General features: G+C 42.8%; 6 protein-coding genes across 8 annotated transcripts in view; 1 reads left to right on the top strand and 5 right to left on the bottom strand.

The window, feature by feature from the left end:
* LOC112259249 (SH3 and multiple ankyrin repeat domains protein 1) overlaps positions 1–1570 on the bottom strand; it is an 87734-nt gene extending 86164 nt beyond the window's left edge. Inside the window, exon 1 of the mRNA XM_042315032.1 lies at positions 1181–1570. The gene's annotated coding sequence lies outside the window, so the exon portion shown is untranslated. The remainder of the gene's footprint in view (positions 1–1180) is intronic.
* Positions 1571–14108: 12538 nt separating this feature from the next.
* LOC112258998 lies at positions 14109–25677 on the bottom strand. 2 transcript variants are annotated; one of them, XM_042315030.1, is made up of 10 exons: positions 25359–25677; positions 24860–24992; positions 24449–24614; positions 24083–24192; positions 23802–23965; positions 23427–23446; positions 23057–23193; positions 22053–22219; positions 20518–21789; positions 14109–16152 (listed from the first exon to the last, which is right to left on the bottom strand). In XM_042315030.1, the coding sequence occupies exons 2-10, from the start codon at positions 24970–24972 to the stop codon at positions 15956–15958; spliced, it is 2346 nt and encodes a 781-aa protein (XP_042170964.1). In that variant the 5' UTR covers positions 24973–24992; positions 25359–25677; the 3' UTR covers positions 14109–15955. The 2 variants fall into 2 exon arrangements, with proteins under 2 accessions (XP_042170964.1, XP_042170963.1); XM_042315029.1 differs by having other exon boundaries at positions 14109–21789.
* A 903-nt stretch (positions 25678–26580) lies between these two features.
* LOC121844673 (metallothionein-like) lies at positions 26581–28404 on the bottom strand. Its single transcript, XM_042315031.1, has 3 exons — positions 28193–28404; positions 28006–28065; positions 26581–26769 (listed from the first exon to the last, which is right to left on the bottom strand). The coding sequence occupies exons 1-3, from the start codon at positions 28215–28217 to the stop codon at positions 26675–26677; spliced, it is 180 nt and encodes a 59-aa protein (XP_042170965.1). The 5' UTR covers positions 28218–28404; the 3' UTR covers positions 26581–26674.
* Positions 28405–30879: 2475 nt separating this feature from the next.
* On the bottom strand, positions 30880–43877 carry LOC112258985 (serine/threonine-protein phosphatase alpha-2 isoform). Of its 2 annotated transcripts, none has more exons than XM_024433668.2 (8): positions 43724–43877; positions 43333–43446; positions 33833–33964; positions 33333–33563; positions 33127–33231; positions 32621–32844; positions 31891–32025; positions 30880–31704 (listed from the first exon to the last, which is right to left on the bottom strand). In XM_024433668.2, exons 2-8 carry the CDS (start codon positions 43385–43387, stop codon positions 31588–31590), a joined length of 999 nt encoding a protein of 332 aa, XP_024289436.1. In that variant the 5' UTR covers positions 43388–43446; positions 43724–43877; the 3' UTR covers positions 30880–31587. The 2 variants fall into 2 exon arrangements, with proteins under 2 accessions (XP_024289436.1, XP_024289435.1); XM_024433667.2 differs by having other exon boundaries at positions 43333–43443; positions 43724–43862.
* An 8808-nt stretch (positions 43878–52685) lies between these two features.
* On the top strand, positions 52686–57097 carry LOC112258983 (claudin-4-like). Its single transcript, XM_024433666.2, has 3 exons — positions 52686–52847; positions 55317–55449; positions 55633–57097. Exons 2-3 carry the CDS (start codon positions 55318–55320, stop codon positions 56134–56136), a joined length of 636 nt encoding a protein of 211 aa, XP_024289434.1. The 5' UTR covers positions 52686–52847; position 55317; the 3' UTR covers positions 56137–57097.
* A 66-nt stretch (positions 57098–57163) lies between these two features.
* LOC112258982 (coronin-1A) lies at positions 57164–63721 on the bottom strand (the record flags this gene model as incomplete). Its single annotated transcript, XM_024433665.2, is given in 10 exon segments — positions 57164–57550; positions 57788–58003; positions 58080–58137; positions 58246–58391; positions 58693–58797; positions 58885–59004; positions 59240–59421; positions 59545–59674; positions 59855–59977; positions 63518–63721. Coding segments are annotated over 10 exon segments (1377 nt in total), but the record flags the coding sequence as incomplete, so codon positions are not given.
* Positions 63722–66130: the final 2409 nt, after the last annotated feature.

Raw genomic sequence — 66130 nt, forward strand, 5'->3', positions numbered from 1 at the left:
ATGTGTGTGTGTGGGGAGGGGTAACAGTGGGGAGAGACTGTATGTGTGTGGGGAGGGGTAACAGTGGGGAGAGACTGTATATGTGTGTGTGGGGAAGGGTAACAGTGGGGAGAGACTGTATGTGTGTGTGTGTGTGTGTGTGTGTGTGTGTGTGTGTGTGTGTGTGTGTGTGTGTGTGTGTGTGTGTGTGTGTGTGTGTGTGTGTGTGTGTGTGTGTGTGTGTGTGTATGCAGGCACATGTGGAAGTTCATTCAAATGAAAGTAGATGTGGATATATAAGTGTTTGAAGTCACAGGTGCATACGCCTTTGGATGCACAGCAGAGCGCACAATAGTGTATGTGCATATGGATGGATGGATGTATCTAAATGTCTACGTGCATGTTGGAATACATGGACAGGTGTCTCTGTGTGGCAGATCATACGTGGTAGTTCTACCCATTCAGTGTTCCCCTGGCATCATGACATCATGACTGCCACTGTGTGATTGACTACGTGGTTTCAAATGGTTGTGTCTTCTGATGTGTACCAAGTACCAATCACATTCACCAGCTGCCTTGACTGTGCAGCAGTCCATCACCATCCCTGCATGGGTACAACAGCCTTCAGTAGACTAATGCATGCCAATGGATGTGGGTGGGTGTGTAAATAACACCTCGCTGATGCCTTGTACTGAACACCACTTCCAGTGGGACTGCCTACACAAATTGCCATCTCAAGCCAATCCTACCTTCGAGTCCTTCACTGAACTGCATCTAGAAAAGGTCCCACTTTCTCTTTCCGTCCCTTTTTCCATCTGAGAATGTGTGATATATGTACTGCTATCAGAGAGTATTCTGCTGCCAAAATTCTGCTGTCCATGTTGCCCAACTCTCCCTTATGTCTTCCTTTATCTCCCTGTCATCTTGTTCTGTCATTTATCTTCTCTCTGCACGGTATTTGCCTGTGTATCTTCCTCTACAGTCACAGTATTGATGTGACTCTCCGTCAACCCACGTGACGAATGAATTAGACACATTTACATCAACGCTGTAACTTGAATAAACAACCCGCAACCGCAACTCCCTCTAACCCTCTCCATTCTTTCCTGAGACAATCCCTGCTCTCGTCTGCTTGCCTTGCAATATTCCCCCATGCACCTCTCTCTGTCTCCCTCGGATGCAGAAAAAGCGCTTCACTTACTGTTCTTCTTCTGTTGCACTTGATTCACAGATCCCTCCTTTGGAAATGGAGAGAGTGACAGAAGTGGTGGAGGGAGGGAGGGGGGATCCACACACAGAAATAAGGAGAGAGGAGGCAGCGCAAAATAAAACTAAAAAAAGGAATGGGAGAAGTGGAAAAATCACCGCTGATAGTGAGGCCTTTGAATCACATTTTACGTGGTGTTCGGTGTCTGGTGTCCGGTGTCTGTGTGTGCTGTGGGGCGATGCATATTCTCCATGTCGGTCTTCTAGAGCCAGGCAGCACAACCCAGTAGTAACACTTCTATTTCCTCAGTCCTGAAAATGTCCCTCTCCCTCTCTCTCTTCCCCTCTGGCACGTTCAAACAGCCCAATCTCTCTCTCACTTTCATCTGGTTGGTTTATTTCCCTCTATCCCCCTCCCATACCTGTGTCTCTCTCGCTTTCTAGCGCTCTCGCCCCTCCCCCTCATCCTCTCCTCCCAGTCTCCCTCTCTCGCCTACACCAGCACCCAGATACAGGGCACACCCCTCCCTCTCTTTATCTCTGTCTCTCTCTTCCCTCATCTCCCATTCTCGCTCTCTCTCCCTCTCTTTGATGTTTTGAAGAGTCCTTCACTCTTAGCTGGGAATACATTTTAAAAAATCAACAGAACTGAAGATACTACAGAACACAGACAGTGGGAACCACCCAGCACCACATTCACAGGGAAACAGACCCAAACTATCAAATTAACACGTCACACAATATCAATAACACAAATACAATGATTTCCATACACAGAGACAGTGGGGGAGAGACTATATGTGTGTGTGGGGGAGGGGTAACAGTGGGGAGAGACTGTATGTGTGTGTGGGGAGGGGTAACAGTTGGGGAGAGACTGTATATGTCTGTTTGGGGAGGGGTAACAATGGGGAGAGACTGTATATGTCTGTTTGGGGAGGGGTAACAGTGGGGAGAGACTGTACATGTGTGGGGGGGGAGAAGTAACAGTGGGTGGAGAGAGAGCCTTCCAACTGACTAACTGAAATGAATAGCAAGTAGAAATCCCTTCCATTACGCCAATCAGGGGTCAGTGAGGCATGTCAAAGCTGCTAAGGGGACTCTGATAGCAGACACGCCCCTTTCATGGCTCAAACACACTACCCTCAGAGGGAATCAGTCAGCACGGACGTCTGTGGATGTGTTCAGAAATATACATGGAGATGAAGTCCTAACACTCTAACATTAATATGAGTTGTGTGTGTTGGCTTGGTTAGTATCTGGATTAGAGGTCGACCGATTAATCGGAATGGCTGATTAATTAGGGCCGATTTCAAGTTTTCATAACAATCGGAAATCTGTATTTTTGGGCGCCGATTTGCCGATTTTTGGTTGTTGATATTTTTTATTTTTTTGTATCTTTATTTAACTAGGCAAGTCAGTTAAGAACACATTCTTATTGTTACGGTTTTCTTCCGTCGAAAGAGAGTCGGACCAAAATGCAGCGTGGTAAGTTAGATACATATTTAATGATGAAGAAAAAACGAACAAAACAAAACAACAAACGTAACGTGAAAACCTAAACAGTCTATCTTGTGCTAACACACACAGAGACATGAACAATCACCCACAAACACACAGTGAAACCCAGGCTACCTAAATATGGTTCCCAATCAGAGACAACGAGAATCACCTGACTCTGATTGAGAACCGCCTCAGGCAGCCATAGACTATGCTAGACACCCCTACTCAGACACAATCCCAACACTTACTAAAACCCCAATACAAAAACACAACACAAAATAAACCCATGTCACACCCTGGCCTGACCAAATAAATATATAAACACAAAATACTAACACCAGGGCGTGACAGAACCCTCCCCCCAAGGTGCGGACTCCCGGCCACACACTAAAACCCATAGGGGAGGGTCCGGGTGGGCGTCTGTCCACGGTGACGGCTCTGGCTCGGGACGTGGACCCCACTCCAACCAAGTCTTAGTCCCCCTGTAACGCGTCCTTTGATTGGCGACCCTCGCCGCCGACCTAGGCCTAATAACCCTCACCAAGGACCCCACCGGACTGAGGGGCAGCTCGGGACTGAGGTAGAAGCTCGGGACTGAGGGGAAGCTCGGGACTGAGGGGAAGCTCGGGACTGAGGCGAAGCTCGGGACTGAGGCGAAGCTCAGCACTGAGGGGAAGCTCAGCACTGAGGGGAAGCTCAGCACTGAGGGGAAGCTCAGCACTGAGAGGATGCCTAGTACCGAGAGGAAGCCCAGTATTGAGAGGAAACTCAGGCAGGTAGTAGGCGGATCTGGAGGATCATGGCTGACTGGCGGATCCTGGCTGATTGGCGGATCTGGAAGATCCTGGCTGACTGGTAGATCCTGGCTGACTGGCGGATCTGGAAGATCATGGCTAACTGGCGGATCCTGGCTGACTGGCGGATCCTGGCTGAATGGTGGATCCTGGCTGACTGGTGGATCCTGGCTGACTGGCGGATCTGGAAGATCATGGCTGACTGGCGGATCCTGGCTGACTGGCGGATCTGGAAGATCATGGCTGACTGGCGGATCCTGGCTGACTGGCGGATCTGGAAGATCATGGCTGACTGGCAGATCCTGGCTGACTGGCGGATCTGGAAGATCATGGCTGACTGGCGGATCCTGGCTGACTGGCGGATCTGGAAGATCATGGCTGACTGGCGGCTCTAGCTGCTCCATGCAGACAGGCAGCTCTGGCTGCTCCATGCAGACTGGCAGCTCTGGCTGCTCCATGCAGACTGGCAGCTCTGGCTGCTCCATGCAGACTGGCAGCTCTGGCTGCTCCATGCAGACTGGCAGCTCTGGCTGCTCCATGCAGACTGACAGCTCTGGCTGCTCCATGCAGACTGACAGCTCAGGCTGCTCCATGCAGGCTGGCAGCTCAGGCTGCTCCATGTAGGCTGGCAGCTCAGGCTGCTCCATGCAGGCTGGCAGCTCAGGCTGCTCCATGCAGGCTGGCAGCTCTGGCTGCGCTGAACAGCCAGAGTCAGTTTGTTATATCTGGAGTACCTCTCCTGTCCTATTCGGTGTCCTGTGTGAATCTAAGTGTGCGTTCTCTAATTCTCTCTCTCTCTCTCTCTCTCTCGGAGGACCTGAGCCCTAGGACCATGCCCCAGGACTACCTGACATGATGACTCCTTGCTGTCCCCAGTCCACCTGGCTGTGCTGCTGCTCCAGTTTCAACTGTTCTGCCTTATCATTATTCGACCATGCTGGTCATTTATGAACATTTGAACATCTTGGCCATGTTCTGTTATAATCTCCACCCGGCACAGCCAGAAGAGGACTGGCCACCCCACATAGCCTGGTTCCTCTCTAGGTTTCTTCCTAGGTTTTGGCCTTTCTAGGGAGTTTTTCCTAGCCACCGTGCTTCTACACCTGCATTGCTTGCTGTTTGGGGTTTTAGGCTGGGTTTCTGTACAGCACTTTGAGATATCAGCTGATGTACGAAGGGCTATATAAATAAATTTGATTTGAACAGGCAGGAGACTCCAGCAGCGCTGTAGAGGAGGAAGGCTCTGGCAGCGCTGAACAAGATCTGAACCCTGACTCTGCCGCACTCTCCCTGAGCCCCCAAGAAATTTTTGGGGCTGACTCTCGGGCTTCCTTCTGCGCCGCCGTGCTTTTCTCTTCGACTCCATTCTCCTATAGCCCTCTTCGCACTGCTCCAGCGAATCCCAGGCGGGCTCCGGCACTCTCTCTGGGTCGACCGCCCACCTGTCTATTTCCTCCCAAGTCGTATACTCTATACTCTTGCTGTCCATAACGTCCTCCCATGTCCATTCCTCTTTTCGCTGCTGTTGCTGTCGCTGCCTGTCACCACGCTGCTTGGTCCAGTTGTGGTGGGTGATTCTGTTATGGTTTTCTTCCGTCGAAAGAGAGTCGGACCAAAATGCTGCGTGGTAAGTTAGATACATAATTAATGATGAAAAAAAAACGAACAAAACAAAACAACAAACGTAACGTGAAAACCTAAACAGTCTATCTTGTGCTAACACACACAGAGACATGAACAATCACCCACAAACACACAGTGAAACCCAGGCTACCTAAATATGGTTCCCAATCAGAGACAACGAGAATCACCTGACTCTGATTGAGAACCGCCTCAGGCAGCCATAGACTATGCTAGACACCACTACTCAGCCACAATCCCAATACTTACTAAAACCCCAATACAAAAACACAACACAAAATAAACCCATGTCACACCCTGGCCTGACCAAATAAATATATAAACACAAAATACTAAGACCAGGGCGTGACACTTATTTACAATGACTGCATCTAATCTGCATCAAAATGTTTGCCCTGTGGGAAAAGTCCACCCTGCACTCTAGCGAGTTACCTCATACAATACCAAGCACAATGTAAATGTGATCCAACATCATTGTCACTAAATTGAGATTGCATTGATTTGTGTGTGTACGCACTGCCGTTGAATAACTTGCTTTCCCCCTGCGTGATTGGGTGAGTCTGTGTGTTTACACAGGCAGACAAATTCTGATCTTTTTTCCACTAATTGGTCAATCCCATCAGATCTTTTCACATTTGATATTTTTCAGAGCAGATCAGATTAGTCAAAAGACCAATTAGTGGAAAAAAATATCAGAATTAGGCTGCCTGTCCAAACGCAGCCCCTGTCTGTGTCTATCTGTGAGAGTCTGTGTGTGGTTAGCTGAATTTAGTATACAATGAGTAGGTTTGCAAAGGGTCGGAAACTTTCCGGGAAATTTCCATGGGAAGTCAAGCCTGGGAATTTAGCTTAAATTCATCAAAAAAGTTAGCTTATAACAGTGAACCTTTTTTGTGGGATACACATAAGGCAATTCTAGGTCTTGTGGCATATTTTGGTTAAACTATCCCCAATTCAATGGAGTTGCAACCCTCTGCATGCACAGTGCCTTCTTCCATCACATGATTCTCAAGATCTTGCACACTTATGAGATGCTATTCAGCCCACACTACTACACTGTCTGAGCCAAGGACTACATGCTTTCTGGTAAGTTTTGATGATAATTCTGGGTGGGGGGAATATATTTTATATGACATTCATGATTTTTTGTAAACTAGTAAATAGTAGCCTACAGCAAAGTGTGTTTAAATCATTTCTAACCATTTTTGCTAGTTAGTTTTTGCTACCGTGTGGGTTTTAGCTTGCTTAAGCCTGCTAACTGAGGAGTGTTAATTCACCCGTTTCCATACATGTTTCATTTTAAAACATTTATCTTACAAAGGAGTTGTTTAATCTAACTTCTTAACTATTTATCTGTACATGGAATTGTATTTTTTTCTTTTTTTTATTCAAATCTTTAAAGGAAAATGCCATGGGCATTATCTGATGTGTGGAGACATTTCACTGCAGGAAAAGCTGTGTACATTTGCAAATAATGTGCCAAATCATATGTAAAGAATCCAACAAAGATGCAGAATCATCTGGCCAAGTGCATAAAGTTCCCTCACCACTTACAACAAGCAATCTCTGACAAAAGTCCCTCTACTTCTATTCAAGGTGAAAATGATGAATCAGACACCTTATCGATAGCAACAGCTCATGGTCCTCCTGGAATCAGAAGGTTTTTTGACTCAATGAAGGAACGTAGTCAGAGAAATGCTGATGAATGTCTTGCTCGAGCTATGTATGCAACTGGTTCACCTCTGATGCTCACAGGCAGCGTGTATTGGAAGAGATTTCTGAATGTTCTTTGCCCAGCATACACCCCTCCAACCAGACATACTTTATCTACTCATTTGCTGGATGCAGAGTTCAAGGGAAGGTCAAGCAAATCATAGAGAAAGCAGACTGTATTGCAAACATCTCTGATGGTTGGTCGAATGTTCGTGGGCAAAAAATAATTAACTACATCATCTCAACCCCTCAACCAGTATTTTACAAGAGCACAGACACAAGGGACAACAGACACACCAGTCTCTACATTGCAGATGAGCTGAAGGCAGTCATCAATGACCTTGGACCACAGAAGGTATTTGCACTGGTGACAGACAATTCTGCGAACATGAAGGCTGCTTGGTCTAAAGTGGAGGAGTCCTACCCTCACATCACACCCATTGGCTGTGCTGCTCATGCATTGAATCTGCTCTTCAAGGACATCATGGTCCTGAAAACAATATTACAAGAGAGCCAAGGAAATGGTTAGGTATGTGAAGGGTCATCAACTTATAGCAGCAATCTACCAAGCAAAGTGAGAAGAATAAGAGCACCACATTGAAGCTGCCCAGCAACACCCATCGGGGTGGTGTTGTCATCATGTTTGTCTCCTGGAGGGGAAGGAGTCTCTCCAAGAAATGGCCATATCACAGTCTGCCAATATGAACAGCCCCATCAAGAGAATCCTCCTGGATTATGTATTTTGGGAGAGAATGGTAAGCAGCCTGAAACTCCTAAAACCTATAGCCGTAGCCATTGCACGGATTGAGGGAGACAATTCCACCATGTCTGATGTTCAGACTCTGCTTGCAGATGTGAGAGAAGAAATCCGTACTGCCCTGCCCACTTCACTGTTGCTCCAAGCAGAGGAAACTTCTTCCTGAAGCCCATACACGCAGTAGCGTACATGTTGGAACTCAAGTATGCTGGCAAGAGCACCCTGTCTGGTGCAGAGATCAACAAGGCCTATGGCCTACAAGGCCATCACTACTTTGTCTCGCCACCTTGGCCTGGATGAGGGCAAGGTTCAACGATGTCGCTCTTGCTACGGGTGATTCCCTGATCCACCTCTACACAGACAACACCATTCTGTATACATCTGGCCCTTCTTTGGACACTGTGTTAACTAACCTCCAAATGAGCTTCAATGCCATACAACACTCCTTCTGTGGCCTCCAACTGCTCCTTAACGCTAGCAAAACCAAATGCATGCTTTTCAACCGTTCGCTGCCCGCACCTGCCCGCCCAACTAGCATCACTACTCTGGACGGTTCTGACCTAGAATACGTGGACAACTATAAATACCTAGGTGTCTGGCTAGACTGTAAACTCTCCTTCCAGACTCACATCAAACATCTCCAATCCAAAATCAAATCTAGAATCGGCTTTCTATTTCAACAAAGCTTCCTTCACTCACGCCGCCAAACTTACCGTAGTAAAACTGACTATCCTACCGATCCTCGATTTCAGCGATGTCATCTACATAGCTTCCAATACTCAACTCAGCAAATTGGATGTAGTCTATCACAGTGCCATCCGTTTTGTTACCAAACCACCCACCACTGCGACTTGTATGCTCTAGTCGGCTGGCCCTCGCTACATATTCGTCGCCAGACCCACTGGCTCCAGGTCATCTATAAGTCTATGCTAGGTAAAGCTCCGCCTTATCTCAGCTCACTGGTCACGATAACAACACACGCGCTCCAGCAGGTATATCTCACTGGTCATCCCCAAAGCCAACACCTCCTTTGGCCGTCTTTCCTTCCAGTTCTCTGCTGCCAGTTACTGGAACGAATTGCAAAAATCGCTGAAGCTGGAGATTTACATTTCCCTCACTAACTTTAAACATCAGCTATCTGAGCAGCTAACCTATCTCTGCAGCTGTACATAGTTCATCTGTAAATAGCCCACCCAATCTACCTACCTCATCCCCATATTGTTTTTATTTACTTTGCTGCTCTTTTGCACACCAGTATCACTACTTACACACCACCATCTGCTCATCTATCACTCCAATGTTAATCTGCTAAATTGGAATTACTTTGCTACTATGGCCTATTTATTGCCTTACCTCCTCATGCCATTTGCACACACTGTAAATAGACTTTCTTTTTTTATATTGTGTTATTGACTGTACGCTTGTTTATTCCATGTGTAACTCTGTGTTGTTGTTTCTGTCGCACTGCTTCGCTTTATCTTGGCCAGGTCGCAGTTGTAAATGAGAACTTGTTCTCAACTAGCTTACCTGGTTAAATAAAGTTGATAAATAAAGAGATGCAATATAGCAGTCGTACCAACAATCAATCAAATCTATTTATAAAGCCCTTCTTACATCAGCTGATGTCAGAAAGTGCTGTACAGAAACCCAGCCTAAAACCCCAAACAGCAAGCAATGCAGGTGTAGAAGCACGGTGGCTAGGAAAAACTCCCTAGAAAGGCCAGAACCTAGGAAGAAACCTAGAGAGGAACCAGGCTATGAGGGCTGGCCAGTCCTCTTCTGGCTGTTCCGGGTGGAGATTATAACAGAACATGGACAAGATGTTCAAATGTTCATAGATGACCAGCATGGTCAAATAATAATAATCACAGTGGTTGTCAAGGGTGCAACAGGTCAGCACCGCAGGGGTAAATGTCAGTTGGCTTTTCATAGCCGATCATTCAGAGTATCTCTACCACTCCTGCTGTCTCTAGAGAGTTGAAAACAGCAGGTCTGGGACAGGTAGCAAGTCCGGTGAACAGGTCAGGGTTCCATAGCCGAAGGCAGAACAGTTGAAACATATCTCCTCAGCCACCTGGTGGAAGGGACTTTGTGGATCTGAGGCTCTTTCCCCTGTTGCCTCCATCATCCTCCAAATCCCACCAACATCAGCCGCCTCAGTGCACAACTAGTCCTTGTTTGGGAACACATACCAAAGCACGCAACAGGTTGACCAATACAAGGGTTGAAAGATTGGTGGCCATCTGAGCCATTGAGCCTGACAACAAGCCATCCTCAAACAGGTTGGAAAGTGACAGTAAAGATGAGGCCTCAGAGTCTGATGTTCAAGAGGTGGACATGGAGGAGGTCCAGGGAGAAGACATGGAAGCATGAGAGGAAGACAACCAATGCTTTAGTTTCTAGACTATCATTTTACAGATGTATGTTGAAAAAGCTTTTGGGAGATGCGATGGATCATTGGGGATCATTCAATATTCACTTTCTTTTGTTGTTAGGTGAAATCTTCCCATGTGAAGAGTCAACTAATTTAATTAAACTAAATTGTTTTTTAAAATTTCTATTGGAAGGATTTAATCATTTGCAATTATGTCTACTTATGATAAAGTAAAAGCTTAATGTTTCTGTCTCCATATGATATGGTAAATATATCCCATGTAAAAAACATCTACATTTAAATGGTATTAATATTAATTTGCATACATTTACGTTAATTCCCATATATTCCCGTTAATTCCCACGGAAAGTTTCCACCTCTGAATATTCCCCAAAATGTCCAACCCTACCAGTGAGTTTAAAGACTATGAGGTTAAAGTACAGACTGTAAGTTTTAATATGAGGTATTTTCATCATTTTTGTTTAGAAATTACGACATTTTTTTTTTTTTACATAGTCCCCCCACTTTAGGGGACCAAACGTATTGGGACAAATTCACTTATATGTGTATTAAAGTAGTCAAAAGTTAAGTATTTGATATTCATAGCACGCAATGTTTAAATCAAGCTTGTGACGCTACAAACTTGTTGGATACATTTGCTGTTTGTTTGGGTTGTTTCTGATTATTTTGTGCCCAAAAGGAATTATTAATAAATAACTCATTTTTGAGTCACTTTTATTGTAAATAAGAATAGAATATGTTTCTAAACACTCCTACATTAATGTGGATGCTACCATGGTAATGGATAGCCCTGAATGAATCGTGAATAATTATGAGTGAGAAAGTTACAGACACACAAATATCCTACCCCAAGTAATTAGCATTTTTGTGGGGGAGGTATGATATTTATGCCACTGTAACTTATATATTGGACCAAATACTACACTTTTGACTACTTTAATACACATAAGTGAATTTGTCCCAATACTTTTGGTCCTCTAAAATGGGGGGACTATTTACAAAAAGTGTTGTAATTTCTTAACGGTTCACCCGATATGCATGAAAATACCCTAAAATTAAAGCTGACAGTCTGCACTTCAACATCATAGTCATTGCATCATTTCGACTCCAAAGTGCTGGAGTACAGAGCCAAAACAACAAAATAATTGTGTTCCAAAACGTTTGGAGCTACCGTTATATCAATTAACTCAATCTAACAAAATAGTTGAAACCCCAAGCTCTAAGAGCAAAGAGTCTGACATTAAACTACTAACAGGAACTGTCAGAAAGAAAGATGTTCATAATAACGATAAAAGCCATATCCCTGGCCGTGGAGCTGACATATTTATTCAGTCCTCTCTCTCTCCTCCACATTTGTCCAAGCCATAATTTACACTAATGCCCTGACACCACCAGCACTGGACACTCATTTGGAGCTTCAGCCTCCTGTCACCTGGGAAATAATGTCCTGCTACACTACCTCCTTCTAAGCCCTCTCTAAGCCCTCTGCTTTCTCTCTCCTCTCCTCCATCTCTGCCCTGCTCTCGAAATCCAGCTCTTTTCTCTGTCTGCTCTTCTCTCCATCTCTCTTTTCTCTCTCTCTCTCTCCTCTCCAGCTGAGCTCATTTTTCAGGGTAACAAATGGGGGTGTTCTCTCTCTGTCTCTCCGCTCCACTGGCAGAGTGACTGAGCTGTACTCCTACCGCTGGTCTCGAAAAGACTCCAACACCAAGTCCACTCAGTCCGTCTCAGCCATCTCTAAGACTACACCACTACACTACACATGGCTACAGCTACTCTCTGCCCCTCTGACAGCATGTAATCACCAGAGGGTGTTAAACATGGGGGCAGAGGAGCTAATGCTGCTACATACACTATATACACAAAAGTATGACGACCCCCCTTCAAATTACTGGATTTGGCTATTTCAGCCATACCCGTTGCCGAAAATAGAGCACACAGCCATGCAATCTCCATAAACAAACATTGACAGAAGAATGGCCTTGCTGAGGAGCTCAGTGACTTTCAATGTGGCACCGTCATAGGATGCCACCTTTCCAACAAGTCAGAGCTGCCCCATAAGTGCTGTGAAGTGGCAACGTCTTGGAACAAATGGCTCAGGTGCGAAGTGGTAGGCCACACAAGCCTAAGCGCGATGTGCTTAAAAATCGTCTGTTCTCAGTTGCAACACTCACTACCAAGTTCCAAACTGCCTCTGGAAGCAACATCAGCTCAACAACTGTTTGTCGGGAGCTTCATGAAATGGGTTTCCATGGCCAAGCAGCCGCACACAAGCCTAAGATCACCATGCGCAAATGCCAAGAATTTGGCTGGAGTGGCATAAAGCTCACCGCCATTGGACTCTGGAAATGCGTTCTCTGGAGTGATGATTCACGCCTCTTCATCTGGCAGTCCGATGGACGAAGCTGGGTTTAGCGGATGCCAGGAGAACGCAACCTGTCCCAATACACAGTGCCAACTCTAAATGAGGAATAATGGTCTGGGGCTGTTTCTCATGGTTCGTGCTAGGCCCCTTAGTTCCAGTAAAGGGAAATGTTAACGCTACAGCCTACAATGACATTCTAGATGATTCTATGCTTCCAACTTTGTGGCAACAGTTTGGGGAAGGCCCTTTCCTGTTTCAGCATGACAATGCCCACGTGCACAAAGCGAGGTCCATACAGAAATGGTTTGTCGAGATCCGTGTGGAAGAACTTGACTGGCCTGCACAGAGCCCTGACCTCAACTCCATCAAACACCTATGGGATGAATTGAAACGCCAACATCAGTGTCCAACCTCACTAATGCTCATGGCTGAACGGAAGCAAGTCCCCGCAGCAATGTTCCAACGTCTAGTGGAAAGTGTTCCCAGAAGAGTGGGGGCTGTCATAGCGGCAAAGGGGGGACCCAACTCCATATTAATGCCCATGATTTTGGAATGAGATGTTCGACAAGCAGATGTCCACATACTTATGGTCATGTACTGTATATTTAAGAGTTGAGTGGAATTGTGACGTACAGAAGAATAGGTACATCACTGTTGTTAAAGATAGCCAGTTTCAGTTCCCTGAGCAAGTAAAGGAATACTTCAGTGTGTGGCTATTTTACACATATATGCACTAGGCTGTGTGTAGGTGAAGCTGATGGTGCATGGTGTGGATTAGTACCATTTACTAGCATTGATATCACTGATTTGATGTACATGTAGGTGTCAGCAGGTACTAGCATTGATATCACTGATTTGATGTACATGTAGGTGTCAGCAGGTGTTAACATTGATGCTAAGGGTATGCTGATGCTGTAGGATCATTCAGTGGTTGGTGAAACACCTCAAAGGATCCAGTCTCTTAGCACACTCAGATCGCCTCTCTGTCTCTCCCTCTCTGCTGCCTGCTTCTCTGCTCTGCTTGTCCTCATTATGGAAAAGCTGTTCCACTTGGCATCACATTTAACCCCTCACTTTCCACTGAGACAAGCAAAGTGGGTCACAGGATCTGAAGCACTAAACATGCCAATGGGAAGTACATGCTGCTAGAAACAAGAATGAAAACTGAGTGATGGAGAAGACGGGAAACCGACAGGAGGAGGCTTAGTGACAAGACGTAAATGACAGTCATATACTGTATGGATAGAGAGAAAGACATTACAGACTGGAAAGGGACACACATCCAGTCAAGAAAGGAATATGAAAGCTTCTGTAAATATGTTGAGTAAATAAGGAAGTAGTTGCCTGAAGGAAGCTTTCAAATCAAACCTACAATCAAACCAGCATATTGTTTTTCCACCCTAAACATATACACTGTTAGAAGTTTGGTATTTTCATAAACTACAGTATAACAAAATGGCTGAATGAACAAATAAGTCAATATTGAGTTTACAGCATTTTCTGTGGACTACAATGATGGTTGCAACCAAACAAATTCAGTCAAATAATATAATTACTGTATTTAATTAAGCAAAATTATTAACTAGCTAGGCTCTGTAAGCTAACATTACAAGTTCAACATAGCATGCTTCAGACAATCCACAAATCTATAAATGAATCATGGTTCATAATACAGTTTCATGCGAGACGACACAAGGGTGTTTGTTGAACCAATAAATACGTCATACCACGAATAAATTGTGAAGACACATCCAAAGATTAATTCAAAAAAAGAATGCATTTTTCTTTAATGATTTACATTTTACAATTCTACAGCAGACCATTAGAATGTTTACCTCTTCAGAAGGCTGATTATATATCACCACCTGAATCAACTCTAAATCTTGGTCCAGGGGAAACGTTGGGGAACCATAAATGAAATGTTAGATTTTTTTTTTAAGTAAATAAACAATATGTTCTATCATGTAATATAAACAAACCTTTCATATCTGGAACAATCAATATTATATGTAAAATATTAAATTACAATAAAGCACCATTTTCAATAATAATAATAATAATAATAATAATAATACAGACAGACATGACTGCTTCATGGTTTTACATAAGATGATGTAGTACCTCTGTTGGATTGCTACTGGAACGATGTCTAGATGACGAAAGTGGAATGCTCAAATGACATTACAAATGTGTAAGAGCAACGTCCATTTCAAAAATGTGAATCTCATTCATGGATGTAAAAATAATACATGCAACCACGTGGCTGACTACACATTTCTCGGATAACATTTCATTGCGATCACCATCTACACAACTAGCCTAACCAGTGTGATCCAATTAAGTAATGAGCGAGACAAGACTAAAAGCAAGATTATCAAGTAACAAGTCACTGTCCTTGTTCTAACTCACAACAGATTGCTTTGAAGTTGCTTCATAATAATGCCATAAGCACCAAGTATTCTCAGTGTGGATACAGAGGGGAAAGAAGGGAGGGAACACAAAATGTACCCACTTAGTCCAAGTTGCCACACTAATACAGTATCATCTACCCCTTGACCTACACAAGACCAAAGATAAAACCTAATTCTGCAGAAAACATTGCAGTCAGTCTCCCACCCACCCGGTCTCCCTCCCTCGTATACTGTGGGTGCTCTGGATAGCGGCTGCAGAGCTGCAGTTCATATCATGCACGCCACCCCTCAGTGGAGTTGTCCTGGAATTTACAGGCCTGGAAGTCATTCTACAGTACACACACTGTTGATGCACTGTGCATTTCTTAATGCACCATTGACTGCTAATCGTCACTCAAATTGGCAAGGCAGTGCACAAACATACCATGTACAGAAAAGCATGGTACCTACAATTCCTCCACACTCCCACACACACTTGCAAGTCTATGTACTTAGAGAAACAGAGAGCAGATCCAATAAAACTGTACATTTTAGAGCTCGTAGACAGTACTTAAACCGACTGGAATCAAAGCCCTAGTGCCCAAAATCACAGAAACATGAGACACACTTGTTTTAAAACTTAAAAACACATTTTTATGTCAAAGTAATCATGTTGTAGAATGTGCAAACGGTTTGTGTAGGCCTATCTTCCTGACATGTCAACTTCAGAGAACAACCCATTCAACCATGTTACAGTACAATAAGAAGGCCTCCACATACTACTAACTAGAGGGTTCAATGTGCCCACCTTGAGGCTAACCTCTGCTATGACAGACTATGAAAGGACGTCATGCCAGAAAAGCATTATGGAGATCTATTCACTACATATTTTCCTCTTGCAAATCACTGAACTGACACATAAGATGGTTGTATTCACAAAATAAATAGAAGTAAAACTGTTAAGCATAAGCATTACTCGATCCACACAGATGTCAATAAAACCTTCTCTGAGACATTCATATCATAACAGTATCCAAGAGAGGGATTAGAACAAACACCAGTAACCATTAAACAAACATAATGATAGGTAGACTGTGTAAATTGCTGTTTAAAAAAAACATCAGGGCAGAGATATGCTCCTCATGAACAATTCTGTACAATAATGTTGATATATTACAAGCTGCATCATAGTCAGATGAGAAGAACAGGTATAAATCAGTCTGTATACTGGAGGTCCAGATCCACTAGCCCATCAGTAACCACTAGCCTCAGTCTTTTGGGCTTACGGTCTGAGACCGGGGTACTCAAGGAGTGGGAGGATGTGGGAGCATGGTGGGATGTTGGTGGGTGGTCTATGGGCTGGCACTGCGGTTGTGTGTCCCTCTTGCAGTGGTCATCCTGGCCTTTAAGCCCTGAAAAGCCCCCCACAGAGAAAGATGGTGAGTGTGAGAGTTGGGGTCCACATGGCTCCAGAACCAGCCTCCCCTGGGTGCCCGAAGGCTCCATGAGGCAGCGGTACGTATAGTTGGTGGGCGGTGACCCTGGGTAATCTCCCAGGCCCATGGTGACTGAGTGGTCACCAGTAAAGTTGACCACATAAGGTGGACCTTGGTGACCATAAGAGTAGGAGAAGGAGGAGGAGGGGGGCTGCTGTTTGTTTGCTGGTGTCTGTGATCCAGAGGGAGAGCTGTGTGCTACTTGGGGGCTATTGTGCTGAGACATAGAGGGAGAGAGCGAGGTGGAAAAGGTCAAGTCTGAGGAATCGTAACACAGTTTGTCAGGTGACACCGATGTGGCATAGGAAGAGTGAGGGTTCTGGGAGTGCACAGCACCACAGGGCTTGTCCTGATTCAAACGTTTGCCATGAGAACCATAACTCTGAGGTGCTTGGCTGGGGAAAAAGAAAGGCCTTGGGAGAGTGGAGAAGTTTTTGCTGCCAAAGCTGGTTTCAGTGTATTGAGGTTTGTCAGAGGGAGGCTTCTCCAAAGCTGTCGTTGTACTTTTACTGGATGTCTGGAAATAATCTGGATGGACTTTGTCATTGGGAAGATTTGACTTGATGGGGTAGTTTGATGCATTGAGACGAACTGGATCTTTTCCTGAAATGATGCTATAACTGGGCAGGCTACCTTTATGGCCGCCAGTGCTAAAACCTGAACATTTGTTACTCTGGTGGACCTTGTCAGTGTCACTGTACCTAGATTTGGCCATATGAGGTTTGGCTGCAATTTTAGGGTTTCCAGCGACAATATTAACTTTAGAAGGGGCACTATTCAAATTCTGACTTGGTTTCCCTCCTTGAAACTTAAGCACACTCTGGATCACACTGGAGCTTTTGTCATACGTGTTGCGAAAAGCATCTCCTACATTAGGATTTAATTGTGAGCTAAACTTGTTAGAAACCACTTGAGGTGAATGGACGGACTTGACTGAGTAATTCTGGGGCACAGTTTTGAAGGAACTTGGCACTGGCTGAGAGGTGGAAAATGATTGAGATTTGTTGGAAGAACTCATCAGGTGGAAGGGACCCGGAGTTTTGACTTGAGGCTGGACCTTAGAAAAGTTGGAATGAGCAGAACTAGCCTTAGTACCATTGGTGCTCTGATGGTGAACATTGACTGGGGTATTGTGGGAATGGGAACCGATGGATGGAGTATTTGTATTAAACATGAATGATTCTTTCTGAGAGTAGTGGGTTTTGGCTGCTGAAGATAAGGCCTGTGTCTTAGAATCTTCTTTTGACAATTTCATCCCAGGATTTTTCATTAAAAAACGATCCATGAAAGTCCCCTCAGCGCTGCTCAGGGGTGTAAAACAAAAATTTGCATTGAGCTGTCCTCTGTCTTTGGAAGTATCCTTAACTCCACAATCCAAAGGGAGAGACTCATTTTTGGAGCACACAAGACCATTAAGAAATTGCTGATCCTCTGCATTGAAGATACTTCCTGGGCTTGGAGGGCCAAGGTATGGGGTTTCTGGGTTCCAAGCATCCGAGGGGCTATGAGAGAGGGGACTACTAAAGGGCCCGCTGGGTGGATCCATTGGACAGAGGTCTATTGGAGAGGTTTGGAGGATGTTCTGTGGATGATAGAACCCTTCAAGATTGAGACACTGGAAGTCGAGGAGATCTTCACAGCAATTAGCAAAGCTGGATTCTGTGGAAAGCATCCTTTCTGGAAAACTGAACGGTGGAGACTGAGACTGGGATGGAATCTTTGAGGTGGAAGCAGTGTAATCAGAAGGTATGTTTTTTTCTAAGGATTGTGACTGACATAACCCTTCTGAGAGTTTAGAAAGACTATTGTCTATCTGTAGCAGGTTATGACTAAGACAATAAGTTCCCATCTCTCCAGTTGCAACCTTACGAGCAGTCTCTGTTTTCTGCCTTTCTTTCCGTCCCCTTCCCCTTCCCCTTCCTCCCCTATTAGTGATTTTTGGCATGGCCCTATCATTCATTGTTTCAGGAGCATAGGCCATCACATCAGAACCCACAGGTTGGGGTGAGTTAAGGGTCAAGGGTGAGAGAGATAAAGTGAGGGGGGGAGGTTCTTTTTTCAGAAGAACAGCAGAGGAATCTTTTAAAGTGTTGCACTTGATTGCACTGTTGAGTTTCTGGCAGGTGGGAGGTTGAGAAGGGCACTCTTCTTTTGGCTTAACGCATGTCATTTCCTTCTTCTCTTTTTCAGACTCTGCTTCAATCTGCTCCAACACCTGGCTGTCCACCTCCCATACACCCTGTATTTTTCTCCGCAGTTTGATCCGTGGCAAGGGTTGGTCTTCATCCTTTACTTTGTGTTCATGCAGTGCCCCACTGTCAACCAAAGTACTTTCTACTCCAATACAAGTATCCTTCACTTGTTCTCTGTCTTCAGCCAAGGATGGAATATCTTTCTCTTTTTCACAGATTCTAACAGGACTTGGTGTGACTTGATAGTCACATTGCAGTCCCCCCACTACGACAGACATACCCTCACTAGAAATTGTATGGCCCTTTTCTCCTGGCAGTTGCTTTACTCCATAAATAACCTCGTCTAGCACCTCATTTATCTCTACCTCGCTGAGCTCTCCCTGTCCTTTTTTTTTCTCTTTTGAGTCTACAGCTACAACCTCACTCTGCCTGTTCATCAAAATGGGACCTCTATCTTTCAAACTCCCCAATCTGTCTCGTCTAACTTTACGTCTCTTCCAAAATCGTACATCATGAGTCTCCTTCCCATCTGCCTGGGCACCCTTCTCCATTTCTAAGTTTAAGATTGACACAGAATCTAAAATGGCCCTATAAGGCTCCAATTGTTGTGATTCAATAGACTTTTCTGCTTCAATAATCAAATCCTCTCCTCCTGCAGGTCTGTCCAACTCCCACACTTTGCCCCTCTTTCTCTTAAAACGAATTTTGAAGTTGAGGCTCTGCCCTTTCCCGTTCTCTTCCTTGCATGTTTGTGAGGTGAGTGAATTCAGTAACTGTGATTCTGGCTTCTTCTCTCCTTCATTTACATGTTCTTTTTTAGAATCCAGTGAGATTTCATCATGTCCTGCTTTGTGTTTGTCCTCATCAGATTCATTCTCCAGTACCTCCGAGTCTCGGGTCCCTCTTTTATACTTTCCTGCACTCCTCCGTGGCCGGTCTTGTTCCAGTTGATTGACTCTGGGACGCAGCATTCTGGGCGTTGCATTTTGTTTTGCTGTCCTCTTGAAGGTCTGTGTCCGAGATTGGACCCCAAACTCTGAAACGGTAGACTTAGGGTCACTATTAGACCGCAACCCACCTCTACCGCTGTCCTCCAACATTTTGATAGCTTTGGTTTCTCTTCCTGAACACAGAGTAAGATTCTGTCTCAGCTCTGTGGAGGGTTTGAGGTCCTTGGAGGATGGCTCTGACACAGGAGAGTTGATGCTCTGCTCAGAGTCAGTCTCCACCGAATTACGGAACATCCGTTTCTTCAGAGGAATGTTGGCCTGGGTGTGTGTCTGAAGATATTCTGAAGAAGGAGGGGGAGACTTGGAAAGCCTATCTTTCGCTGGGATTAAATCATCATTACTTTGTGGCGAGTGAATATGCAAGTCTTGACCTGGACCCTCAAGTTTCATCTTATTAGCCCTTCCTTTCCCCCGTTTGGAAGTTATCCCACTTTGTGTTGTTGCATGAGGCAAACTATTTGTCTGTGCATCAGATAATATTTGTTCCCTAACCTCTTTCCCTCCATCATTATTTGCCTCTCTGCCATCTTCCATTTGCTTGTGATTGGCGGAAATTAGATCTTTCTTTCCTGTGTTCCCACTTCCTGAGCCCCCAGCCTTCTGATCCCGCTCTTTTCTTAGAATATCAGAAAGCAGAACCCTCACCTGTTTGATGACAACACCCTTCTTGTCCATAGTTATACTACTCCCCATTTCAGACACCCTCTCATTCTTACCTCCATCCTTTCTGACAATGCTGTCACAACTTTTGCTATTTTGTCCTCCTGCTTTTCCATTACTCTGTTCTTCTACATCATTTCGCCCTCTAAGCACCCTCTTATCACAGCCAACAACTTGAGATTGTACACTTTTACTATTTAGTTTTGCCCCTCTATCAATGTCTTTTACACTCCCCCTATGCCCCTTCCCAGCCACACTAACCTCCCCCCCTCCACCAGCAGCTTCTATTTCAATGACCTTCTCACCTGCCCCTTTCTCACCATGTAATAAATCGACCTTCACCACAGCAGTCTGTTCCCTTCCTACATCAACTTTGTTAATCTTAGCTTTGAAATACATTTCCCTCACCCCTTTCTTACCTTCAGCGTCTGACAACTCCCTGCCTGCTTCCTCCATGGACTTCTGCTGGGACCTGGACACTCTGGTGTCTGCCTCTCCTCCCTGTGTAGCTGATCTAGCCATCTGTTCTGCTTGCACTGGTACGCTGCTCTCTCTTCTCACAATGCCCTTTCCCTCCAATCCTGGACAGGCCCTTTCTTCTGCTACACTTCCCGGCACAGACACTCTTATCAAGCTAACTGTGACTTGCTTCAGTCCTGACATTACCGGAACATGGTCAAATGAGGGGGAAGAGAGGGAAATGCTAGGGGTGGTAGTGACAAGGGGAGTACTAATGGGTTTCTGGTGATTCCCAGGCTTCTTGGCTTTGTCCAAAACACTTTGGCAAACTTCAATTCTTTTACCAGAGGGTTTGCTCGCCACAAGTGTCCCATCAGTCCCCGATTCACCAATGGTTTTGATTTCCACTTTCAGATCCACTGGTTTTTGATCTGCATCCTGGGCCTTGCTGCCTTTGGGCCCGCCTCCACCAGTGTATGTTCTGTTGCTGATGTATGCCACATCATTGTTGTTGCTGTTATTTTCGATGGTTATGCAATTGGTTCCATGAATATCTTTGATAACTTTGTGCGTGGCATCTTTTCCACTACAGCTATCCATGTGTTTCTGAGGACTTGCGCTGTTGCTTTTTCTGCAAATGGGTTTGGTGAGTTCAATGCGCTTGCAAATGATTTTGTTGTTCTTCTTGGTTCTGGAAACAGACTGGCGTGTGTGACAGTTTCTGATCATGCTCCTTGTTCTGGAAGAGATCCTTGTCTGGACAGATACTTTTTCCACCACTCGAAGGGGCTTTCCACCCAGTATCTGTCCACAAACTGCTGGTCCAGCATTCTGTTGAGAAGACAAGGAAGGGTGAAGAGTGAAAGGCTTCAGGTTTAACTCACAAGTATTGCTGCTCTTCTCTTTTTTGTCATTCTCTTTGGTTGTACAGCAGAGAGCAGCTTGTTCCTTCCTCCACTTGTCTTTTGTCTCCACATGTTCAAGCTGGTGCAGCAAGGCCCTCTCTTTGCTGGTGGGGTCCTTGCAGCTCAACAAGAAGTTGAACGTGTGGCGCCGTACTCGGACCCGAAGGTCCCTCAACACCACCTCTGATAGGGATGGCATTATCAGCCGTTGCTGCTTCATTCCCGATATCCTCCTTTGCCCCTCCTGTTTCAACCTTTTGGTCTTCCTGCTCATCATCAGAGCATTTCTCTTCATCTGCTGGGTAAATGAATTCCTTGAAGGGATAGCTGAGACAGGAAGACAAAGAACTAAGAAATTCAGGCAAAACCAATAGCATAACAAATAAATGCATACCGCACCTAACAATACATTCTAGTTGCATACTGTCACTAACTGTCTTATCTGCAATACATTTATCAATAAAGACAGTTTATTGCTCAATGACCAATACGTAGTACCACTTGTATCTTCATAGAATGAGAATTTCAGGCATTGTTAAAAAACATGAACATCATTAGCTTAACGTTTGAAACGAAAGACACAAACTTACCTGAATTTGAAAATGTAAATGTAGGCCGAAATGTAGGAGGACAGGGTGCTTTCCCTCTGTTAAGACGAAGGTCTGTGTCTCTGAGGCGGTACTTCTGTCCAGACAGGTCATTAAAGTCATCACAACCAGGCTGCCTCTCTCTGTGTCGGAAGTGACCCTCTCCTTTTCTAAATAATAAAGAAATAGTATAATATTACACGTCATTATATAGTACCAGTCAAAAGTTTGGACACACATTCAAGGGTTTTTCTTTATTTTTTACTATTTTCTACATTGTAGAATAATAGTGAAGACATCAAAACCTTGAAATAACACATATGGAATCATGTAGTAATCAAAAAAGTGTTAAACAGATAAAAAATAGATATTTTAGATTCTTCAAAGTAGCCACCCTTTGCCTTGATAACAGCTTTGCAGACTCTTGGCATTCTCTCAACCAGCTTCACCTGGAATGCTTTTCCAACCGTCTTGATGGATTAGGTGTGTCCAAACTTTTGACTGGTAATGTACGTCTGTCTGTCTGTCTGTACGTCTGTCTGTCTGTCTGTACGTCTGTACATCTGTCTGTCTGTCCGTCTGTCTGTACATCTGTACGTCCGTCTGTCTGTACATCTGTACATCTGTACGTCTGTCTGTCTGTACATCTGTACATCTGTACGTCTGTCTGTCTGTACATCTGTACGTCTGTCTGTCTGTACATCTGTACGCCTGTCTGTCTGTACATCTGTACGTCTGTCTGTCTGTACATCTGTACGCTGTCTGTCTGTACATCTGTACGTCTGTCTGTCTGTACATCTGTACGTCTGTCTGTCTGTACATCTGTACGTCTGTCTGTCTGTACATCTGTACGTCTGTCTGTCTGTACATCTGTACGTCTGTCTGTCTGTACATCTGTCTGTCTGTCTGTCTGTACATCTGTCTGTCTGTCTGTCTGTCTGGCTGTATGTATGTATAAGTTAATCTGGTCATTGAGACAATGAGCAGATATGTCTCAATCCTCTCACCTCTCACAGGTGCAGCATTCACACATTTCATTGTCTTCTCCAAAAAAGCTGTCGCCATAGTAACAGGTGATCTCCTCCCCAGGTGCGATGGGCCTCACCACTTTTACACAGCCTCCATTCTTATCGCCAGGTACAAACTGGAGAGAAGGGGAGGTGAGGGAAGAAACAAGGTGACATCGCTAGCCCTGGGGATGTAACACTTCAAACAATAAAACCATAATAGTACAAACAAAAGACACAGACGAGGAGGATAATAACAATAATCATGTATAACATAAAAAGGGAACAATGCTTAACAGGAACAAACACACAGAGTGATTAAAAATATAGAAGAGTACCATGACTAATAATATATAACATTGTTGATTACCTTACAGTTTGGTCTGCAGTCTTCCCCCAGGAAACAGAAACAAACGTATGGTTACAATACAGATATAACAACTTAAAAACACTGGAAATTATGCCATGCGTCTGTATAATAAAAGTATTGACCATTAGCAAATCCTGTGAAGCTCTGCTGTAGGGGAGCACATTAAATAACAGGATTAGATTAGTGCATTTGATTTGATCACTCTAGATCTAATGTATGACTTGTTAGGATTGCCTAATTAAGAGAAATCCCATAAGCAGATGCTCTGTCTGTGTGTTCTGTGATGGTGTATGCACAGTGGATTTCTGTTTTAGTGTGTGTAGTGCCTGTACAGTGTGGCAGACAGTAACTGGAGTTGAATCTTGAAAAACTCACCGTGGTTGATGAAAGCCGCAGGCCCAAGCCAGAGTTGTGCACAGCGCTTACGAGTAGAGTACATCACACTAAAGTCATTCACCCCTGCTCTCAGAACAGCACTGTCTGCTGGACTCAGCTCGGCTATACAGCCCAACAGAACCTCCATCCGCTCACCTACAAACCTGCAGCATTCAGCGTCACAGTTAAAGATGATATATAAAAACACAGACAAGATTTATCTAATCTGCAGAGTTACACATGACTATTGAATGCAACTGTTAAAAGAAGTTGATCCTTACCAGTGCTTGGTAGAGGTTATCTTTGCTCCGTTGGTTTCTGAAGAGTATCGGTCACATGACTCAATCTGGACACCACTATCCAACAGGAAGGCACAGAGGTAGCGATACACCTGAAGAAATAATAGCTGTCAAGACCATGCATATAGCCAAGCATGTTCATGCACACAATCATGAATACCCACAGAGTGAAAATAGGTCATATTAGCTAACTACCCAAACTAATAAGAAAAAATGACAGAGGCAATAAAAATAAATTAACAAATGAAATAAATTACACTGACTAAAGAAAGGAAGGGGCAATCAAAAACATAGTTCTAGTGCACACTGATATAACAGGGTTAATTAATCCTGCAAACACACACTTACATGCTGTTTCAGTAGTTCCAGACGGTGTGTTCCCAGTCCAGTGAAGTAGTCACAGGCCCAGTCTCCCACTGTGAGGGCCTCAAAGGTGGCCTGCAAGTCATGTGTGCGTTGGAAGCGTAGCAGAGTCTCTTTGAGGTAGCCCCAACGACGGACCTCTGGGGGGGGACTGCAGGGCGACAAGAATTAGGTGTGTGCTGTTCTTCGCATTTGTGAATTAACTTTTCCACTTCTCTTTGAAGAACGCTGAAGTTGTGCCTTAACTGCCTGATGAAGACTGATTACTAGATGCATAGAGGAACCATCAAGACCAAGCACAAGAACAATGGTACAATGCATACATCTATGGCAAAAGTGTGTCATTTCACACAATTTTGTCAAATATAATGTAATGGATAGGTGTAACGAGATTACCTGACGTTCATTTTATGGGTGCTGAACCCCAGCAAGGGGTCCAGCACCAAGCTGGTGGCCAGATCATCCGTCTCACACAGCTCCATCACACTCATTTTACTGCATCCGTCCATCGCCTCCCACCATCAGCATGCTGAAGGGACAGGGGTCGGGGTCAGGGGACAGGGCAATGCGACTGACAACCACCCACAACTGAGTCAAGTTGCCCTCGTATCCCCATACAAGCTAACGTTAGCCTTTATGTACGGCTTCGATAAGCTAGTTCTAGCTCAAACATCAATAAGGTTGTTAGAAACTAGCAAACTGACCAGCTAACTAGCCTTCTGATTTTGATGTCTAAATTAGCATCATAGCTAGCAGCTAGCTACCGCAGGACATAGCGTTAAGCTGAAAGTCTAGCTAGTTAGCGTCTGACTCAGGCATAAGCAAACATGAAAAATATAACCAGCTATATTGATTTATATAAGTTAGTCTGCAGATATATTTAGCATAACATTACCTGGGAGTATTTGATAACGAAAGCCGTTAGCTAGATTGTATCCGTAGTGGTTGCTAGCTAACCGCTAGCTGGCTATGTCAGATGTCGAGTCAGCTAACGTTACGTAGCTAGCTGATCCGCCGAAACACAGCACAATTTCTTGGTGTTGCCTCGTTGATTCAACGCTGCAAATGTAATCAAATTAGCTAGTTTCCACAGCAAAACGACTGACCCGAGGGAAGAAATATTTTTTTTAATGTGTGTTATTCTCGTATCAGAAGTTGGGCGAACAACCACTGAGGTATGCGAGTAACACTGCTGCAGTGAAACCGAACTAGGGCCATATCCGTTGTTTTTCATTGGCTAGTGCCAAGGTCAATTTTACGCCAGTTACGAAATCTCTCACAGGCCATTTGTCAATAGGGAGAGGATGTACTTCAGTTCTAGTAATACTGTTGGTTGTACCTGGTCATAGTAGGTTGGGTTTCAGTTGCTTGAATGGACAGTCGTTATTTATAAATCAGTTTAACATAACTTTCACGTTACACAAATTGATAACCCTCTCAAAAATAACACTGTTACATCGACAGAATGGTTAAATGGCTAAAGGTCTCAGCCATCTACTACATTGGTGTAAGCAGTGGGATCATGTCAGTGGTCCTTCATGGTCTTTGAAGTGTGCCCTTGCACACACGCATGCTGGGGGTCTTGCACGAGACAACGCATCAGTGGAAGCGTGTAACTTCCCAGGCTTGAGATACAAATCATTGTAGATCGAGCCCATTCCAACTACACTGAAGTTTTGGGACAGTTTTCCAGACCTTGATTAAGCCTATACACTTACGGCAGGGTTAAATACAAAGCCAATATTATGTTGGCCAAATAAAATTTACACAGGCAGACCAATTCTGATTTTTCTTCCTACCAATGGGTTAGCTCTGAAATGTGATTGGGCAAACAATAGAACAAGCCAGAAAACTGGAATCACTGAGGATTGAGCAAGGATAGTGGATACTACCCCCCACATCCTATGAACAATATTAAAATCTATGGCACCACTGAATAAGGAAGACATGCAAAGTCCCCCTATACCAGCAAGGGCCTAAATTTGGCCCCAGGTGGTACCCACTACAATCAGACAGAACAAACATTTAACTTGCCAAGGAAATGGTAATGTCACTGGAATTCACATTAGTGCTCACTAAAAAGCAAGGAGACAGTTTCACATGATTGAAGACAGACAAAATTGGAGATGCAATTTATTACAATGCTCATGTTGTTCAACCGGGATAATGTCATGTGCACGGGTAGAGGACATGGAGTGTTGTGTCAAGCCCTCACTGACAGCAGCTTGTGTCGCACGTCTTGCCCTCCTTGCACACACAACCAGAGGCGCACTTGCTGCATCCAGTCGGGCAGCAGGAACAACAACCTGGAGGAATGATAGAAGAGATTAATGACCCTGACTGGTTTTCCAACAAGACCTGTGGCTGCTATATAACAGGCCTGAAGTCTTTTATCTGGGCTAAAAGTTCATTTGACAGTGGATATTCATTTTTTTAAATTATTTGGGCATTGCACTAAATGCTTACAATGTAAGGAAAGATATGCAACCGTAATTTCAGGTGAAGGATTCCTTTAAAGCAGGTTTTCCAAACTTGGATCTTGGGCCCATGTTTAGATTGCACAAGCACTACACAGCTGATTCAAATAATCAAAGTTGATTATTTGAATCCACTGTAGTGTTTGGGCAAAAAAAAAAGAAATCAAAGCGTGCACCCAAGGGGGGCCCCAGGACCGAGTTTGGGAACCCATGCTTTTAAGGGACACTAGGGTAGTCAATTTCGATCTTAAATCGCAATGGTGGGTTGCACGTTGACACTGGGCGGATTTGATTATGCCGAGCACAGTTTATGGCTCTTGATGTGAACGGGCAAAGGCGGTGAGGGAGGAGCCGGTTCGCAAATCGAACAGTATTAATCTGCACCGAATTTGCAAACTAGTTGTGTTCATAGGGAAGACAAAATAGAGATATTACTATTGCACGTGAAGGCAATCCTACTCATTACTCCACGCGCATAATTACGTCACGTTGAGCTGACTTTGCCGTGGTCGTTCTCCGGGCACCTGGCTAATGAATGCAATAAACGAACGCAAATCTTTCTCTCCGGGCCCAATTTTTTTTTCGAATCCTTGGTTTGGGGTGTCGAGTCTGTCGAAGACGTGGCTACTAATTGTTCACAACTAAACTGTAAAGTTAAAATAGCAATCTGCACTGGTTACGGACTTTGAAAAAAATTTTAAAAACTTGTTCTCACTTGTTACCTGGTTAAATAAAATAAAAAATAAGTTCGACATGTACCCATTGATTCGTTAAGAATTTAACTTCAATGCATAATGCCCTTAGTTTAACTGTCCTACGCATATTCCATCAGAACACAATATAAAATGCTTAAAATATTGGAGTATAACTACATATTATTTAATGGATAGTCAGTCCTTCCAACCCGTAGCGCAGTCAATGTGTACATTTCTCCAGCTCCATCAGTTAACCTCACTTTCCTTCGACGGATTGAACTTCATCAAGTTATAGATCACACATTTAGCAGAAATTACTGCAGGTGAAACAATTCTTGTTCCGAGCTCAAACCGATCAACACATACTTACTTTTCGTGGCACATCCGCAGTTTGTAGACTTGCAGAGTCCACCGCAACTGCAGCGTCCAGCTGTAAACAAAACACGTCAGCTACTAAATTAATAAGGGTCACCTGCATTGCAAATCTATATACAAATCCATTGTACCCGTTCAGGTCAATTCGGAATTTAGAGATCAATTCCATTAGGCAAACTTACTTTTTGAGCAATCACAAGGATCCATTTTCAGTTTGAATTATATCTTAGCTCAAACAATTCAACAAGGCTGACCTGACTCCGTTCCAGTTGCGCTTTGTCTGCTATTGATTTGAGATTTGGTTCAGCTGTTTTATATGATCGGAATTGATAGGGCAATGTGCAAAATAGAAACGTGCATTCATGCTCCGCCTATTTCTCCCTATAATATAATTTGACTGTAAATTATTTCCTATAGATGAACTGCATACGTTGTTGTATACACTAGATGGCGCCCATTTAAATGTAATCTCAAACATACAATATGTAGTATGTATCACAATATGGGTAATTCAACATTAGTGGCCTATAGCGTCAATTTATTTTACATTATACACAAACCATGCTCATTTAAAGTTCCATTATGGAATATTGGCCGTTTCTTGAGACAAAAATGGTCCACTATTATGGACAGTAATATTGTCCAGAAATTACTTCTTCAGAAGGGGGTCCAACCTCCCCACACCCATGAGCAAAAGGTTATGTTGCACATCATGCATACAAACCTTACAGCCAACACTCGAGTAAAACTTCCATATTGTATTATCTTCAAGACAAAAACAGACAAAGTACAAATTCATTATTTTTTATTTTCTACCCGGTAACAGAGACAGGATTTGTGATTGGTTGGAAAACAAATTACATAAAAATAAAACATCATTTTATTTTTATTTAACGTTTTTGATTCATTTATATTTGAGCTTTTCTAGCCTGGGGCGCGTTCAGCAGGACTTAACGTTTTGATACGTTCGGATAGAAATAGGCTATGTAGAACAAACGCCTCTGACATATAGAATACGAACCCATCAGCTCTATTCATGGCATTTCTATCTGCAACGTTCGACAACGTTTGGCAACTGAACGTGGCCTTGTATTGCCTCCAGCGACAGTGCATTAAGGAAAAACGTCCCTGATTGGTTAAAATAAAATAAAAACGTTTTACATTATCACAATATCTATATTGCCCTAGTCCTTGAAATAAAAGTTCTAAAGAAATAAGATTGATATCGATAGTTACAGTAGATTGTTGGTGATGTCTTAATGATTTTAGCAAATTAATGATCTGACCAACATTACAAGCAGAACGTTTACCCTGCTATGAACAGAGTAGGGTCGGGTGAAATTGGAAGTATCATTCAGAACAGCAATACAAAGACCTGCAATGATCCCCAAAACAATTTATCTTCAAGTTGAGGCATTGTTCTACCCTACTGCCTAAAGCATGTAAGCAAAGCTTGTTTCCAAAATGCATATTTTCAAAAAATTGCAGATGATCTACATTACAGCTCTGAATCATTGTCTTAAAGCCTTGCCAGAAAACAAGCCATTGACAATTCCGACAACTTGAAACAAACTGTTATTTGATCAGCAAAAAAGTTTTCCAACCCAAAATGTTCTCTAATATTACAGCTCTTTTAAAAACAATTGTATTACCTTTCCATGTAACATATTGTATATAAAGCATTCAATAGCCTTATCTAACAGCAAATAACACTTCCTCTGGTCAATAGATCATAACATGTCATTAAAACCAACACTCCTTGGTCTCACAATATGATACATTTTCTTTATAAACTACAAAGCCAAAAAACTTTGAGCCATGTGCTCTTTAAAAAAACATACTGCCGCCTATGCACCATGAATGCACTCAGCACTGTTGGGGGCGCATTGAATGTACAGTACTCCTGATCCAGTCTTCAGTGAGATGACGCAATGGTGAGTGTTGTATGAAATGCACCACCTAGTGGAGAGGAGAGAGCACTAGAAGCAGATATGAGCTAGCTACTAAAATGAGAGAAAGAACCCAGCACAGGAAATGAGCATTAATGCTGTCTGGCAAGTTGTTACACATCTTTAAATATAAAAGAGAAGAGAAAAACATGAGCTGAGTAAGGGGTGGGGGCCAGATGCAAAGTGGGGTGAGAATTGAGGTATGACATTCTTTAACTACTCAGAACCCAGAGGGAAACTACTGAGCAAAATGGGAGACAGAATATGGAAGATGGGGGGGTGAGAACCAGAGAGATGAACATTGACCGTGTTTAAAGGATTGGGGCAAGGAGAACACATTTTAAGGAAAGGGGATGATAGAAAATGGCTAAGCAAAAGCCCCCAAAATGCTGTGTATTTCTTGGAGCCAGCAACTTATGCCAACATCCCACTCTGAACAAAGAGTTCGATACCGTTCAGACAAGAGAAGAGCAAGTGGGAATGACAAAGGGGGTAGAGCAGAGGTGTCAATCTCATTGAATGGAGGGCCAAATGTAACTAGGCAAGTCAGTTAAGAACAAATTCTTTACAATGACGTCCTACCCTAGCCAAACACTAACCCGGATGACACTGGGCCAATTATGCACCGCCCTATGGGACTCCCACTCACGGCTGGTTGTGATACAGCCTGGAATCGGACCAGGGACTGTAGTGACTCCTCTAGCACCGAGATGCAGTGCCTTAGACTGCGCCACTCAGGATCCCTGAAATTCATTACTATTTAGTGACTTTAATTCAACCACCAAGTACAAGGGTGGAGCAAAAACCCATGGAAACGCAACCCTTTGTGGAATGAGTTCGACATGTGGGTTAGAGGAATTTAATATATAAACAAATATCAAAGCAATGGTGAGGTGAACATAGTGAACAGTGTGATGGGATATTTTAAATAAATGGTTCTTTATTAAACATCGGCTTCCAAATAAACTAAAACTCAAGGATTCAAACCTTTTTTTTTATGCATCTACAAAAAAAAAGAACAGAAAAGCAAAACTATTTCACATCCATGATTGCGTTTTCAAATCATTGGTTTTTGGGAGAGAAAAAAAATAAACGTGTCCGCTTCTTGATCTTTGTGAATCCATAAACTAAAAGGGTCCATCTGCACATATCCACCTGTGCTCTCAGTGTGTGGTGTGTGCTGTTGTTACCATTTGACCATGCAAATTGACCCCATTGACACACACACACACACACACACACACACACACACACACACACCTCTCAAACAGGATGTACAAAAGCTTGTGTTGAGCATCAAAACAGTGCAGGGCCCTAACAAACAGTAAAGGCTCCTTTCCCCTCCAGGTGTGCATTTACATCACTGAAAGGAAGGACCAATTTCATCTACAAAGTGACAGGAGAACAGAGCAGGGGAAAGGAAGGACATACAAACAGAATACAATAAACCTCTCTTTCAGACACACGCACGGACATACATACACTCAAACAGTTAAAAACAGTATCAGAGAAAAAGAGGACCGAACCCTAGGTACTGTCTGCTTTGTTGCTGTTTGGTGATGAGGGGAAAAGTAGGGCAAAAGAGTGTGGGGGGGTGCTTGGTTCAAGGAGGGGGGGTCCAGTGGGTGTTATTTCTTGGCCTTCCCGCCTTTGGCGGAATTCCGTGGCGGGGTGACGGGGCGTCCAGATCCCATTCCTCCACCTCCACCATAAGAGTAGAGCTTCTTATCCGCTGGCTTGAGAATCTGAGGAACAGAGAGGCTTTCTTTAGACAGCTATAAATATACATATACTCCTACAGACTGAACACTGCAGCACGTAACAGGTAAGACAGGGGACTGGCAGAGCTTAAAAATCTAGACTGATGGACAGGAACTGCCAGACTGAAGGAGAGAGAAAAGGGGCAGAGAGAAAAGCAGAGGAGTACACACCTGAAAGGAACACATGAGGGTCTCATCCACACTCATCATGGCACCGGCATTATCAAACTCTCCACAGTAGTTAGGGGCAGAGAACAGAGTAACAAGCTGTCTCTTTGCAAAGAACTCGTAACCGTCTTCTACCACCTGAGGACAGGAATGAAAGAGGTAAGAACGCAATGAAAAATAAACAGGAAAAATACCAGGAGTGGATAACAAACAACTGCAGGGCCATCAGTACATTTCAAACAGAGGAGTTACCATCTTAAATGAACACAACCTCCATCGCCAGTAAAAACACAAAATGACACGCTTTAAAGATGGAATCCGCATCGGGGGAAACAGAGCCACTGTTCACCCCAGCACCTTTGTTGTTGTTTGTGTTGTGAAACGGAGTCTTCGTCTTCGGCAGCATAGACCAAAAAAAAAACGAGGTACATATTCTTCTGTTCTATCGCGCGTGCAATGATGTCAGAGAGGAAAAATAGGGTTTGTTGTTTACAACTTCAGTGTTGTTGTAATATACCAAACAGACACGGCAGTGTCACCAATTAAGGATTCCAGCTTTAAAAAAGTGCTTCAATATTTTATGTAGTGATCTTTGATCATCGGATTTCCCTGATTAATAACAAGATCCCTCTATTCTTCCAAACCCACCATTGGTCTGACAGTGTCCCGCTAAATACTCTTCCCAGCCCCTAACCCCCATCCAAAACTCTAAACCACCGAGCTAAGCCATTACCTGATGTGCCCTGCATATAAGGTCCATGTCGTGTTTGTGCAGAAATTTGGCCACCACGTCTGCGCCGAATGTGAAAGAGACCCCGCGGTCGTTCTCGCCCCAGCCCAGGACATCTTTGTCTGGGTCGGCCCACAGCAGATCACACAGCAGGCCCTGGTCAGGCACATCTGTGGGTCGCATCACTCTGCGCACCTGCTCCATGGACTGGAGGTCTGGAGAGAGGCCTGGACAGAACATAGCACACAGAAACATTACATCACCATACAAATGAATGCTGACTGCCATGATACTGTCTTCTACCACAAAGAACAGGAAGATCTGAAATCACACCTTGATAACTACCACCTCTTATCACACGTATAGTGTATACACTTGAGTCATCTTCCACCACAAACACTTAAGGGGAGTGGTTAATCCAAACGATCATGGGGCCACCAAGTGCTTATTGATAAGGCCCACAGGGGAAAGACCCACACACACAGATCATGCAAGCATAGACCACTCACCTCCATGGCAGCAGAAGATCTTCTCATCTACAATGGCAGCCACGGGTAAACAGTTGAAGCAGTCTGTGAACGTCTTCCACAGCTTGATGTTATACCGTCTCTTACCTAAAGAGGAGCAAGGGGCATTACTAAATGGTTAATACTCTGTGTGTGCTCCGGTCTCCTGTTGTTAAGCATGTGTTCCAGCTTCTCGTCTCGGTACTTACACTCGTCATAAAAGCCGTAGATGCGGTTAATGGAGGCACACTCGTGGTTGCCGCGCAGCAAGAAGAAGTTCTCTGGGTATTTGACCTTGTAGGCCAGAAGCAAGCAGATGGTCTCCAGGGACTGCTTCCCTCGGTCCACGTAGTCCCCTAGGAACAGGTAGTTGCTCTCCGGGGGGAAACCTCCATACTCAAACAGCCGCAGCAGGTCGTAGTACTGACCGTGGACGTCACCTGCAGGGGGCAGCACAGAGGTGGCCAGTCAGTCACTACCACACCCTCCCTGACTACATTAGATCTGTGTGTGTATACAGGCCGTTGGACTGAGATAGCAAAGGCAATTAGAGATTAGAATTCTACAGTAAATCAGACAATCAGTCGTGTTATGAAACCTTGGAGCTTTCACTATCAGTTGTGTCAGAGAGGCGCAGCTGCTTTGCTACACTGACATTAATTACTATGAAACCAATTTCAGCCATCATAACTTATCCAATATGACTCACCGCAGATCTTGAGTGGTGCCTCAAGCTCGAGCAGGATTGGCTGGCTGAGGAAGATTTCGCGAGACTTGAGGCAAAGTCCACGGATCTCGTTCTCTGTCAGCTGAACGTTCTTGCCTGGCCGAGAGCCCTTAACTGGAGAGAGAAAGACAGAGCAAGCAGAGTGAGGACTGACGTTGCGCTTATTGGAACAAACATGCTAGGCCAAGACCATGGAAACAACACATACACAAATAGCACAGCCACAGATCTAACACACAGCACACCAGAGCAGAGAAACCAATCAATATCACGGGCCCCGCTGACAGCACAACCCTGAGCATACTGCAGAGCCAAGGTGAATCTGCTCACACAGCACAAGCCAGGAGGATGAACTATTTGATGTGAGAATCTCAAGGTTACAGAGCGTGAAACCTATATGAAAAGATGTGTTGGGGTCTTTGTTTCTGAGCACTCAAGGCTAGGGGATGGGCAGTGTTGAACTGAGCACCAGCAGAAGGTACAGGCCTGGCTATGTGTCTGAACAAATGTGTGCAGTGTGCACCCAGCCCCAGAAGCACGTATTAACACACCACCTGCCTTTCTGCTGATGTAACCAGGACAGAGAGACTGCAACGGAAAGAGGCACACGCAGCGAATCTCACACTGTTCGACTCAAACAAGGATCAAATACACTGCCCTTAAAATCAAAGTAGGCCTAAATCACAATTAAATAAACATATCATTGATGGCCAACTTCAGAGCTCTCTGGTTACAAGTACACCGCATGCAGTCTGGTAGCATAGAGCCTGTTAACTGACAGCAAACGTTGCTAGGCCGCCTCTGACCACACGGCAGAGCTAAGCAGGCTAGTAGTAGCAGGCTAGTAGTAGCAAGATGGTAGTAGCAGGATGGTAGTAGCAGGATGGTCTGAGATGTGGTCAGGTCACAAGGGACACATGCACAGTGCTGCGCTGAGCATCTTCCTGAGGCAGGCTGTCCCCTAACTCTGCTCTGGATCTCAAGAATCTTACATGTTTGTTGAGTACAGTAGCTAGTTATGACATTCACACACATTATACCAGGAAAAGGAAAACCCACCCTGTGGCTGTGTAAGTGCTACATGTTCATCAAGCAGAGGTGCAAATCCACAGTGCAACTGATATGATAAGTGTTAAATGATCAACAAACAGGTGATCAGCTCTACTGGAGCCACAAATTGGTAAAATGTTTAATGTAGTTATCGCACCATTGTAGCCCTGGAGCAGGGAATACTCTTTAAGTATGTTGGCATGATTTGCAGGGCAGCTTAAGGCTTTTGTGGCGCTGCAGGTCAAGTACAGGTTTAATATGATCAGCTGGATGAGGCTCCTACTTCAATCTCAATACTCCTTCCAAACTAGAACCTTCACTATAGCTGCAAGGGATCACTACAACAGCACATCTATAGTCAAACAAATACAACAGTAGGACTGTATTATTCAGAAATCCTGTTTGCATGACAAGCTCCAGGCAAGGATATAACAGAGCATGTAGTAAGTGTATTCCAGTGACTCATGATGTACGGGGGACTTGTGCAAGAATGCGCATCAGGGTTGTTTGTCACAGAATCAATTCCACCCCCTTTCCTGCACGTTCTGCTGTCTTCCCTAGGTGCAGGTGAAAAGTCCAATGCCAGCGCTCTATAAACCATCACAGGAAAACTAGGCAATGACAAACAAGCATCAACAGAAAACCTTCTAATATTCAACCATAGACACTTGTTGTGCTCTATCATGCACCTGGTACTGTAATTGCTGAAGATAAATGGGTTAGACACACTTAAGAGAGCAGAACAATAAAATAGCCTGAAACCCTTCAGTGACATTCTGCTTTACAAGCTGGGTGCAGACAGTGATCTTTACAAAAACACACACCGGGGTTAATTGAACACTTGTCAAAGCTCTGACAGCTCAAACTGAACGCTGCTGACCTTGCCAAATACCCAACTAGACGAGGACATGCAGTTATCACACAACACAATGCCACAGATGTCTCAAGTTGAGGGAGCATGCAATTGGTATACTGACTGCAGGAATGTCCACCAGAGCTGTTGCCAGAGAATGTAATGTTAATTTCTCCACCGTAAGCCGCCTCCAACGTTGTTTTAGAAAAATTGTGAGGCCAGTTGGACGTACTGACAACTGCTTACCACGTTGTGTAGGCGAGCATTTTGCTGATGTCAACGTTATGGTATGGGCTGGCATTTGGTACGAACAACAATTGCATTTTATCGATGGCAATATGAATGCACAGAGAAACCGTGACAAGATCGTAAGGCTCATTGTCGTGTCATTCATCCACCGACATCACCTCATGTTCCAGCATGATAATGGACAGCCCCATGACGCAAGGATCTGTACACAATTCCTGGAAGCTGAAAATGTCCCAGTTCTTCCACAACCTGCATACTCACCCAACAAGCATGTTTGGGATGCTCTAGATCGACGTGTGCGACAGAGTGTTCCAGTTCCCACTAATATCCAGCAACTTCACACAGGCATTGAAGAGGAGTGGGACAACATTCGACTTGGGGATTCGAACCAGCAACCTTTCAGTTACTGGCCCAACGCTCTAACCACTAAGCTACCTGCCACCCAACTCTATGCGAAGGAGATGTGTCACACAAGATACTGACTGGTTTTCTGATCCATGCCCCTACCTTTTTTGTAAGGTATTTGTGACCAACAGATGCATGTGTATTCCTAGTCACGTGAAATCCATAGATTAGGGCCTAATGAATTTATTTCAATTGACTGATTTCCTTATTTGAACTGTAACTCAGTAAAATCTTAGAAACTGTTACATGTTGCATTTATATTTTTGTTCAGTGTAGTGCTTTCACAAAAATATATTCTGCCCTAATAAAATCACAGGCAGTGGGAGAGGGGCACACACATTTGTTCTGAAAACGGAGGATGGAAAAGGACGAGGACTTCCAGGTAGGACCTCAGCAATAGATCTAAATGAGCAGTGTCATGTTAGGGCAGCAACACAGGCCTTGGCCCTAAAGAGTGAAATGTGGGTATAAATAGGGTAGTGCTGCTTGTCACTTTAAACCTGGATTAGGGTCGGCTAAGCCATGACAGAGCTTACTCTAAAGTTAGCCACATGGCCAATGGCAACAGTGAGCTTAGAGAAGGGGCGTGGGGGATGGGGAGGGGGTCAGACAAAGGGCTTTCCACTTTGCTGGTCACGGGATAGAAAATAAAGTTGGACAAGCACAATAGGAAAGCCGTTGGGAATCAACAATTGGCTGGCTTTAGATTCCCCTCCTGATATGGACATCCTCATAGATGGTGACAGGAGATGGTAGTAGTGGCCTGGACTGACCGTTCAGATGTACAGGTCAGGAGGCTGATGGTTAATCCCATTGAAACTAGTCACACCGTCACCACATTTAACTGGTTTGCAAACATTGTCACCAGGCTGGCCCATGTGTTACGGTGTACATGGTGCAGCTAAAGGTTGATGTGGCCAGTCACCATTCTCTGTCAAAAGAGTGATTAAGCAACCAGAAGGCAGTTACCTTGGCCTGTCTCCACATCATAGAAATACAGCAGGATTGGATGGACAAAAAGACACAGGTGATGGTTTATGGCCAAGACTTCAAAGCTAATTTAGAAAATGCCATACATGACATGTTAGGCTAAATACGACAACTCTCACAACAGAGGCAAACACTCTGCCTTGTAATGAGTTGCCACACCGCAAGAGAAAAATAGGTCCGCTATATACTGCCAGTACAGCTGTTTTTTAATTATTTTACTGAACTTGTCAGACAACCTTATCATGGACAGAGTAGAACACGGTTTCCACAACACTTCCACCCATCAAGAGCCACAGTCAGAAGGGGGCTAGGGCTGAGCGATATATCTCATTAATTTGAATGTACATTTTAGCAAGAAATTCCAAACACATGCATCTTAAGAAAAAAGTTCTCCCATTTTTATGAGCGTTTATGTCTGCTTGTCTTTTTACTCCAGTGTTCTGTGCACCTTCCCATTCACACACACCAAGCCCCTCCCCATAACAACAAAGTTGATAGATTACTTCTTTCTCCATGACAACAAGCAGTTTCAACTGGCTATTTGCATTTGAGGTTTGGTACAACAGAATCATTCATATGGACACCGAAACACATTCGAGACATTTTACTGTAATAGAAAAGTGAACCTTTCCAACGATACCCTTTTTATGTCTCAACTCCCAAAATTTAGCACAGAGTAGACCCTGTCTAGTCTACTAGCTGTCTAGCCGGTTTATAAATGTGCAATGAGCATAAAAAAACAACTAAAACATTATGAAACTTCTATTTGATCAATTAAGTAGCAAATAAGCCATTCCATTTTTTGTTAACCAAATTCAACACCCATTTTTTTGTGTGTGTGTGTGTGTGTATATATATATATATATATATATCACACACATACACATCTTTATTTAACCAGGTAAGCTAGTTGAGAACACGTTCTCATTTACAACTGCGACCTGGCCAAGATAAAGCATTGACCTCCATACAAAAACACCATCTGCTGGAGAAGACAGATTTTGGGCCCAGCTATTCCTCTCGCTTCACCTCTTCCTCTCTGGTGTGACTCACAAATTTCAGTTAATTACTATAGCTCCTGATCAGTCAGTGTCATCGTTCACCCACGTTTCATCAAACTCGGGCCAGTGCTGTCTGAGATGGTGTTTGTTTTTTTTACTAACGCACAAACAGAGACTAGAGGTCAACCGATTAATCGGAATGGCCGATTAATTAGAGCCAATTTCAAGTTTTCATAACAATCGGAAATCGGTATTTTTGGGCGCCGATTTCAGATTCTTTTTTATTATAATAAAAATATATATATACCTTTTATTTAACTAGGCAAGTCAGTTAAGGACACATTCATATTTTCAATGAATGCCTAGGAACTGTGGGTTAACTGCCTTGTTCAGGGGCAGAACGACAGATTTTCACCTTGTCAGCTCAGGGGTTTCAATCTTGTAACCGCACAGTTAACTAGTCCTACGCTCTAACCATTGCACTCCACGAGTAGCATGCCTGCTAAGCAAATGCAGTAGAAGCCAAGGTAAATTGCTAGCTAGAATTAAACTTATCTTATAAAAAAACTATCAATCATAATCACTAGTTATAACTATTTTAATTTAACCTTTATTTTACTAGGCAAGTCAGTTAAGAACAAATTCTTATTTTCAATGACGGCCTAGGAACAGTGGGTTAACTGCCTGTTCAGGGGCAGAACGATAGATTTGTACCTTGTCAGCTTGGGGATTAGAACTTGCAACCTTTTGGTTACTAGTCCAACGCTCTAACCACTAGGCTACCCTGCTGCCTAATCCAGTTTAGCAGGCAATATTAACCAGGTGAAATTGTGTCACTTCTCTTGCGTTCATTGCACACAGAGTCAGGGTATATGCAACAGTTTGGGCTGCTTGGCTCATTGCGAACTAATTTGCCAGAATTTGCGAACTAATTTGCCAGAATTTTACGTAATTATGACATACATTGAAGGTTGTGCAATGTAACAAGAATATTTAGACTTTGGGATGCCACCCGTTAGATAAAATACCGAACGGTTCCGTATTTCACTGAAATAATAAACATTTTGTTTTCGAAATTATAGTTTCCGGATTCGATCATATTGAAGACCAAAGGCTCGTATTTCTGTGTTATTATGTTATAATTAAGTCTGATTTATAGAGCAGTCTGACTGAGCAGCAGCAGGCCCGTAATCATTCATTCAAACAGCACTTTCGTGCGTTTTGCCAGGAGCTCTTCGCAAGCACAGCGCTGTTTATGACTTCAAGCCTATCACCTATATTTGGAGTAGTTATTCCCCTTGCGCTGTAAGGGCCGCGGCTTTTGTGGAGCGATGGGTAACGATGCTTCGAGTGTTCCTGGTTCGAGCCCAGGTAGGGGCGAGGAGGGGGACGGAAGCTATACTGTTACACTGGCAATACTATAGTGCCTATAAGAACATTCAATAGTCAAAAGTATATGAAATACAAATAGTATAGAGAGAAATAGTCCTATAAATACGATGTTAACTACAACCTAAAACCTCTTACCTTGGTATATTGAAGTCTCATGTTAAAAGGAACCACCAACTTTCATATGTTCTCATGTTCTGAGCAAGGAACTTAAACGTTAGCTTTTTTACATGGCACATATTACTTTCTTCTCCAACACTTTGTTTTTGCATTATTTAAACCAAATTGAACATGTTTCATTATTTATTTGAGGCTAAATTAAGTTAAAATAAGTGTTAATTCAGTATTGTTGTAATTGTCATTATTACAAATACTTTTTTATATATATATATATTTTTTTTTTTTTTTTTTTTTTAATCGGACTATTAATGGTCCTCCAATAATCGGTATCGAAGTTGAAAAATCATAACCGGTCGACCTCTAACAGAGACCGATCCACAGTCCCCTACCTGATTTAATTGTGGGAAACAACCAAGTGGACAGGCTAGTATGTTGTTCAAACAGTTGGAGACAGACAACATGGTGGAGCCAAAGATTTTTTTAACTAACCCAAGATAGACCACAGCCTGGCATTTCCAACGGGAACAAATTAGTCATAGTGGGCAGAACAAGCAAGGAGTGGGCAGAGCCAAGCAAGAGCTAGAGAGGTCCTATTGGCGCGTTCTAACATGTATTTGCATATTTCCGTTAAGGAACACCTACTCTGAAGTGTGTGCGCAATAACTAAATTTGCCCTTGCACTCCTTCTAAACAACATTCTAATTGTTTTACTTTGACAAAGGGTAAAATCTCCAAAACTTAGTCCACTCTTCATAACAAATTCTAGCTTTGAGAACAGAAAACTGTGTTGAGGTCAAATGTTTCATCAAGGAGAAAATGATCACGATGTCTGCAAAAATCCATCTCGTTCCATCTGGTCTCACTGCCGGCCACTGGGCTTTCTCTCATCACCATATTAGGTAGTGAGTAGAAGTGTCAATCGGATGCTTCACACTTATACATCCGATGAAATGTCTGGATTATTGTGGTGGAGCCCTACAACATGATGCACCACTATTACCATGATGTAGAGGAGCGATAACACTGAGAAAACAGACATGTGAAAATGTCTAGGTTAACTGCAGTACAATTACAGTCAATAATTGTCAAAACAGAAATAAGTGATAGCCTATAAATTGATACAGTAATAATCTGTATACATCTAGATCAATAGATTTCAAAATGGGAAGAACAAAACAGCAGATCCAGGTGTTTGAACACCTGACGTGACTTTTAAACCAGTTAGACCAGACTTTTTTTAAATCTAACGAGACAAGTTCCTAGAGCAGCAGAATGCCCCACTTCCTGTTTTCTGAACTGTTCCCAGGCCAGCAGAAGCTCATGTCTGGCTCAGCCACTGTGCTCATTACAGCAGGAGGCCCCTGCAGATTTAGTAGCTGAGGGGCTTATGTTGGTCTGACAGCCTCAGGTCTCCCATTACGCAACATTTATCATACAGATCATAAGATTGCTTCCCCCAAGTCTCATATCTGTTACTATAGAAGCCATCATAAATCTAAGGAGTGGCCAGGACTGAGGGTAGGCAAACCTGTGTGGTAAATACAGCTTCTCCCATGCACCAAACACTAACACCTACGTATTATTCAACAGTCCTTAACCTCCACAATACTCCCAACAGTGGTGTGGTGGTCACAATCAGAAACACGGTTAGCGGAATCATTTTAATCATTCAGTACCTCCATAAGCTGCCCACAACAAAAGACGTGTTCAGAGTAAAAACCCAAGAGAAAGCAAGACATTAGGCCTGCTACTTGCAAACAACACTGTCCCTCACATTCCCCAAGACAGCCCATATTTCTACTATTCATGCTTCTGTAGCCGATGTGAAATACCTAGCTAGTTAGCGGTGCGGGCTAGTAGTGTTCAATTACTACTAGCCAGCTAACTAGTGCTGGCTCAGAGCTTGAAGTAGTTGTTTCCCTAGCACTTAAAGGGACATTGCTGTTGTGGAGCTATATGTAATGATGCTTCTTGGGTGACAGTTGGCAGTGTTCAGAGGGTCCTTGGTTCAAGCCCAGGTTGGGGCAAGGAGAGGGGCGGAAGCAACACTTCATTACATTAAAAATCTACTGCGATCGCAGAGAATGTAATGTGCCATAATGTTTCCACCGCTAGTGTTTACAGTACGCACAACTTTCAGCCCTGCTATAAGCTACTTGGCCAATGACAAACAAACCCAAATCTGGATACTCCCTTTACTTTATAATGTAGTAAAGCCCATTGGCCTTCTTTAGACAGATAAGAGCCTAAAACCAGGGCACTGGTGTTTCCTGTCCATGGAATTTGGAGTATAACAGTAGCGTGACCCAATGGTGCCCTTCACTCTGTGTAACCAACCACTAATGATATGGCTAAACCTACTGTAGCTTGCATTTAAACAAAAGCAAGTTATTACTTCAGCAAGCAGCTTTCAGCACATGATGATTGCATCCGCAGCTCTGAAAAACATGCTTAAGTATGCTTCTCCCTCATCCAGGCATGAATTGCAATGGGCCTGCTCCTACATGCAGCATCCTCCATTCAGGCTGCAAATGCATCATTTTCCTCCTTAGCTGGCTTTAATGGGCATTAAAAAAAACTGAAAATATGCATACTTTATGGAACGATTAGTCTTTTCGGACATTTTTGGATATTCCACATTCTTAGTTGAACATGGTGTGCAACATATTAGATTTTCCAAAAATATAAACAATTGTGGTGGGAAATTGTGTTTCAAAAATAAAGCATATTTCCCTTGAATGGAGGATGTTTTATGTACAAGCCGATCCATAGGGGGACACTAGTGTATTACCGGGAATGCACATCCAACCTAGACAATAGTACATGGGTGCTAGATCTGTACTATCGTCTGCCTAGGCTACAGTATAACCGGTGTGTGTTAGACATAGCTAGCTGAATACTGGCAAACAAAAAAACGATATTATGGAAAGATTGGATGCAGGAAACAGAAATGAATGGTAAACAAAACCTACTAACCGACGTTACTGGCTAGCTTTGCATTCATTTTTATAACAGCATACACTAGACAGAACACGGAACATATTTAACGTTACAGTAGCTAGCTAGAGTTAGCTAACACAGCATCATCGTAAAATAGCCGTTTGTCATCTTAATAATGATTTGTCATTAATACTAACAATACAACAAAATTGGCACTTCAGGCCGAGTGATAACGATTGAAGCAGCAAGCCAGCCATCTCTCATTTGCCCTACTAGTTCGTAGACCTAGGTAACGTTATCTCGCGCTCTAACCCGGACACATCGTTTTCAAAGAGAACAGCTACCTTGACGTTAAGCCTGCTAACTACCCTAACATACACCAGACATTGTTAGAATTCCGACGCTTCTTTGAAAATACAACAAGCAAATGATTCGTAATTAATCAAATTAAGTGTCTTGATTCCTAGTTAAGTGCAAATCCTCACCTTCCAGAAGACGCTGTATTATGGAGTCGATGTTTAATTTGTCCGGCTCCGCCATTTTACTTATATTTTTTTTGTCGTGGTTCAGGCAGTCAAGACCTTCGTTTCGTGTTGCTTCTTCGATGAGACAAAAAACAAGTACCGATCAAGTTAAACAAACAAATAGGCAGCTTATATTTCAGTTTATATTTTGTTATGTCAAATTGAGGGAAAAAAATGTAATTTGGCTTTACTTTCTCTTCCGTGTTGTAGCTAGCTGGCTAAATGGGTTAGCTAGCTAGTTAGTTCAAGCTAGCTAGCCGATGTTAGTTAGCTAACAAACCAAGCTACCCGCTTTAGTTATAGATAGCCAATAATGAATGATGCAAATACGAAATGTTAACATATAATCAACCTTTGATTTGACAATAGTCTTCCCGTGTAGAAGACAGGGCCCTTTCAGGTCTGTTTAGTGTCTTTTTGTCTTCGTATTTCAGATTCCCGCTTTCTCTTCCCCCACTGAACTTAAAAAGGGCCGTGTTGTTCAGGGGAAGCGAGAAGACAGGGGGTTGACACTAAGGCGAGTTTTAGATTTACTCAATGATGATTGGGTCACTGCTTGATTTTGAACCCATGTTGTCGTTTTCCATTGGATACATTGTACATCCGTCACTCAGTGGTGCCCCACCTCCAGCTGTTTTACGGATGACGTCAACGGTCGTCACTAGTTACCAATACTGAGGTATAAAGAACTACCACAGCCACAAAGTCAGAAACTCCGCCTATTTCTACAATGTATCTTCTTAAAATGTGATTTTAGACCTAGCCTTTACCATAACCATACTGCTAACCGTAAACCCAAACCTATCCTCAAATTAAGATCAACAAGCATGTTTTCAATGATATTTACGATATAGCCAATTTCGACTTTGTGACTGTGCTATCTAGTGGAAACCGACGCCAACGGGGTTGGTACCGGCAAGGACTGCCACCGTGTGTTAAAAGTTAAAAGTGTAAGGCATATTTTGCATTAGGGTAGAGTCCAGGGTTTCCCAAACTCGGTCCTGTTTTTTGCCCTATCACTATACAGATTATTCAAATAATGTCGTAGTTTAGTGTGTCGTGTGTAGTGTATAACTTTGTGGGAAGGTAATATGTGGATGGTGTGCAACCCTAATTAATCTCTTTCCCGACATTCCTCTTTCCTTCCAGTAATCTCCACAAATTCACGTTCCTCCATTACAGGTCACTATTACACAATCCTCCTCCCTACTCGTTCTTTACCGGGTTTCCAAATCCATCCCTCACCTCACTGTGTTTCTATTCGTCAGACAGTTTCGACAGAGGTATGGGGTGGGACATTGTGAGTTCTGTGCCTTATGATACAGGTAGGGGTATGGGGAGGGGGTGACTTCAACTGAATTCACAGTGAATCATAGGTGACATGTTTACTATGAATCAGAGCCGAAACGTGTGAACTCCAAATGATTCATGCTTTCATGATGGTATTGAGAGACCTCTGCTGTTATTGTTGTTTATGTCTTCAATCTATACAACCAAAAATAAACAATTGATCTTTCACTCACATATCCTTTGTTTTCATTTTTTAATGTAGTGGGTAGTGGGTAACACTAAAGTCCATCTGCAGATGTTCTTCAGACTATCCATAACATTTTAACTATCTACGAAGCCTAGCCCTAACCCCAAACTGAATCCTTATCCTAACCCTAAACTTAATAACCCTATCCCAAGCCCTAACCCTTACCCTAACTCTTATTCTAAACCTAACCCTAACCTTAACCTTAGCAAGCAGTTTCTTATCAACAGATAGTTTGTTGTCAGTATGACTATCCAGACTATCCAAATAAAGTGTGACAGGGTAGTGAACTACATTTTGCAGTAGCTTGTAGGTAGTTTAACTCAATTTGATTCTAGGTAGTGTTTTCAGTATTGAATTACTTTTTTGAGATGTAGCGGTGTAGCTAACTACTGGAAGTACACACTACTTTTTTACAAAAATATCATATGGGTGAAGTGGGCAATCATTTCCTTTATTTTTCAGCATCAGACCTTCATAATTCTCACTTGAAACAGTTTTTATGTTTTATTGTTTTTATTCATTTATTTGGATCCCATTAGCTCTTGCAGAAGCAGCAGCTATTCTTCCTGGGGTCCACACAAAAACATAGAACACGACAAGTAACAAAACACTGATAAACTGACAGACAAGAACAGTCACACAAATTTAAAATCCAATGAAATACAAACAATACAATTAAAAAATAATGTGTGTGTAGATTGTGTGTGTGTGTTATATTGTGTTTATGTGTGCATGTGTTTGTGTGTGAGTGTCATTTCACAGTCCCTATCGTGCCATTAGATGTTGTTTTACAGTTTAGCTTTTTACTTTAGTAATAAGAGATGGAAGGGAGTTCAATGCGATCACGGCTCTGTGTAATACTGTGTGTTACCGTTAATTTGATTTGGACTTGGGACTGAGAAGAGACCCCTGGTGGAATGTCTTGTGGGGTATGTGTAGGTGTCTGAGCTGTATGTAATTTGATTATACAGACAATCAGGAATTTTTATCACAGTAATACTTTTCATAAAAACTAGAAGAGAAGCAGTTAAACTATCATCAGCCTTCAACCAGGGAAGACTGGCATGCATGTTGTTGATGTTAGTTCTGTATGTGTCGTTTAGGCCAAGGCATGCTGCTCTGTTTTGAGCCAGCTGCAGCTTTGCTAGGTCTTTCTTTGTTGCATTTGACCATTTTACCAGACAGTAATCAAGATGGGACAAGACCAGAGCCTGAACAACTAGTGCAGTTGATCTTTGTGTCAAAAACATAGAACATCATTTTTATAACAGATATACCCCTCCCCACCTTCACAACAACTTTGTCAATTTGACTTGACCATGATAATTGACCATCCAATTTTATAACTAGGATCTAGCTTCCTCAACTTTCTCAATGTTCACACCCTTTATGTACAACTCCAGTTGAGCTTTAGGTCTTACGGAATGTTTTAAACCAAATACAATTTTAGTTTTAGATGTTCTTAAGACCAGTTTATTATTAATCACCCATTCTGATACTGACTGTAACTCCTTATTTAGAATTTCAATGTTATTGGCTTTGGGTGCTGACATGTAATGTGGAATCAGTCGCATACATAGTCATTCTAGCTTTGTGTAAGACCAGTGGCAAATCATTTGTAAAAATAGAGAATAGTAACGGCCCAAGGCAACTTCCCTGAGGGACACTGCACTGTACACATCTGATGTTAGAGAAGCTTCCATAGAAGAATACTCTCTGGGTTCTATTGGATAAATAACTCTCCAACCATGTGATGGCAGGTGATGTAAAGCCATAGCAAGAGTTTTTTCAATAACAATTTATGATCAATAACATCAAAGGCTGCACTGAAATCTAACAATACTGCTCCAGCTATCATCTTATTTTCCATTTCTTTTAACCAATCATCAGTCATCTGAGTCAGTGCAAGTTGAGAGTCTTCTCTATATGCATGCTAAATTTCAGTAGTTAATTTGTTCTCTGAAGAATAGCATTGTATTTGGTCAAACACATTTCTCTCCAGGTTATTAAGGACAGGCAGCAAACTGATTGGGCAGCTGTTAGAGCCAGCAAAGGGTGCTTTACTATTTGTAGTCAGTGAAATTACTTTAGCTTCCTTCCACACCTGTGGACACACACAGTCCTTTAGGCTTAGGTTAAATACATAGCAAATAGGCGTGGCAATACAGTCTACTACCGTTTTCAATATTTTCCCATTGTCTGTACCTGGTGGCTGATCATTATTGATGGAAAACAACAATTTCCCACCTCTCCCACACTAATTCGGCCAAATTCAAAACAGCAATCCTTCTCTTTTATTATTAGATCTTTTATACATAAATATGATTGGTTAACTGTTTAGTGTTATCATTTCACTTCTAGATTTGACCATTTTACTAGTGAAGTCATTGAAATGATTGGCAATATCGAAAGGTTTTGTTATAAATTACTTATCAACTTCAATGAACGATGGAGATGAATTGGGTTTTCTGCCCATGATATCATTTAAGGTACTCCAAGGTCTTTTTCCATTGTTTTTTATGTCATTTATCTTGGTTAGGTATTATAATTTCTTCTTCTTTTTGTTAAGTTTAGTCACAAACGTTTTCAATTTACAGTGTCAACCAATCAGTTGAGCAGCCTGACTTGTTTGCCACCTCTTTTGCACAATTTCTTTTAACCATATCATTTTTTCAATGAATCATCAACCCAGGGGGCTCTAACAGTTCTCACAGTTAGTTTACAAATACTGCATTTGGATTCACTTCCTCATACACATTAGACCAACATACATATTTCAACAAAAGATTGCTGATAATTTTTTTGTATGATCTCTTATAAATTATTTTGGGCCCAACCTTTGGCACTTTGGCTTTCCTTATTATTGTCACAGGGACCACGTTTACATTCACACCAATATCCCGTTATTATTCAGGATACTCAAGTATTTTGTTTTTAAACATCATATACCGTTAACAATAACCTGAAAACCTTGTTTCCCGGTTAGATACCTGCTAGATACATGGGATATGCTGATCTAAAACGGGATACTGTGGCATGTTAACATTTTATCCCATTTATTGTTGTTTTTGCAGTTTGGGCAGGTTCAGTTTTGCATATCATGGGTGTGTGATGTATTATGTTTTCATCTGATTGTTAAACAAATCACTTCAAAAAGTAGGTTACTTGTGCAATTTGACCCACCCTAATAATTTAGCCTACTATAATTAAGTTACTGTAAATGTCTGCTTATAATTTCCGACATTTGGTAGGCCATATTCAGTGGCGACCTGTCATTCAAGGCAGTTTAAAGACCCACATTTGTTGCAAAATATAAGTAAATAAAAAGGCTTGCCTGTTTTGTATGTTATTTTGGCATTAATACGTGTCAGTTTGCAAACAATAAAAAAATATGTATATATCATTGAGTTAATAAAGCCGCATACAAACAAGGTCTCTCTTCTTTTTTTTTAATAAGGAAGCTCCCAAATGTAGGTGTTTCAGCCTAGCTCAGTGCTTTCTGTTGTGGTGGGGCAAGCCAGCATAAAATACAGAGTGTTGCGCCGTGATTTGGCGCAGTGTTCTGTCAGTCATGGGGACACGACATCACTGCCAAGGCTAAGGGCAGAGCTCTAAAATTCTAGCTCCTTGAGTGCTGCCATAGAGTTACAGTACATTAGAAGTGTCCATCCAAGAAGGCTCAAGGTCATTGGCCACAGATAAAATTACATCAAATCATGTTATATCCACAGTAGTTTGATTGGACTGATCATGTCAACATCATACATTCAACATCTTATATAGCAGTCATCATCATGAATCAAGTCATCAATCTACTGGCAAATCCTTTTTAATCCTTGTCATATGAAGATAAATAATGAAGAGAAATTATAGATAAAAGCCATATCAGCTATGTTTTTTTAAAGGCAGTAAATGAGGCTGAATTAACTGTTTCACTGCCAGACAAGGCTCCACTGATAGCAAGGTGTAGCAGTCGTATAGTGCAATTCATGTATTGTTTAGTGTTGTGGCTTTGCAGGCATACATACCACTTTTTTTTTTTTTTTTGCCACACCAAGATTTACATGCTAAAATCGCCACTGGCCATATTATCATTTCTGACATTTGGTAGGTCATTTGTTTATCAACTATAGTTTGATACATGCAGCTTAAATTCTGTCATAAGTTTGCTGCCCCAGAAAATTCAATAAAGTAGTGCTTACCAGAATAATGGCTTACATCAATAGAATGAATGCATTAGTAATGTTGTTAATACCAGTAAAGTTGTCTGTTTTGTTTAGGGACCGGGGACAAAACGCAATAACTCCAAAACAACAGAAAGATTGGTCCTGTGCAAAATGTTTGACCAGTTTTAAGGAAATGAAAGGCTGAGAAAACATGTTTCTGATAAGATTTCAGTTTGTCTTGGGTGCATATTTTATGTGGTTGAAACACTGTGCTTGCATAACAGTGTGAAAGATAACACATTACATGGGCATTTGCATTTTCTCAAGAGATCCTGAAAGAAAGAAATCCTAGTTCTCCACTCCTGTTCCCAAGACAAAATTAGAATTTGTTGTGTAATTTCACTGCAAGAAATGCATAATTCTGCAGGAGTTAATATTATGTTATGCTACACGTGAGAGGTTGTAGGCCTACAGTCAGTGTCCATATGGCTTATACCTATAAAGACCTTAAGCGGGATATGAGCTACTATCCGGATTACTGTGCGCATATTAATGTGGTCAATGTTATGGTCACTACAGCCAATGGGAACTGATATTGCTCTTTAGCAAAGCTCTGCAGTATTAGTGAAGAGATGATCAATACAAGTCGATGTAACAAATCCAACACTATTTGTATGCACTGTAGTTGGTTGAGTGATAACCTGGGTCGTATTACAGGCATTAGTCACAGTTAGAAGCTTCCTTTTGAGAGAAAATAGACTTCTCTGTTAATATCACACACAATATCGAGCATTGCACACATATGATCACATATGATCCAAATACTGAGTGTTAGCACTTCGTGGCGAAATGTAGCACCCCACAAGAAATGTGTTTAAATGAGGTAGGGGAACTTGCAACCACAACACTTTGACAAAGCTCTCTAAGTTTGACAGGAATATGGGTCTGAAAATATACAGCAACACCTCCCCTATAGGCATTCCTGTCTTTTCTGTAGATGTTAATCCTTGTATTGCTACTGCTGTTTCATAAAAATAAATAATGTACTGTAAGTGAGTTTCAGAGATGGCCAGTATATGAATGTTATCCAATGTTAGCAAGTTATTGATTTCATTAACCTTATTTCTAAGGCTACATACAGTGCCTTCAGAAAGTATTCATACCCCTTGACTTATTCCACATTTGGCTGTGTTAGAGCCTGAATTTAAAATTGATTCAAGATGTATTTTTTTTTACACACAATACTCCATAATGACAAAGTGAAAACATGTTTTTAGAAAATGTAGTTAATTGCTTTGCCAATTTCTTCGCATTATTACTTTAGTGCCTTGTTGCAAACAGGATGCATGTTTAGGAATATTTTTTATTCGGTACAGGCTTCCTTCTTTTCACTCCGTCAGTTAGGTTAGTATTTTGGAGTAACTACAATGTGGTTAATACATCCCCAATTTTCTTTTATCACTGCCATTAAACTCTGTAACTGTTTTAAAGTCACCATTGGCCTCATGCTGAAATCCCTGACCGGTTTCCTTCCTCTCCGGCTACTGAGTGAGGAAGGACGCCTGTATTTTTGCAGTGACTGGGTGTATTGATAAACCATCCAAAGTCTAATTAATAACTTCACCATGCTAAAAAGGATATTCAATGTCTGTTTATATATATTTTTTACCCATATACCAATAGGTGCCCCTCTTTGCGAAGCATTGGAAAACCTCCCTGGTCTTTGTGGTTGAATATGTGTTTGAAATTCACTGCTAGACTGGGGGACGTTACAGACAATTGCATGTGTGGGGTACAGAGATGAGGTAGTCATCCAAAAATCATGTTAAACACTATTATTGCACACAGAGTGAGTCCATACAACTTATTACGTGACTTCCTAAGCAAATTTTTACTCCTGAACTTATTTAGGGTTGCCATAACATAGGGGCTGAATATTTATTGACTCAAGACATTTCAGATTTTAATTTTTAATTAATTTGTAAAAATACAAAAAATAGAAAAACATAATTTCACATTATGGGGTTCAGGCTGTAACACAACAAAATGTGGAAAAAGTCCAGGGGTGTGAATACTTTCTGAAGGCACTGTATATTAATATGGGCTGTTCTTAGCCTTTTCCTTTGTTGCTTATCAGAGATAGATATGTGGAGAATAAAAAATTAAATAAAAACATTGTTTAGCTAATAGAGTCCGTCAATCAGGCACTTGTGTCAGTTGTTGTAGGTGTGATGTTGGGCCGAAGCTACTGACCCAGAAGCTTGGCTCTCTCACTCCTCCCAGGATTTCGGGAGGGAGGGTGGACAATGAGCTTGTAGTAGGCAAAATAAGCAATGTTCCCATTGTCACGACTTCCTCCAAAGTCGGTCCCTCTCCTTGTTCAGGCGGCTTTCGGCGGTCGCCGTCACCGGCCTTCTAGCCATCGCCGATCCACTTTTGATTAACCATTTGTTTTGTCTTTGTCTTGCACACCTGGTTTCAATTCCCCAATTACTTGTTCATTATTTAACCCTCTGTTCCCCACGTTTGTTTGTGAATAATTGTTTATTGTACCGCGGCCTTGTATTTATACGACATGTATTGTTGTATTATTTGAGTAAAATTGCTTTCATTACTCATATCTGCTGTCCTGCGCCTGACTCATCTCACCAGCTTCACACAGACGCATTACACCCATGCTCTCTGGCAGCTTTCATAGCTGGGATAAGTTCTTTCCACCTCTGGCACACAGCTTCAGAGAAGTCCCCTATGATCCATCTGCAGCTTTTCAGTAAAAAAATGCTCACTTTCTCCTCAGACTATATCCAGGTAGGTCAGATGTGGAGACTCTGGTATGCCATCTACAACAATGTTATTCCTCCTGGATTGTCATTCTAGTCTGTTTTCCCAGTCATTTGTAATAATGATTCACAGACATAGACTTAGAGTTTGTTGTCAACTTGCTGCAAGTCTCTTTCAGGACATCCACTTCTCCCTGGGAGAACTGCAAACTGTTCTTAAGGTCTTGGACCTCTCTGGTTATATTGTCCATTCTTTTGTTAGCTGAGTCCACCAATATTTGGACAAAGCTCTTGAAGCTATTTTCCTGTTGCTGTAACAATTGCTTGTAGACATATTTTTGTTGATTTAAAAGATCACGCACTTGCGATAGCAAAACACTGTCCTCTCCATTACTCCCACCTTCTTTAGCTTTGGGCAGCATGATGGTAGCGTTACACATTCTGGCAACATAAAGTGTTCTGTTCTGTTGCAATTTTATAGTCTATGACATTTCAGATTTACATATGATAATTTTTCACAAAGAAGTTTGGATGTAGTTGAACTCGTTTTTCAAAGTAACTTTAGTTCAGTAAACTATATTTGTCTTAAGGGGAGCTTTAATGTAGCTTAACTTCTTCCAGTGTGAAGTAATTGGTAGGTTGGTAAACTATTTTCAGAGTAGCTTCCCCAACACTGCTAAAAAGTTGTGACTAAACCAGGAATGTCAACACTGGAAACAAATGAAAGCTGGAATAAGAGTGGGAAAGAGAGCCATTAGACAAGTCCAGTCTGGTTGTGAGGTGCATCCCTCTCTCTCCTGTTCTTCCCAGCCCCACCTTACACCTCACAGTCCACTACAAAACCCTTTACATCACACCAGCTACATAACAGACCACCGCTTTACACAGATCAACACCTGAATTAAGAGAGTAGAATTTCCTTTTTAAAGAGAACCCTTGACAAAGAACTTTACTTTTCAAATTTCCAATCAAGACAAGAGGACACATCATAAGGTATTAGTTAAACTTTTCAACTTGTAACTCTGATTTTGTGCTATTTCAAATATGAAACATACCAGCTCCATAGTGCATTATAACTGCATTTTAATTTGTTATAACTCTTAGTGGAGTAACCAATCCAATCAAGTTTAAATAAATGAATATTGATGGTATGTTTAGGGGGCAGACACATGCATGTAACATCCTTATACTTTCATGAATGTCACTTAATTCAAACAGACTAAGGTATGTATGATTCAGGCCATATGCAAAGTACAAACAAATACACTTTTTTGTTGCTCTCTATCGATTAAAAGATAATAAGTTCTGAGGAACATTTCCACCCAAACTTTTACTTTTGACATGAATCTATTGTGAAACACTCTATGGTTAATCCAAAATACGCAACTTTTTCAATATGGTATAAGAAATGTATTCATACTCTATTCCATTGATGAATCAAACATAACGCCTTCATCTTATGCTCAGGATTCAGTGATTCACCAGGATCTATAAGTAGCAACAATTACTATTAGTAATTTTGTTCTTACCACTCACCCCCATCCTCTCGACCTCCTGCTCTTCCTCTTACCCTCACCTCTATGGATCCTTGTGAGAAGAGAAGACACATGTATGTCTTTGTTTTACTAGTCTGCCTGGTCTTGTCCAGTTGAATATAAGGAGAAGGGTCCAAGTAAGCACTATTGCATGTTTTCTTAATTCAATGAGAGTAGTATACCATCAAGGGGCGGCAGGTAACTTAGTGGTTAGAGTGTTGGGCCAGTCACCGAAAGGTTTCTAGATCGAACCGCCGAGCTGACAAGGTAAAAATCTGTCATTTTGCCCCTGAACAAGGCAGTTGTTCCAAGGCAGTCAATGTGACAAAAGCATTTGTTTTAAACTGACATGCCTAGTTAAATAAATAAAACAATTGCTTAGATGGAATAAATAATATGATCCAGTGGAGAAAATAAAGGGGTGACATTTTGCAAGGCTACTGACTGTTGGGGTGGAAGAAAAGCTCTTTTGGCTTGATTTAGTAAAGTTGTACTCAGCTAAAGGGATGACATTTTGCAAGGCTACTGACTGTTGGGGTGGAAGAAAATCTCTTTTGGCTTGATTTAGTAAAGTTGTACTCAGCTAAAGGGATGACATTTTGCAAGGCTACTGACTGTTGGGGTGGAAGAAAAGCTCTTTTGGCTTGATTTAGTAAAGTTGTACTCAGCTAAAGGGATGACATTTTACAAGGCTACTGACTGTTGGGGTGGAAGAAAAGCTCTTTTGGCTTGATTTAGTAAAGTTGTACTCAGCTAAAGGGATGACATTTTACAAGGCTACTGACTGTTGGGGTGGAAGAGAAGCTCTTTTGGCTTGATTTAGTAAAGTTGTACTCAGCTAAAGGGATGACATTTTGCAAGGCTACTGACTGTTGGGGTGGAAGAAAAGCTCTTGGCTTGATTTAGTAAAGTTGTACTCAGCTAAAGGGATGACATTTTGCAAGGCTACTGACTGTTGGGGTGGAAGAAAAGCTCTTTTGGCTTGATTTAGTAAAGTTGTACTCAGCTAAAGGGATGACATTTTACAAGGCTACTGACTGTTGGGGTGGAAGAAAAGCTCTTTTGGCTTGATTTAGTAAAGTTGTACTCAGCTAAAGGGATGACATTTTACAAGGCTACTGACTGTTGGGGTGGAAGAAAAGCTCTTTTGGCTTGATTTAGTAAAGTTGTACTCAGCTAAAGGGATGACATTTTACAAGGCTACTGACTGTTGGGGTGGAAGAAAAGCTCTTTTGGCTTGATTTAGTAAAGTTGTACTCAGCTAAAGGGATGACATTTTGCAAGGCTACTGACTGTTGGGGTGGAAGAAAAGCTCTTTTGGCTTGATTTAGTAAAGTTGTACTCAGCTAAAGGGATGACATTTTACAAGGCTACTGACTGTTGGGGTGGAAGAAAAGCTCTTTTGGCTTGATTTAGTAAAGTTGTACTCAGCTAAAGGGATGACATTTTGCAAGGCTACTGACTGTTGGGGTGGAAGAAAAGCTCTTTTGGCTTGATTTAGTAAAGTTGTACTCAGCTAAAGAGATGACATTTGCTGGACTTTTTTGCAGGGCTAGGTGAGATTGAGTGGATCCAGGTGAGGAGAGGTTGAAGTCTCAGTGAGACTAGGAGTGGCAGCATGCCTCTGAGCTGCAGCAGCAGGCTGAGGTAGACCGGGCCTGTCACAACACGACTTAGTCCCAGGGCTGTGCTTTCTGAGATTTTGTTTTTAAATGCACCTCTGAGCTACACAATCCTGACTTGTACAGGCCTGTCATAGGGAATGAGTCTGTGTGTGTAAGTATGTGTGTGTAGGTGTTTGTGGGGTACTCTGCTGTGTGATGATCACAGAAATGACCATGTAATTCTATATCTACGTTTAAAGCAACTACACTTCCTTTAATACCAGAATGTGAACGGTTTTGTATCTCCCCCCTCTCTCTTCCAGGATGGGATCTGCTGGGGTACAGATTGTATGTGTGGCCCTTGGGGTCCTGGGCCTGATCGGGGGCATTGTGTGCTGTGCCATCCCTAGGTGGAAAGTGTCATCATTTACAGGACAGAACATCGTAACGGCACAGGTACTGAGCAGATCAAGTGTTTTATTAGTGTTTTGAAACCGCTAAATACTTTCTAACATTATATTGACTCTAATGACTCTAATAACTCGGAAAACATAGAATGAATGCAATGTGCTGAAGTCAAATAAGCTGTAATGAATGAATGGCGTGTGTATTACTGTAACTATTTGTCTCTGTGTGTAGGAAACTGAAGAGGGTCTGTGGATGACCTGTGTGGTGCAGAGTACTGGCCAGCAGCAGTGTAAGAGCTATGAGTCCCTGCTGGTCCTGCCATCTGACCTGCAGGCGTCCCGCGCCATGACCATCATCAGCTGCATGGTCACCTCCCTGGCCATCCTCATCTTGTTCGCCGGCGCCGACTTCACCACCTGCGTGGAGAATGAGGGCATCAAGCCCAAGATCAGCCTTGTGGCTGGGATCGCTCTGTTGGTGTCTGGCCTCCTCCTTATCATCCCTGTCAGCTGGTCCGCCCACAACGTCATCAGCAACTTCTACAACCCCCTTGTGGCCCAGAAGATGGAGCTGGGAACCTGTATCTTTATTGGCTGGGCTGCTGGGGTGCTTCTGATTCTGGCCGGAGGCCTGCTCATGTGCTTCAGCAGAGCCAAATCTGGCAGCTCGGGAGGAACCGCCAAGTACTACGGCAACAGCTCTTCAGCCCCCGCTGCCAACAAGAACTACGTTTAGTGCATGTATTACACCTCTGTATGTTTGTATGTGTGTAGAGAGATAGTTTGATGTATTACACCTCTGTATGTTTGTATGTATGTAGAGAGATAGTTTGATGTATTACAACTCTGTATGTTTGTATGTGTGTAGAGAGATAGTTTGATGTATTACACCTCTGTATGTTTCTATGTGTGTAGAGAGATAGTTTGATGTACTACACCTCTGTATGTTTCTATGTGTGTAGAGAGATAGTTTGATGGAAAGGAAATGGGTCAGACAGAATGAAAACAAGAAAGGGGAGGGGTTTAACCTTGAGGATAAAGAAGGGACATTATTAGTGGAAATAATGGTTGTAAATATTGAATATTTCAAAATAGTAAGACTGGTTTAGTTGTAGTTAATCCAAGGGTCCAATATGGTGGTTCAATTTAAAATACACATATATTTTTATTTGTTTTGGGGGGGACTAACTCAATATACTATAATATACTACAAATCGAAACTGTGTAGAGATGATGATGTACCTACATTCATACAGTTTCTTAACTGTGTCCAGCTCGCTAATAATCACCTACATGAAGGCTAGACAGTCAAGGAGCACCGGAAATTCCAAAAACGATGGATAGAGGAAATTATTTTACAAATTGTGACGGCGAGGAAATATAACCAATTTTCAGTGTGGATCTCCGGACCTCGTTGAAGACTAAATGCAGCCCCTGGGCAGAAGGAGTTTGACACCCTTGTTGTAATGTGTTATCTCGTTGAGTTTTTTAATGCTGGGTGGCATGCTTCTATAATGCCATGAATGAACAACAGAGAGCAAGGTGAGGGACTCAGTGGTCATGCATCTCCAAATACAGGTAGAGTTAAATGACTGTATATATCATTTACATCCATGAGATCACAACTTTTTTACTTATGTAAATCAGCTTGTCTTTTACTTTTGTGTATCAAATAATAAATACGTGTTTTTATTTTATTCTGTTGCAATAGAAATGATTGTCATCTCCTTTGGAAATGTTAACAAAAGCAAAACAAGTTTAAATATTTTGGAAAATATTAAGGACTTTTATTTCCAACTATGTAAGAGCATATATTAAAAACAAGTCTCTATAAATGTGACAACTGACACCAAAAAACGAATTCAAGCTTCCAGACCCGAAAATATTTGGCTGCTTGATATTGATGGATCCTGTCTCCAACTCTCCCTTTAAACATCTTTCCTTCAAATATCCCCAACTATTTATAACTATTTGACTTTCATCTCTTCTTCATCTTCTCCTCTTTACACCTCCTTCTCTCTCTCCATCAGCTCCATCTCGAACCCAATGGCTCTGTTTCAATTCTTGCTCTCCAGTTCGCTCACGCGCTTGGTCAGCTCCTCTACTGTTTCCTTCAGAGTCTTCACCTCCTTCTGCAAGGCATGTACCTCCTGAGAGAGAGAGAGAGAGAGAGAGAGAGAGAGAGAGAGAGAGAAAGATAGAGACAAAAGAGAGAGAGAGAGAGAGAGAGAGAAAGAGAGAGAAAGATAGAGACAAAATAGAGAGAGAGAGAAAGAAGGAGAGGGGAGATTCCTGGTGAAATGTGCAAAAGAGGAAGCCATATCTAAAATACAGTATCTATTCACAGATATATCAAAGCATGTAGGTAGATGCAGCCATGTCCTTACCCCAGTGTTACCGTGCTGATGCCCCATGGCTGCTGATGTGGTCTTCAGAAGACTTTTGTGAACTTTGAACTCTTTGGATTTGGTGGTTGTCGCAAAACCGTCCTTCAAGGAGATCAGGATAGGTTGGCCCTCTTTGCCTTCAAACCACTCATTGGCCTCCACAGACGGCTCTGGACCCATGGTGTCTGGGTACAAATCCTCCTGAAACAGGTCAGACTGAAGAGCGAGAGAGAGAAAGTGAGATATTTAACAATCACATGCTTTGTGATGCATTTTTTAAAAGTGTATTTACCTTGCGGGGCACCGTCATGACAATGGGCTCGCACTTCCTCTCATGGAGCTTGTAAAACCTGGTGGAGGACGAATAAAACAATATACATTCCCCTTTTACAAACAGCGCTTGTGTGTATGTGTGTGCATACTGGCGAGTGAAAATGTCCATGACTCTGTGTGGTTACCTGGCGATTTCACACTTGTTGACCTCCAGGCCCCTCTTGGGCATGTAGCCCATGCCCTTCTGACTCTCCTTACTGCTGTACATGGACAGGTAGTGAACATAGGGAGCCTCATCCGTCACCTCAAAGTACCGGATACTGCTGTCACCCTGAGGCACGAAAATTAATGTTTAGTAAACCATAGTGTGTGTGTGTCAAAGGAGGTTGGTGGCATCTTATTTGGGGAGAAAGGGCTCATGGTAATGGCTGGAGCGGAATAAGTGGAATGGTATGGAATACATATAACACATGGTTTCAATGTGTTTGATGCCATTCCATTTGCTTCGTTCTGGCCATTATTTTGAGCTGTTCTCAAAAACAGCTGTGTGTGTGTGTGTGTGTGTGTGTGTGTGTGTGTGTGTGTGTGTGTGTGTGTGTGTGTGTGTGTACGTGCGTGTTTTTAACTCTAACCTTGCCACAGAGGTAGACCACGCCAGTGTCAGGGTCAAAGAAGGGCAATAGGACACCACTGCTGGTGTCCAACTCCTGCAGGGTGAGTGGCTCCCCAAAGCTCTTCTGTCAAACACATACAGGTCATGTCGGGTATTAAGACACTATTCATAAGACTTTATAAGAAGTTCATAATTGTCTCATAACACTCACCGGGTCCCAAAGTGCCACCTGTCTCTCACTCATGCGACTGAAGCCGGTGCTCAGGATCTTCCCTTCGGACACAAACACAGCCTTGACAGGCCTGGAGCCTTCGTGTGTCTTCTCCTTCTCCTGAGAGAGACAGAGAGGCAGAGAGAGAGAGATGCAGACTCAGGGAAAGACAGACACTCAACAAAGGAGGTTCATCTATCAAAGACACGTGAAGGGAACTATATGAACTAATCCCTGACTGTGATTCTATTAAGATCTATGACATTAAACCTGGTAGCTAGGTGCATCTGACTGTCCAGGGTTAGAGTGGCTGGTTCTCCTGTGGTATTGATGGGGGCAGGGGGGGGGCACTCACGGCAATGACTGTGCCCTTGCGGGGGTCCAGCACACGTATGGTCTTGTCCTTACAGGAGGTGAGGATCTGGGAGCCGTCCCTGTTCCAGCAGGCACTGTAGATGAGGTCAGGGTGGACCGAGTCGATCCTCACCATGGCCTCTCCACACGCTACGTTCCACAGGATCACCACGTTGTCACAGCCTGGAAGCCAGGGGAGAGAGAGACGGAGGAACAGGCATTTAGGCCATGCAGTGCTACTCCACTTATGTTAACAGTTGAAGAGGCACTTGTATTCTGAGGCGATGCATCATAGCAGTGCTATACCTGCGCTCATGAGCACATTGTGGGCAGTGGGGTGCCAACTGAGGATGCCCACGCGTTTGGAGTGCCCCTCCAGCTTCACCACGGGGTCGTTCAAGGGCGTGACCAGGCCACCTTCCGGGATCTCCCAAATCTGAACGATGGAGAGGTAGAGGAAGAGGAGGGTATGTCATTACAGTTAACACAGTACATAGATACAGAACACTGATCAACTGGATCACACAGGGACATATGTCCTAAAGTGCGTCCATAATATAATTCTACTTAACAAGCTCAACATTATGGCCAGTGAAAAGTTGTGACCTCTACTTACCATGACACTGCAGTCCTCTGAACCACTGGCAATGATGTTGTCGTTGTGGGGACAGAACTCAATATCCAGCACTGGGCCTGTGTGTCCACAGACTGTGGGCTGGGACATGTCAATACGACCCGTCTACAGGGAGACACAAATGAAAAAGATGGGTTACTATGACACAAATAAACACACACACAAACTGATGGCTCAAACAGGAGATGAATACTACAGTATGCAGTAAGAACACATGGAAATGTAGAGTGTTGCTACCACTGTGGTCTTGGCAACAGAGAGACCTAGAGAGGGTTCAGAGGAGAAAAACTCAGTCAGCTGATGACATTTATATAGCTGTGCCTGAAATCAGCCTTAGAGAGCAGAGAACTCTACTGGGTTTCCATGGCCCTGGTGGAACACACACAGGATCTGGACTGTTGGCCCTGGTGGAACACAAACAGGATCTGGACTGTTGGCCCTGGTGGAACACAAACAGGAACTGGACTGTTGGCCCTGGTGGAACACAAACAGGATCTGGACTGTTGGCCCTCTGGTGGAACACAAACAGGAACTGGACTGTTGGCCCTGGTGGAACACAAACAGGATCTGGACTGTTGGCCCTGGTGGAATACAAACAGGATCTGGACTGTTGGCCCTGGTGGAACACAAACAGGATCTGGACTGTTGGCCCTGGTGGAACACAAACAGGAACTGGACTGTTGGTCCTCTCTGTCACGTTGGCCCTCACCCATCATTCACAGTACCAAAACAAAACCATCTACATTCAATAATGTACTAAGGATGTATAGTACATGCCTTGTTTTTAATATGAAGTGGCATAATGTTTATTTTCCAAACTTTATTCAAATGTTTCTCCTAATGTTCCTGCCTTCATTGTAGATGAACAATCAGCTGCCATCCAAAAACCTCTGTCTCAGTAATAGTCACTGTCTCAGTAATAGTGATCACATACTGGTTATTTGGCTGTAGTAATATCTACAGAGTAGTTAAGTGACAGAAAAATGTACTTCTCCAACATATAAATCAAGGTATAATCAGCGATATGACGTAGATGCAGAAAGTAAACAGCATAGTGGGTCAGTTTCCACAACAACTAAGAACGTTGAAGCACGAGACTCAACTTCTCAGCTGTTTTGGTCCCGTGGCTCCCACACTGTAAGAGTGTGAAGCAAACCGGTGCACATGAGCAGATACTTTGTGTGACTGTGTGAAGTCGTGCATCTCGCTCATCTCAATATCTGCAGTCATTTCGCTGTCTACCTTTAAATCAAATTATCGTTCATTGGGGAACAATGGCTTCCTTTGACCAAATCATTAGGCCTTAAATGCACTGTGAATTTTGGTTTGCAGGACTACTATTCGTCACTGTTACAGGCAAGTCCAAACAGTGATGCAATGGTGTCTACCCATGACGTTGAGACAGTCTATATCTTTGGGTAAAAAATAAATCTGTTATATCTACGTATCTGTTCTATATATGAATATGCATACAGTTAATGTCAAAGTCTTTCAATTACACCTTTATGCTTCAATATCACATAACGCATTCAAAATCTAGATATTGACTACTATAAGACCATTACATACACTATATATACAAAATTATGTGGACACCCCTTCAAATTAATGCATTTGGCTATTTCAGCCCCACCCGTCGCTGACAGGTATATAAAATAGAGCACACAGCCATGCAAACTCCATAAACAAACATTGGCAATAGAATGGCTTTACTGAAGAGCTCAGTGACTTTCAATGTGGCACTGTCATAGGATGCCACCTTTCCAACATGTCAGTTTGTCAAATTTCTGCCCTGCTAGAGCTTCCCCGATCAACTGTATGTGCTGTTATTGTGAAGTGGAAACGTCGAGGAGCAACAATGGTTCAGCCGCAAAGTGGTAGGCCACACAAGCTCACAGAATGGGACTGCCGAGTGCTGAAGCACGTCGCGTGTAAATATCTCTGTCCTCGGTTGCAACAGTCACTACCGAGTTCCAAACTGCCACTAGAAGCAACATCAACACAAGAACTGTTTGTCGGGAGCTTCATGAAATGGGTTTCCATGGCCGAGCAGCTGCTCATCACCATGCACAATGCCAAGCATCTCCTGGAGTGGTGTAAAGCTCGCTGCAATTGGACTCCAGAGCAGTGGAAAACTGTTCTCTGGCGTGATTAATCACACTTCACCATCTGGCAGTCCAATGGACGAATCTGGGTTTGGTGGATGCCAGGAGAATGCTACCCGCCCCAATGCATACTGTCAACTGTAAAGTTTGGTGGAGAAGAAGTAATGGTCTGGCGCTGTGTTTCATGGTTTTTGCTAGGCCCCTTAGTTCCAGTGAAGGGAAATATTAATGCTACAGCATACAATGACATTCTAGATGATTCTGTGTTTCCAACTTTGTGGCAACAGTTTGGGGAAGGCCCTTTCCCGTTTCAGCATGACAATGTCCCCGTACACAAAGCGATGTCCAGACAGAAATGGTTTGTCAAGATCGGTGTGGAAGAATTTAACTGGCCTGCACAGAGCCCTGACCTCAACCCCATCGAACACCTTTGGGATGAATTGGAATGCCGACAGGGTGCCAGGCCTAATCATCCAACATCAGTTCCCAACCTCACTAATGCTCTTGTGGCTGAATGGAAGCAAGTCCCTGCAGCAATGTTCCAACATCTAGTGGAAAGCCTTCACAGAAGAGTGGAGGCAGTTATAGCAGCAAAGGGGGGACCAACTTCCTACTAATGCCCATGATATTGGAATGAAATGTTCGACAAGCAGGTGCCAACATACTTTTGGTCATGTAGAGTATGTGTTTGTTGCTGATATTGCAGCACATTCGTCCCATGCTGATACTGTACCTGCATCCCACATATGCTTCTGTTTTTCAATGTCAAACCCACCACTGGTATGCATGACCAAAGAGCTATATTTTCATGTTATCTGACCATAGCACCGGTTCCAATCCATGTGCCAATGCCGTTGATCAAACTCCAGGCAGTGCTATAGTCAGATGGCATGAAAATATAACTAGCTATATATGTTCCAATCCATGTGCCAATGCCGCTGATCAAACTCCAGGCGGTGCTATAGTCAGATGGCATGAAAATATAACTCTAGCTCAGTAAATAGCTCAGTATATATATATATTTTATACAGTCTTTTTTTCTCATCTTTATCAAGTGTGCTAATAATTTTGGGCCTGACTGTATATGCAGCTGCACTATCTTGCGCCCTAGCCACATCCTGTCAAGACTGTGTTGCACTGAACCTCTCCAAATATGGTGAAAAACTAGCAACAACACAGAGAGAGACAGTGACGTGTAGAACCGAAACTCTGCCCCAAACTTCCTTATTCAGCACAATGTGTGATGCCGCCTTGCAATATTCAAAATTCAAATGTTGAAAAACATTGTTCTTAGATCAAACGTACAAACGATGAGCAAAATGCCAATGAGCATTTTCATCAAAATTGTAGCGTATTTGGGAAAATCTGGGCATGAATGAAAGTGACATTTTGAAACTTCAAGATTTGAGACTGAGGCATATGCATAGATCTACACAACAGATGGAGAGGGAAATGGACGTTAGACCACTTCTGAGAAATTAAAACCTCTAACTTCACTTAAGGCATTCACTTTGACCTCTGTCTCTCTGCTCAGGCCCACCTTGTTCAGAGGCAGCACTAGGAAGGCCCCTCCTCCACTGGCATCCACAATCATGGCCACGAACTTGGGGTTGACAGAGCAGAAGTTGCTGTCCCAGGTCATCTGGGAGATGCGGATGTCATCATAGCACTGGTCAGCCTTCACCCCCTGGCCGAAGACATGACGGAACTTACTGGCCCTGACTACCTTCCTGGACATGGTGACCTGATAGGGGAGAGAGATAGGGGAGAGGAGAGGGGGTGGGTGGAGCGGTAGTAGGAGAGATGAGGACGGGGAGAGGAGGGGGGGGTGGGTGGAGCGGTAGTAGGAGAGATGAGGATGGGGAGAGGAGAGAGGGGGATGGTAGTAGGAGAGATGGGGACAAGGAGAGGAGAGAGGGTTAGTGTGAGAGAATTAAGAGGAGATATAAGAAGAAAAGGGAAGAGGGGCAGAGTTTTTAATGCACAGCAATAGACTAATCAAGTGGTTATTGTATTTAAGAATATGCAGACTGCTACTGTAGCCAGTGAACTCTCATCCGGCACCCCTACAGCATTTACATAGACAGAGAGAGAGAGAGAGAGAGAGAAAAGAGAGAGAGAGTGAGAGAGAGAGTGAGAGAGATGTATAGAAGAAAACCAGTAATCTGTGAAATAAATGCAACTGTTCATAATTTGCATAAATAATACACAGATGCAAGTATAAACATTTTACAGGAAATGAAGAGCAATGTAGGGATTTGAATACTGTGACCTTAGATGCCACAAAATGCCTTAAGAACATGAGCATCACTGACCCACTCCTTAGTTAGACCACAAGACAAACACTTAGTGAGGAGACAAACATACAGACACAAAGCTACAGGAAGGAAGGACAAAACAGGAAAAGCAGAGAAAAGGGGAAGAAAGAACTTGCACAACTACTTCCTCCAGTCTGCAACTGTTTCTTTTTCTCTTTATTATCCGGGGTACACTTGTGGCTCTGTGCAATGCTTTAACTCACATCTAGTCATAGGGATGAACCCGCACAGAGAGAGAAAACATGGAGAATTGAAGGAAATATGAGCATATGGGACTACAGAGGCAAACTGAAAGGCATACTCCACTGCTGCTTGGAAATCATGTGAACCAGGAACCTACAGCAACAGTTAGACCACATCCTACAGAACAAACAACAGAACCACAAAACTATCGTTCTTTCCGTTTCATTCACACACACATGCTCTCTTGTCCCTCTCTAATGCTCCTTTTCACACATTAAACAGTTAGCAGATATGTAAATGATATTATCTTTTTGCGAGCTATAACCAAAGAGAATGCAACTGGTTGAAATATTGTCGTCCAATTTAGGGTTTGTCGGGTTTGTAATGCATTACTGTCAGTAGATAGTCCTCATGTTCAATGCATAGGCTACATTTTACAAGTTTCAGATTTATCAATAAGAATATTAGTGCACACAATGACTCAGTCCTGACCTACAGCCCATACATTTATGCTGTAAAACGACAACTCTAAAAGAGTGAGCAGAGAATTTACCTCCATTTGCAGACCTTACTTCCTCAAATCTGAAGCTGCGCTGACTCTGAATCCCTTGGCTAAAGACTTAGGCCTCACTGTTCTTGTAGCATTTATGCATCACAAGACCTCTTTGGTAGACTTTCAACTAATGCAATAATCCTTTGCAGAGTGTGCTTTAATGTTATAAAGGACCAGGACCGGAGTACATGTCAATAATGGTGTGTGTGTGTGTAGGCCTACAGCATGATCATATAAAGTGACAGCAATTATGGACTATCAGTCACATGGTTTGTGATTACTAGAAGGATGCTGAAAGCAGGCCTACCTGTTTTAGTGATGGGGAAATGTTCTGCTCAGTCAGGCTCCCTGCTTGGTTCTGCTGTGTCGCCAGAGAGGAGTAGGAGCCGGTAGTCTAGGGTAGATCTCTTTATGTGATGGAGGAAGTGAGTTTTAGATGAAGGTGGAAATGGGAGGTGTCACGTTCTGTCTTCTTACTTGCTGGGGTTGAAAGATTTAAATGACAGATCTCAAGAAGAGATTAGATGAAGTTGTTGATATGCAGACCAAAGTGAGCCTAATTAATTATACTAATCAAATCATCAAAGTGTGTGTGCAATACTTTCTATGTCTGTTTTACTTTGATTTGTTTACATTTCATTTAAATTAATATATATATATGAAGATAAACATTGTAATGTCACTGTAACAGAGTCTCCAGAGTGCTCTAAAGCTTTGGGCCTCCTGAGTGGCGCAGCGGTTTAAGGCACTGCATCGCAGTGCTAGAGGCGTCACTACAGACCAGGTTTGATCCTGGGCTGTATCACAACAGGCTGTGATTTGGAGGCCCATAGGGCAGTGCACATTTGTCGTCTGGGTTAGGGGAGGGTTTGGCCGGGGGAGCTTCACAAGTAGGCTGTCATTGTAAATAAGAATTTGTTCTGAACTGACTTGTCTATTTAGATAAATAAAGAACAATGAATTCTAGGGTTAGGTCATCCCAAGGATCCCACTTAGCATCTACCATACTGTAGTTGCCTACTTGCAGTGGGGACTGTTGACTGTGGGATATAAATATGCGCAAAGAGGGTGCTGCTGTGTACAGGACAACCGCCTACAA

This window comes from Oncorhynchus tshawytscha, unplaced genomic scaffold (genome assembly GCF_018296145.1).
Source record: "Oncorhynchus tshawytscha isolate Ot180627B unplaced genomic scaffold, Otsh_v2.0 Un_contig_3906_pilon_pilon, whole genome shotgun sequence".
In the NCBI taxonomy this organism is placed as follows: Eukaryota; Metazoa; Chordata; class Actinopteri; order Salmoniformes; family Salmonidae; genus Oncorhynchus; species Oncorhynchus tshawytscha.

Excerpts from the sequence above, each read along its gene's own strand:
- LOC112258998 (XM_042315029.1), bottom strand. The coding sequence starts at position 24,972 with ATGGACGGATGCAGTAAAATGAGTGTGATGGAGCTGTGTGAGACGGAT. Across the intron at positions 23,447-23,801 it reads TGCGGCTTTCATCAACCACG|ACTGCAGACCAAACTGTAAG; the intron begins GTGAGTTTTTCA and ends TCCTGGGGGAAG. Across the intron at positions 22,220-23,056 it reads GAATGCTGCACCTGTGAGAG|AAAAGGAGAGGGTCACTTCC; the intron begins GTGAGAGGATTG and ends TTTATTATTTAG.
- LOC121844673 (XM_042315031.1), bottom strand. The coding sequence starts at position 28,217 with ATGGATCCTTGTGATTGCTCAAAAA. Across the intron at positions 28,066-28,192 it reads TCCTTGTGATTGCTCAAAAA|CTGGACGCTGCAGTTGCGGT; the intron begins GTAAGTTTGCCT and ends TTTTGTTTACAG. Across the intron at positions 26,770-28,005 it reads CTGCGGATGTGCCACGAAAA|GTTGTTGTTCCTGCTGCCCG; the intron begins GTAAGTATGTGT and ends TCATTCCTCCAG.
- LOC112258985 (XM_024433668.2), bottom strand. The coding sequence starts at position 43,387 with ATGGCGGAGCCGGACAAATTAAACATCGACTCCATAATACAGCGTCTT. Across the intron at positions 32,845-33,126 it reads GATCTTCTGCTGCCATGGAG|GCCTCTCTCCAGACCTCCAG; the intron begins GTGAGTGGTCTA and ends TGTTCTGTCCAG. Across the intron at positions 32,026-32,620 it reads TTATATGCAGGGCACATCAG|GTGGTAGAAGACGGTTACGA; the intron begins GTAATGGCTTAG and ends TCCTGTCCTCAG.
- LOC112258983 (XM_024433666.2), top strand. The coding sequence starts at position 55,318 with ATGGGATCTGCTGGGGTACAGATTGTATGTGTGGCCCTTGGGGTCCTG. Across the intron at positions 55,450-55,632 it reads AGAACATCGTAACGGCACAG|GAAACTGAAGAGGGTCTGTG; the intron begins GTACTGAGCAGA and ends CTCTGTGTGTAG.